This window comes from Drosophila gunungcola, unplaced genomic scaffold (assembly GCF_025200985.1).
Source record: "Drosophila gunungcola strain Sukarami unplaced genomic scaffold, Dgunungcola_SK_2 000206F, whole genome shotgun sequence".
NCBI classification, from domain to species: domain Eukaryota; kingdom Metazoa; phylum Arthropoda; class Insecta; order Diptera; family Drosophilidae; genus Drosophila; species Drosophila gunungcola.
In genome coordinates, this window is record NW_026453367.1 from 1,768 (window position 1) to 73,856 (window position 72,089).

General features: G+C 37.7%; 2 protein-coding genes and 2 long non-coding RNA genes across 5 annotated transcripts; all 4 read left to right on the forward strand.

Moving 5' to 3' along the window:
* The first annotated feature begins 23,601 nt into the window (after positions 1-23,601).
* Positions 23,602-24,776, forward strand: LOC128265991 (uncharacterized). Its single transcript, XM_053002254.1, has 2 exons — positions 23,602-23,843; positions 23,883-24,776. Exon 2 carries the CDS (start codon positions 24,353-24,355, stop codon positions 24,752-24,754), a length of 402 nt encoding a protein of 133 aa, XP_052858214.1. The 5' UTR covers positions 23,602-23,843; positions 23,883-24,352; the 3' UTR covers positions 24,755-24,776.
* Positions 24,777-46,549: 21,773 nt separating this feature from the next.
* On the forward strand, positions 46,550-47,615 carry LOC128265993 (uncharacterized). 2 transcript variants are annotated; one of them, XR_008268993.1, is made up of 4 exons: positions 46,550-46,728; positions 46,856-47,053; positions 47,109-47,168; positions 47,235-47,615. It is a non-coding gene; the product is annotated as an uncharacterized LOC128265993 (long non-coding RNA). The 2 variants fall into 2 exon arrangements; XR_008268994.1 differs by lacking the exon at positions 47,109-47,168 and having other exon boundaries at positions 46,551-46,728.
* Positions 47,616-51,853: 4,238 nt separating this feature from the next.
* On the forward strand, positions 51,854-52,690 carry LOC128265992 (uncharacterized). The gene is made up of 2 exons (XM_053002255.1): positions 51,854-52,051; positions 52,138-52,690. The coding sequence occupies exon 2, from the start codon at positions 52,240-52,242 to the stop codon at positions 52,558-52,560; it is 321 nt and encodes a 106-aa protein (XP_052858215.1). The 5' UTR covers positions 51,854-52,051; positions 52,138-52,239; the 3' UTR covers positions 52,561-52,690.
* A 1,581-nt stretch (positions 52,691-54,271) lies between these two features.
* On the forward strand, positions 54,272-55,018 carry LOC128265990 (uncharacterized). The gene is made up of 4 exons (XR_008268992.1): positions 54,272-54,406; positions 54,520-54,717; positions 54,773-54,832; positions 54,899-55,018. It is a non-coding gene; the product is annotated as an uncharacterized LOC128265990 (long non-coding RNA).
* The last annotated feature ends 17,071 nt before the right edge of the window (positions 55,019-72,089 follow it).

A 72,089-nucleotide genomic window follows, 5' to 3' on the forward strand; every position in this document is an offset into this window, starting at 1 on the left:
GTTTTATTTCGTTGCTGTAGGTTCATTAGCTTTGCTGACAATACCTCTACAGTTTCGCCTTTGACGTTGCTTTTTAACTTGGCAATTACTTCACCTACCGTTGTTTCGTTTCCAATTAGGTTTCTTGCTACCCTTTAGTTTTGTCTTTATTATAGAGACGGCTAGACTTTCGTGTTCGCCTTTTATTGACTCTATAATATGCAATGCATCTATGAAACTGGTTAAGTTTTCTGCTTTACCATCGAAAACTGGTATAAGCTTTGATGCAGTGTTAATGAAGTCGATATTAGTTTGCGCCATTTCGAAATTATGTTCTTAGTTATGTTGCGCTTGAGTCTGATTCTGAATCTGTTTATTATCTGCGTTTGATAATAAAACGGCTGGGATAGTAAGATTATTTAAATCTTCTTCCTTAATTTCCGCGTTAAAATTTTCTTGCTCCTTTTGATCTAAACCAGTTGACTCTTCCAATGTTGATTCTTCATCGGTTTCAACTGTTATTGCGGTATTAAGAATGGTAGGTACAGAGATATCCAAATTGAATTTTTCTTTTATCAATATTAGGTTTTCTCTGAGCCTTTGCAAAAATCTTGATACCCTTGACCAATGGTCGTCATTTAATTTTCCCCGTTGCCCATGTATTAATATGCGCGCCTCGTTAAAACAATTTACTAGTATTTCTGCGTGTTTTTTTATTGTGCTCCCTTGAATCGGTCTGTTTTGATTAAGGGATTTGTAAGATTTACGAACTCTGTTTTTATTTTGTTCAATTTCGCATACAAATCGTTCCATTCCATGGCAATATTATCTATGTAATTTTACCATGAGGACCGTTGTTTCACCGAGTATAGAATGGTAATCCACGATCTCTTTTACTGAGACGTATGGCAAAGTATTTAGGATTAAACCCTTTGTTTTTTATTGTAAGCAAACAAAAGGCTAAATTCCAAATTGTACTTTTCCATATAAATATATTCGAACTCAGTGATTGTAATGAAGTTTTTATGGCAATGGAGAATATTTAATGCACGCATTCTAAATTCTGGATCTTTAGTAGTTATTTCCTCAAGACATCTATCCAATTCTATCGTGTTAAATGCCATAATTTAAGCAAAAAATATTAAAAAAAAATTTTTTTTTTTTATATATATATAAGGGTATTAAATTGAACACTCTAATCTTTTGAAAAGGAAAATTTTCTTCTCTTTTTTTTTTATATCTTATCTAGATCGTGTGCTCTACTTAAATACTTCTTCTTTAAACATTTATTGTGCAATTTGTATATTTTGGTAATAAAACTTGCACTCAAGATGACAATGATTATTATTAAGAGTAAATGTACCCAATATAGGTCAATATTGTTTGATTCTACTTTATTAATAACGTAAGCAGTGGAGTCCACTGACTTAACGTCTACGATTCCCATTTTGGGTAGATTCACTTCTAATACATCGGTATTATTATAATTAATATGAGAGAATTTATCTATTCTATTGTTATTCATTCATATGAAAAGATTTTATGTGAATATACGTAAATATTTCTGTCTAGCTTTTAAAGTCTGAGGAGCACGCAGAGAAAAAAAAAAAGTGTCATAAAACAAAAATGTAGGAATTTAGTTATTCAAATCTGGTTGATTAAATCTTGTGGCATAATCGCATAAATTTTATTTTATTAATATTGAAAATTGGAAGAAAAAAAAAATATGTGTTAATATTCATATAACTGATTTACAATATTTTGCTCTATATAAACCAATATCAGTTATATGTTGTTAGTATATAGCCTAACAGTGGTTAGTATTTTTCGAGCAGCGCTTTCGCGCATCGGCTCGGGTTTAGAAGTTTATAATTAAAGGCAACTTAGGCATTGGCATAAATGCAGCCCTTGTTGCGTTACTTTGCTCGGTTAAAAAGTATTCTGTCCAGTTCTTTGATGTTTAGGTCATGCGTTTCCTTCTCCTGTGGGGTTGTTGCTATTTTCTTGTAGTCCTTCAATAATCGTCGCTGTTGCAGGAGTTTTACCCTTTTTCCACTCCTTTTTCTTTTGTGGATGGGTTTGCTGGACTCCTGTCGTGCCCTGTACTCAGCTATTGTGAGGGGGCGAGGTCCATCGTTGGGACACAATTCGAGGGCCTCTTGTAATGTTGGTGCGTCCCTTTGCTCAGCAGGAGCAGGTGCCTCCCACGACGGTGCAGAGGGCGGGCTGCCTTCCGCACTCATATGCTTCCTTCGTTGGTGTAGTCGGCGGTATGCCTACCACACTTCAGTTTCCATCGTTGGTGCAGAAGGATTTGCCATTCCTCCCACACATGTCCTGGTCAATTTCCCTTTTTTTTTATTTTGTTGATTTTGTTGTTTGTTGTTGTGTTTTTTTTTTTTTTTTTTTTTTGTAGTCCAGGCCTTTTGGGCTCAGGCGGCGCCGGTGCTGGTCATCGCACAGACTAATTACTGTTTTTATTTTTTATCTGGCTGGAGATTTCGATTACGATTTTCGAGGGCGGCTCTGAAGAGCCTAACTTTGGACAGCCGAGGATTAGGGATCGGCTTGCATCGTCCACATTGGACGGCCACACTTGTTAAGCACTGGCTCAATTAGCCAAATTCGCCGATTTACGCATTATGGGGCCAAATAACGAAAATTACACAGCGCGCAGAGACAAAAATTAAACAGTCTCACTTCCTTCTCGCGCACATGTCACGGTCGCCATGTAAAGTTCGGTGTAAGTATGTTAGACTTTGTTTTATAACCACAAGAAAAGAATGTACTGTAATGTTATAAGATATATTGTTCTTTATTATATCGTCCGTTTAGATCGGGACTCATTTCTCGAATGCTCACTTAAGACTACTGTTGGCTTGGCTTACAATTCATATAGCTGCACGAGCAGCGCCGCGGCCAACGCTTATGTATCTCAATATATATGTTAATGTATACGTAAGTGTATTTAGGCGGCGCAAGCAGCGGCCGCGCATGAGAGGGAGAGTGTTATGCTCACATGGTAACCGAATGGTCGGCCGCGCATGCAGACATGCCGACTCAGCATTTAGGATGTGCATAACATTGTTGTGTGGGTCGAATTGCTTTGCACTTGAAGTGCTGGGAATATTCGGACATAAACAAATGCTACAATGTTATAGTGATATAAGCGGTACAGTGTGTACCCAATATATGAGCATACTACAGTGTCGTTGTTATATGTTTTTGTCCAATTTTTAAAACGAGCTTAACAAGTTTAGTTGTGCTTCGTGGATCAGTACTTTGCATGGCAAAGTGTTGCAAAAATTATAAACGAGAAACTATTAACCAAAGTGTACAGATTAATAAGAAACTAACCCTTTTTGCGCATCGGCTCGGGTTTAGAAGTTATAATTAAAGGCAACTTAGGCATTGGCATAAATGCAGCCCTTGTTGCGTTACTTTGCTCGGTTAAAAAGTATTCTGTCCAGTTCTTTGATGTTTAGGTCATGCGTTTCCTTCTCCTGTGGGGTTGTTGCTATTTTCTTGTAGTCCTTCAATAATCGTCGCTGTTGCAGGAGTTTTACCCCTTTTTCCACTCCTTTTTCTTTTGTGGATGGGTTTGCTGTACTCCTGTCGTGCCCTGTACTCAGCTATTGTGAGGGGGCGAGGTCCATCGTTGGGACACAATTCGAGGGCCTCTTGTAATGTTGGTGCGTCCCTTTGCTCAGCAGGAGCAGGTGCCTCCCACGACGGTGCAGAGGGCGGGCTGCCTTCCGCACTCATATGCTTCCTTCGTTGGTGTAGTCGGCGGTATGCCTACCACACTTCAGTTTCCATCGTTGGTGCAGAAGGATTTGCCATTCCTCCCACACATGTCCTGGTCAATTTCCCTTTTTTTTATTTTGTTGATTTTGTTGTTTGTTGTTGTGTTTTTTTTTTTTTTTTTTTTTTTGTAGTCCAGGACTTTTGGGCTCAGGCGGCGCCGGTGCTGGTCATCGCACAGACTAATTACTGTTTTTATTTTTTATCTGGCTGGAGATTTCGATTTACGATTTTCGAGGGCGGCTCTGAAGAGCCTAACTTTGGACAGCCGAGGATTAGGGATCGGCTTGCATCGTCCACATTGGACGGCCACACTTGTTAAGCACTGGCTCAATTAGCCAAATTCGCCGATTTACGCATTATGGGGCCAAAATAACGAAAATTACACAGCGCGCAGAGACAAAAATTAAACAGTCTCACTTCCTTCTCGCGCACATGTCACGGTCGCCATGTAAAGTTGGGTGTAAGTATGTTAGACTTTGTTTTATAACCACAAGAAAAGAATGTACTGTAATGTTATAAGATATATTGTTCTTTATTATATCGTCCGTTTAGATCGGGACTCATTTCTCGAATGCTCACTTAAGACTACTGTTGGCTTGGCTTACAATTCATATAGCTGCACGAGCAGCGCCGCGGCCAACGCTTATGTATCTCAATATATATGTTAATGTATACGTAAGTGTATTTAGGCGGCGCAAGCAGCGGCCGCGCATGAGAGGGAGAGTGTTATGCTCACATGGTAACCGAATGGTCGGCCGCGCATGCAGACATGCCGACTCAGCATTTAGGATGTGCATAACATTGTTGTGTGGGTCGAATTGCTTTGCACTTGAAGTGCTGGGAATATTCGGACATAAACAAATGCTACAATGTTATAGTGATATAAGCGGTACAGTGTGTACCCAATATATGAGCATACTACAGTGTCGTTGTTATATGTTTTTGTCCAATTTTTAAAACGAGCTTAACAAGTTTAGTTGTGCTTCGTGGATCAGTACTTTGCATGGCAAAGTGTTGCAAAAATTATAAACGAGAAACTATTAACCAAAGTGTACAGATTAATGAGAAACTAACCCTTTTTGCCCGAATCTACACGTTTTCGAAAAAATCAAAATTTCCTAAGGCAATATGTGTTCAGTCGTGCTGGTTGACATTTGGAGCAACAACAATCGCTCAGGAGACGACGTACAACAGCACATACTGAGAGTGATCGCACAAAACATTTAGATAACGAACTATAAAGTCGATTAAGGATAAAGTGAAAGGTTTTGTCAGTTATTTAAATAAACACTTGCCTAAATGTAACTCAACTCTAAAAAGATTTAAAGGAATGCACGCAAAATGGCTTGGGAAAAGCTTGTTCATAGAAATCACTGTCGATCTAGCAATGTCCGTCTGGTGTCGGATTCTACGTAAACTAGTCTCTCAGTTTTAAAGCTATCTTCTTGCATCTTTCTCTAAAGTTTTCATTCTATCGCAGGTCACACATAAATCGGAACGAGCCGGATCGGATCACTATAGCAAATAGCTCCTATAGGAGCAATCGGAAAAATAAATGAAAAAAAAATTATAAGTTTACGGTTTTTTTTTATTTTCTTTTATTTCTTCGACATTTAGTAATGGTTAAATATTTTAGAATTACGGTCTTTTCCCAATTAAAGGCAACTTAGGCATTGGCATAAATGCAGCCCTTGTTGCGTTACTTTGCTCGGTTAAAAAGTATTCTGTCCAGTTCTTTGATGTTTAGGTCATGCGTTTCCTTCTCCTGTGGGGTTGTTGCTATTTTCTTGTAGTCCTTCAATATTCGTCGCTGTTGCAGGAGTTTTACCCTTTTTCCACTCCTTTTTCTTTTGTGGATGGGTTTGCTGGACTCCTGTCGTGCCCTGTACTCAGCTATTGTGAGGGGGCGAGGTCCATCGTTGGGACACAATTCGAGGGCCTCTTGTAATGTTGGTGCGTCCCTTTGCTCAGCAGGAGCAGGTGCCTCCCACGACGGTGCAGAGGGCGGGCTGCCTTCCGCACTCATATGCTTCCTTCGTTGGTGTAGTCGGCGGTATGCCTACCACACTTCAGTTTCCATCGTTGGTGCAGAAGGATTTGCCATTCCTCCCACACATGTCCTGGTCAATTTCCCTTTTTTTTATTTTGTTGATTTTGTTGTTTGTTGTTGTGTTTTTTTTTTTTTTTTTTTTTTGTAGTCCAGGACTTTTGGGCTCAGGCGGCGCCGGTGCTGGTCATCGCACAGACTAATTACTGTTTTTATTTTTTATCTGGCTGGAGATTTCGATTTACGATTTTCGAGGGCGGCTCTGAAGAGCCTAACTTTGGACAGCCGAGGATTAGGGATCGGCTTGCATCGTCCACATTGGACGGCCACACTTGTTAAGCACTGGCTCAATTAGCCAAATTAGCCGATTTACGCATTATGGGGCCAAAATAACGAAAATTACACAGCGCGCAGAGACAAAAATTAAACAGTCTCACTTCCTTCTCGCGCACATGTCACGGTCGCCATGTAAAGTTGGGTGTAAGTATGTTAGACTTTGTTTTATAACCACAAGAAAAGAATGTACTGTAATGTTATAAGATATATTGTTCTTTATTATATCGTCCGTTTAGATCGGGACTCATTTCTCGAATGCTCACTTAAGACTACTGTTGGCTTGGCTTACAATTCATATAGCTGCACGAGCAGCGCCGCGGCCAACGCTTATGTATCTCAATATATATGTTAATGTATACGTAAGTGTATTTAGGCGGCGCAAGCAGCGGCCGCGCATGAGAGGGAGAGTGTTATGCTCACATGGTAACCGAATGGTCGGCCGCGCATGCAGACATGCCGACTCAGCATTTAGGATGTGCATAACATTGTTGTGTGGGTCGAATTGCTTTGCACTTGAAGTGCTGGGAATATTCGGACATAAACAAATGCTACAATGTTATAGTGATATAAGCGGTACAGTGTGTACCCAATATATGAGCATACTACAGTGTCGTTGTTATATGTTTTTGTCCAATTTTTAAAACGAGCTTAACAAGTTTAGTTGTGCTTCGTGGATCAGTACTTTGCATGGCAAAGTGTTGCAAAAAATTATAAACGAGAAACTATTAACCAAAGTGTACAGATTAATGAGAAACTAACCCTTTTTGCCCGAATCTACACGTTTTCGAAAAAATCAAAATTTCCTAAGGCAATATGTGTTCAGTCGTGCTGGTTGACATTTGGAGCAACAACAATCGCTCAGGAGACGACGTACAACAGCACATACTGAGAGTGATCGCACAAAAACATTTAGATAACGAACTATAAAGTCGATTAAGGATAAAGTGAAAGGTTTTGTCAGTTATTTAAATAAACACTTGCCTAAATGTAACTCAACTCTAAAAAGATTTAAAGGAATGCACGCAAAATGGCTTGGGAAAAGCTTGTTCATAGAAATCACTGTCGATCTAGCAATGTCCGTCTGGTGTCGGATTCTACGTAAACTAGTCTCTCAGTTTTAAAGCTATCTTCTTGCATCTTTCTCTAAAGTTTTCATTCTATCGCAGGTCACACATAAATCGGAACGAGCCGGATCGGATCACTATAGCAAATAGCTCCTATAGGAGCAATCGGAAAAATAAATGAAAAAAAATTATAAGTTTACGGTTTTTTTATTTTATTTTATTTCTTCGACATTTAGTAATGGTTAAATATTTTAGAATTACGGTCTAAATTTCATCAAAATCGGACCAACAGCGATTAGTATATTGGTCTCTTTCTTTCTTTCTAAAAGTGTGTTAAAATAATGTAAAAAAAACGGTTAGTATATTGGTCTGTGTCTTTCTTTTTTTCTAAAAGTGTGTTAAAATAATGTACAATAGCGGTTAGTATATTGGTCTTTTTCTTTCTCTTTTTCTTAAAGTGTGTTAAAATAATGTACAATAGCGGTTAGTGTATTGGTCTCTTTCTTTCTTCCTTCTTAAAGTGTGTTAAAATACTGTACAATACCGGTTAGTATATTGGTCTTTTTCTTTCTCTCTTTCTAAAAGGTGTTTAAATAATGTACAATATCTATTAATATATTGGTCTCTTTCATTGTACATTATTTTAACTAACTTTTAGAAAGAAAGAAAGAGACCAATATACTAACCGCTATTGTACATTATTTTAACACACTTTTAGAAAGAGAGAAAGAAAAAGACCAATATACTAACCGCTATTGAACATTATTTTAACACACTTTTAGAAAAAAGAAAGACACAGACCAATATACTATCCGTTTTTTTACATTATTTTAACACACTTTTTGAAATACTAACCGCTAATGTACATTACTTCAACACACTTTTAGAAAGAAAGAAAGAGACCAATATACTAATCGCTGTTGCTGATGACATTTGATGAAATTTAGACCGTAATTCTAAAATATTTAACCATTACTAAATGTCGAAGAAATAAAAAAAATAAAATAACCGTAAACTTATAATTTTTTTTTCATTTATTTTTCCGATTGCTCCTATAGGAGCTATTTGCTATAGTGATCCGATCCGGCTCGTTCCGATTTATGTGTGACCTGCGATAGAATGAAAACTTTAGAGAAAGATGCAAGAAGATAGCTTTAAAACTGAGAGACTAGTTTACGTAGAATCCGACACCAGACGGACATTGCTAGATCGACAGTGATTTCTATGAACAAGCTTTTCCCAAGCCATTTTGCGTGCATTCCCTTAAATCTTTTTAGAGTTGAGTTACATTTAGGCAAGTGTTTATTTAAATAACTGACAAAACCTTTCACTTTATCCTTAATCGACTTTATAGTTCGTTATCTAAATGTTTTTGTGCGATCACTCTCAGTATGTGCTGTTGTACGTCGTCTCCTGAGCGATTGTTGTTGCTCCAAATGTCAACCAGCACGACTGAACACATATTGCATTAGGAAATTTTGATTTTTTCGAAAACGTGTAGATTCGGGCAAAAAGGGTTAGTTTCTCATTAATCTGTACACTTTGGTTAATAGTTTCTCGTTTATAATTTTTTGCAACACTTTGCCATGCAAAGTACTGATCCACGAAGCACAACTAAACTTGTTAAGCTCGTTTTAAAAATTGGACAAAAACATATAACAACGACACAAACATTGGTAAACTTTAGTTTTACATAAATGGACAATCGTTTTCCATATTTAATCATCTAACTTTTTCGTAAACTTTTGCCACAACAAACGATCAAAGTCGCACAAAACAGTTGGTACACAATCAGCTGACTTTTACAGCTCGCCAGCAGAACAGTGTTGCTCCATATGTTAAAGTTAGATATTTTTTTATCTGTCTAGTGTTTAAAAATTCAAAAAAAAATCATTTAAAATACAAAAAAAAAAAATTGACTTTATGACAAAAAAACGAGAAAAAACAATAGTGCAGCGTTAATATTCATTGTCATTGTATACAAAAATAATAAAGAGTTCGTGTTGTATACAGACATAAAAATAGGGGGTGTTGTATACATAAATAGAACAGAGGGATCTGTGTTTAGGAAAAGTAAATGTACACGTATAGTAGGGAGTACAGAAAATGTAAAGTAACCGCTGTAGACCAAAAAGGGCGCTGCGTAAAATAACAAGAAAGGAAGCAAACTTCGGCAAGCCGAAGTTTATATACCCTTGCAGCTATTGCAAGAATTAAATATTTTTGAAAACATTAAAATTATGATTTACTTGCGTATATGTCTAAAAACATTGAAGCAATGATGATTTGCAGCTCATTATTAGGTAGCTATTTTATATAATTTTATTATTTCTATTGGAGCTATATGATATAGTCGTCCTATTTTGATGAAATTTTAACCGTAATTCTGAAATATTTATCCATTACTATATGTCGAAGAACTTATAGAAAAATTTAAAAACACCAAAGTTATAATTTTTTTTTATTTACTTTTATGATTGTTCCTATGGGAGCTATATGATATAGTCGTCCGATTTTAATGAAATTTAAACCGTAATTCTGAAATATTTATCCATTACTATATCTCGAAGAACTAAAAAAAAATTAAAAAACAGAAAAGCTCTAATTTTTTTTCATTTATTTTTATGATTGTTCCTATGGGAGCTATATGCTATAGTCGTCCGATTTTAATGAAATTTAAACCGTAATTCTGAAATATTTAACTATTACTATATCTCGAAGAACTAAAAAAAAATTAAAAAACAGAAAAGTTATAATTTTTTTCATTTATTTTTCCGATTGTTCCTATGGGAGCTATATGCTATAGTCCGACTTATATACTACCTGCAATAGAAAGACAACTTTTGGGAAAGTTTCATGCAGATAGCTTAAAAACTGAGAGACTAGTTTGCATATAAACGGACGGACAGACGGACAGACGGACGGACAGACGGACATGGCTAGATCGACTCTACTAGTGATGCTGATCAAGTATATATATATACTTTATAGGGTCGGAAACGTCTCCTTCACTGCGTTGCAAACTTCTGACTGAAATTATAATACCCTCTGCAAGGGTATAAAAAACAGTGAAATTCATATAGTTTGTATGGACGCTTTCCATTTATGTTCAATAGAAGGCGCTGTTGAAAAATAAAAAATGTCCGTTCCCCACATGCACTGTAAATTAAATTGAAAAGACGCTGCGTTCACTGGATAAAGGAAAACGCTGTATGTTACGAAAAGGGGGCGCTGTATATAGTAAAAACAAAACACTGCCAGAAAAATACTCAATTTTAATAATTTTGTACTATATTTTTTTACACATTTGACACACATTGTACATTATTTTAACACACTTTTAGAAATAAAGAAAGAGACCAATATACTAAACGCTTTTGTACACTATTTTAACACTCTTTTAGAATAAAAGATAGAAAGAGACCAATATGCTAACCGTATTGTACATTATTTTAACACACTTTAGGAAAGAAATAGTCTAATATACTAACCGCTATTGTACATTATTTTAAAACACTTTTAGAAAGAGAGAAAGAAAAAGTCCAATATACTAACCTCTATTGTTAATTATTTTAACACACTTTTAGAAAAAAAGAAAGAAAGAGACCAATATACTAACCGTATTTGTACATTATTTTAACACACTTTTAGAAAGAAAGAGACCAATATACTAACCGCTAATGTACATTATTTTAACACACTTTTAGAAAGAAAGAGACCAATATACTAAACGCTATTGTACGTTATTTTAATAAACTTTTAGAAATAAAGAAAGAAAAAAAAACCCATATACTAACTATGATTATAGCTTTCCGTTTTTGGCATATAATGGTTGTACCTAATTTCGGAACCATTCCTTGAGTGGACAAATTTTATAGCTATACCTATATTCGCGCAGTGTGCGCTGTCGCGTAAAAATAAAAATTGAATTGTAGTTTAATAAAAAAAATATTTTTGGTTAAACCCCGGTTCGGACATAAGCCCTTTGCAACATTTCAACAAACCGGTTCGTTACCAACCGGTACCTTATAAATAAATATTTATGTATATACTCTCTGTTTTTCCAGAGTATGTCAGGCAGGGGAAATTTGCTGAGTTTATTTAATCAAGAGACTCGCACATCGCAAATTTCATCTCGAAGTGATGATCATGAAATCGACAGGCTTGGACGTGGAGCATTTTGGATCAAGGGGAGAATATATTCGACTAGAAACAAATATTGGAACTGATCTTTCAACCACTTTGCAGCACTTAAACATTTCGGTCGGTCGTGGGCGTGCCCAGCTTATAAATACGTAAAAAAGAGACGAAACCACATTAGGAGAAACCATTCCTAATGATTATATGTTACAATTAAAAGATAGTGTTGAAACAAATTTTAAATCAACGGAATATACTAACCAAAGAACTTGGGCCGAGGGAGTTGCGTTCTGGGTAGGCACGCTGGGTGCCGGCTCAGCTCGCCGGACGGGGTGGGTTCTTTGGAAACCACTCCCTCCCCTACATAACGAGAATAAATTTATCGTGCCTTAGGAAAAAGAAAGAGATCGTCCAGTTCGTTTTGTCATTTGTCGTCGCTGCCCACAAGCTTCTCAAGTAGGTAGTTCGAGCGCTTGACCGAATTTCGATCGGCAACGTGTGGCTGTTTTACTCTGCCCCTTCATACGTCCCGTATGCCGATGGATCGCCGCCGCCCACTGCAATGCGAACCACTATTGTCAATGTCGTCAGTCGAAAGTTACTTCATTGTTCTTGACCCGAGTTTTTTCATTTGCGCCAGCTCCCCCCTTTTTTTAGACGTTTACCAAGACATTATTGAGTTCTGCTTTATATTATAATTTATTGAAAAGATTTTTCATTTAAAAAGGTGCACATTTAATTGACAAATAAAAGAGAAAATTAAGAAGCCAAATTAAACTGAGAAATATTCTACGCGGTGCATATAAGTTTTGTATTAACGGGTAATAAAACTGATAAGAATGAATATAAACTTAAGAATAATATTTGGAGTTAATTTATAAAAATAATAATATGGATATTAAAAGACTCTATATATATATCTAAATGTTTTAATTGCAGACTTACTGTCAAGCAAACTTATATATATATATATATATATATATATATATATAAAGTATGCTTTATATATATATATATGTGTTATAAAAGTTTGCTTGACAGTAAGTCGAACACAACTCACTTACCCCTTTTCATTTCCATCGACGATGGTATTCTGGGTTTGGAAAATTAATTATACACATATGCATAAATATATTTATATTAGTGCAAATTCACTTAACATTATTAATAAAGTGTTGGATTAATTTATATAAAAAAAGGAATTATGATAATTGTCATTTCTTAAACAATTAAAAAAGAAGTTATTCGCTTTATTGCGATACGAATTGTGAGGAAGAGAAGAGTGAAAACGGCAATCGCGACGGTTGACGGTAGCACTTCTAGCTGAGGTTTCTTCTGGTGGTTCCAATTACAAATAAAAACTTTGATCTTTTGCTTGCATTTAATTGTTTGTTTATTATTGATAGGTGTTGTTGATTGTTTTGCCGAAATTGAAATAATATTAATGAGGAGGAAGTTCAGAATCAACATAAGGATCAAGATTCCAGTAATGAGGCACAAAAAATTGTAGACTTTGGTTATGTCCTCCTTGTGGTCTACAATTTCGACGTTGTTCACCACGTTTGCCGTGTTGTCGGATGCCTTCGAGGTTGTAGATCCCATGATATACAAGTTATATTTCTATCGGGTTCTAAATTCGATCACTCGGATAGGTCCTCCGCGATTACTGTTTTTGGCAGTAGTGGACTTAACGCGGTTCCGCGGTCGTTTCTGTCTTAACTCCCGATTCTCAATTATCTTGGAAATTAACTGCCCGATTCGCAATTATCTTGGACTGTGACTGCCCGATTCGCATTATCTTGGACTGTGACTGCTCGAACCTAAAGTGGGGGCTCTTTTATACCGTTGGTATTGCTTCCGGGTCATCTAAGTGTTCCCACTTAGGTACAGCATTTCCCCTTTTTCTGGCTTAATGGCCCTCTTCTGGATTCTGCTAGGTTTCATATTAATTGCTGCGTACACCTATTGCTATTGAACCGCTATTGAACATTATTTTAACACACTTTTAGAAAAAAAGAAAGACACAGACCAATATACTATCCGTTTTTTTACATTATTTTAACACACTTTTTGAAATACTAACCGCTAATGTACATTACTTCAACACACTTTTAGAAAGAAAGAAAGAGACCAATATACTAATCGCTGTTGCTGATGACATTTGATGAAATTTAGACCGTAATTCTAAAATATTTAACCATTACTAAATGTCGAAGAAATAAAAAAAATAAAATAACCGTAAACTTATAATTTTTTTTCATTTATTTTTCCGATTGTTCCTATAGGAGCTATTTGCTATAGTGATCCGATCCGGCTCGTTCCGATTTATGTGTGACCTGCGATAGAATGAAAACTTTAGAGAAAGATGCAAGAAGATAGCTTTAAAACTGAGAGACTAGTTTACGTAGAATCCGACACCAGACGGACATTGCTAGATCGACAGTGATTTCTATGAACAAGCTTTTCCCAAGCCATTTTGCGTGCATTCCCTTAAATCTTTTTAGAGTTGAGTTACATTTAGGCAAGTGTTTATTTAAATAACTGACAAAACCTTTCACTTTATCCTTAATCGACTTTATAGTTCGTTATCTAAATGTTTTTGTGCGATCACTCTCAGTATGTGCTGTTGTACGTCGTCTCCTGAGCGATTGTTGTTGCTCCAAATGTCAACCAGCACGACTGAACACATATTGCATTAGGAAATTTTGATTTTTTCGAAAACGTGTAGATTCGGGCAAAAAGGGTTAGTTTCTCATTAATCTGTACACTTTGGTTAATAGTTTCTCGTTTATAATTTTTTGCAACACTTTGCCATGCAAAGTACTGATCCACGAAGCACAACTAAACTTGTTAAGCTCGTTTTAAAAATTGGACAAAAACATATAACAACGACACAAACATTGGTAAACTTTAGTTTTACATAAATGGACAATCGTTTTCCATATTTAATCATCTAACTTTTTCGTAAACTTTTGCCACAACAAACGATCAAAGTCGCACAAAACAGTTGGTACACAATCAGCTGACTTTTACAGCTCGCCAGCAGAACAGTGTTGCTCCATATGTTAAAGTTAGATATTTTTTTATCTGTCTAGTGTTTAAAAATTCAAAAAAAAAATCATTTAAAATACAAAAAAAAAAAATTGACTTTATGACAAAAAAACGAGAAAAAACAATAGTGCAGCGTTAATATTCATTGTCATTGTATACAAAAATAATAAAGAGTTCGTGTTGTATACAGACATAAAAATAGGGGGTGTTGTATACATAAATAGAACAGAGGGATCTGTGTTTAGGAAAAGTAAATGTACACGTATAGTAGGGAGTACAGAAAATGTAAAGTAACCGCTGTAGACCAAAAAAAGGGCGCTGCGTAAAATAACAAGAAAGGAAGCAAACTTCGGCAAGCCGAAGTTTATATACCCTTGCAGCTATTGCAAGAATTAAATATTTTTGAAAACATTAAAATTATGATTTACTTGCGTATATGTCTAAAAACATTGAAGCAATGATGATTTGCAGCTCATTATTAGGTAGCTATTTTATATAATTTTATTATTTCTATTGGAGCTATATGATATAGTCGTCCTATTTTGATGAAATTTTAACCGTAATTCTGAAATATTTATCCATTACTATATGTCGAAGAACTTATAGAACAATTTAAAAACACCAAAGTTATAATTTTTTTTTATTTACTTTTATGATTGTTCCTATGGGAGCTATATGATATAGTCGTCCGATTTTAATGAAATTTAAACCGTAATTCTGAAATATTTATCCATTACTATATCTCGAAGAACTAAAAAAAAAATTAAAAAACAGAAAAGCTCTAATTTTTTTTCATTTATTTTTATGATTGTTCCTATGGGAGCTATATGCTATAGTCGTCCGATTTTAATGAAATTTAAACCGTAATTCTGAAATATTTAACTATTACTATATCTCGAAGAACTAAAAAAAAATTAAAAAACAGAAAAGTTATAATTTTTTTCATTTATTTTTCCGATTGTTCCTATGGGAGCTATATGCTATAGTCCGACTTATATACTACCTGCAATAGAAAGACAACTTTTGGGAAAGTTTCATGCAGATAGCTTAAAAACTGAGAGACTAGTTTGCATATAAACGGACGGACAGACGGACAGACGGACGGACAGACAGACATGGCTAGATCGACTCTACTAGTGATGCTGATCAAGTATATATATATACTTTATAGGGTCGGAAACGTCTCCTTCACTGCGTTGCAAACTTCTGACTGAAATTATAATACCCTCTGCAAGGGTATAAAAAACAGTGAAATTCATATAGTTTGTATGGACGCTTTCCATTTATGTTCAATAGAAGGCGCTGTTGAAAAATAAAAAATGTCCGTTCCCCACATGCACTGTAAATTAAATTGAAAAGACGCTGCGTTCACTGGATAAAGGAAAACGCTGTATGTTACGAAAAGGGGGCGCTGTATATAGTAAAAACAAAACACTGCCAGAAAAATACTCAATTTTAATAATTTTGTACTATATTTTTTTACACATTTGACACACATTGTACATTATTTTAACACACTTTTAGAAATAAAGAAAGAGACCAATATACTAAACGCTTTTGTACACTATTTTAACACTCTTTTAGAATAAAAGATAGAAAGAGACCAATATGCTAACCGTATTGTACATTATTTTAACACACTTTAGGAAAGAAATAGTCTAATATACTAACCGCTATTGTACATTATTTTAAAACACTTTTAGAAAGAGAGAAAGAAAAAGTCCAATATACTAACCTCTATTGTTAATTATTTTAACACACTTTTAGAAAAAAAGAAAGAAAGAGACCAATATACTAACCGTATTTGTACATTATTTAACACACTTTTAGAAAGAAAGAGACCAATATACTAACCGCTAATGTACATTATTTTAACACACTTTTAGAAAGAAAGAGACCAATATACTAAACGCTATTGTACGTTATTTTAATAAACTTTTAGAAATAAAGAAAGAAAAAAAAACCCATATACTAACTATGATTATAGCTTTCCGTTTTTGGCATATAATGGTTGTACCTAATTTCGGAACCATTCCTTGAGTGGACAAATTTTATAGCTATACCTATATTCGCGCAGTGTGCGCTGTCGCGTAAAAATAAAAATTGAATTGTAGTTTAATAAAAAAAATATTTTTGGTTAAACCCCGGTTCGGACATAAGCCCTTTTGCAACATTTCAACAAACCGGTTCGTTACCAACCGGTACCTTATAAATAAATATTTATGTATATACTCTCTGTTTTTCCAGAGTATGTCAGGCAGGGGAAATTTGCTGAGTTTATTTAATCAAGAGACTCGCACATCGCAAATTTCATCTCGAAGTGATGATCATGAAATCGACAGGCTTGGACGTGGAGCATTTTGGATCAAGGGGAGAATATATTCGACTAGAAACAAATATTGGAACTGATCTTTCAACCACTTTGCAGCACTTAAACATTTCGGTCGGTCGTGGGCGTGCCCAGCTTATAAATACGTAAAAAAGAGACGAAACCACATTAGGAGAAACCATTCCTAATGATTATATGTTACAATTAAAAGATAGTGTTGAAACAAATTTTAAATCAACGGAATATACTAACCAAAGAACTTGGGCCGAGGGAGTTGCGTTCTGGGTAGGCACGCTGGGTGCCGGCTCAGCTCGCCGGACGGGGTGGGTTCTTTGGAAACCACTCCCTCCCCTACATAACGAGAATAAATTTATCGTGCCTTAGGAAAAAGAAAGAGATCGTCCAGTTCGTTTTGTCATTTGTCGTCGCTGCCCACAAGCTTCTCAAGTAGGTAGTTCGAGCGCTTGACCGAATTTCGATCGGCAACGTGTGGCTGTTTTACTCTGCCCCTTCATACGTCCCGTATGCCGATGGATCGCCGCCGCCCACTGCAATGCGAACCACTATTGTCAATGTCGTCAGTCGAAAGTTACTTCATTGTTCTTGACCCGAGTTTTTTCATTTGCGCCAGCTCCCCCCTTTTTTTAGACGTTTACCAAGACATTATTGAGTTCTGCTTTATATTATAATTTATTGAAAAGATTTTTCATTTAAAAAGGTGCACATTTAATTGACAAATAAAAGAGAAAATTAAGAAGCCAAATTAAACTGAGAAATATTCTACGCGGTGCATATAAGTTTTGTATTAACGGGTAATAAAACTGATAAGAATGAATATAAACTTAAGAATAATATTTGGAGTTAATTTATAAGAATAATAATATGGATATTAAAAGACTCTATATATATATCTAAATGTTTTAATTGCAGACTTACTGTCAAGCAAACTTATATATATATATATATATATATATATATATAAAGTATGCTTTATATATATATATATATGTGTTATAAAAGTTTGCTTGACAGTAAGTCGAACACAACTCACTTACCCCTTTTCATTTCCATCGACGATGGTATTCTGGGTTTGGAAAATTAATTATACACATATGCATAAATATATTTATATTAGTGCAAATTCACTTAACATTATTAATAAAGTGTTGGATTAATTTATATAAAAAAAAGGAATTATGATAATTGTCATTTCTTAAACAATTAAAAAAGAAGTTATTCGCTTTATTGCGATACGAATTGTGAGGAAGAGAAGAGTGAAAACGGCAATCGCGACGGTTGACGGTAGCACTTCTAGCTGAGGTTTCTTCTGGTGGTTCCAATTACAAATAAAAACTTTGATCTTTTGCTTGCATTTAATTGTTTGTTTATTATTGATAGGTGTTGTTGATTGTTTTGCCGAAATTGAAATAATATTAATGAGGAGGAAGTTCAGAATCAACATAAGGATCAAGATTCCAGTAATGAGGCACAAAAAATTGTAGACTTTGGTTATGTCCTCCTTGTGGTCTACAATTTCGACGTTGTTCACCACGTTTGCCGTGTTGTCGGATGCCTTCGAGGTTGTAGATCCCATGATATACAAGTTATATTTCTATCGGGTTCTAAATTCGATCACTCGGATAGGTCCTCCGCGATTACTGTTTTTGCCAGTAGTGGACTTAACGCGGTTCCGCGGTCGTTTCTGTCTTAACTCCCGATTCTCAATTATCTTGGAAATTAACTGCCCGATTCGCAATTATCTTGGACTGTGACTGCCCGATTCGCATTATCTTGGACTGTGACTGCTCGAACCTAAAGTGGGGGCTCTTTTATACCGTTGGTATTGCTTCCGGGTCATCTAAGTGTTCCCACTTAGGTACAGCATTTCCCCTTTTTCTGGCTTAATGGCCCTCTTCTGGATTCTGCTAGGTTTCATATTAATTGCTGCGTACACCTATTGCCTGCTGTATGTTCTTATGAATTGCTTACTCTGACCAATTCGTTGCTGGTTATTGGTATTGGCCAATTTCGGTTTTTGCCACCTGCACTTCACAGTGTCTTCTGTCTCTGGTTATTGTATCTATTTCTTTCTTGTTTTATTTCTTACCCCGCTCCCGTAACACGCTCGAGGGTCGTCGATGCTGATTCAGCATGGAATGCACTCGAAAAAAAAACCTACGAGGAGCGATTGTACTTAGGTTGTTATTGCCCTAACGTGTGGCCTCGACCCATACCCTGGAATTTAGGAGTATCACGCTCTTTTGTCTGAGATATCCGGGCTATTGTTATCATTAATTTGCCCTCAACAAAAAAATAGAAAAAGGTCAGGGGACAAATATATATATTATTTTTTTGTTTTTATTTATTTGATAAGATATGAATTTTTTTTTTTTTTACATTGACAAACGCGGTCTTGCCGGGGTCGGCTCGTAGTCGTCTTCATCTTCGGTATAAATACGGTAGTCTGGAGGCAGACTTTGCCTCCTCTGCCGCCGGCGAATTGCAAATTGGCTTACTCGCCGGATCCGCTCATTCTTCGCGTGAATGTCTCTAGCCGTGCCTGGCGGTAGTCCTCCTCCCCTATCCGCAGGTCCGGCTGTGTGGCGTCCCTCAACCGTACTAGTTCGTTGAGACGTATGTAGTCGGCCTCTATCCTCGCCATGGTTTTCTCGATTTCTCGCTGCGTTGACTGCAGCGTATCTTCTAGGGCAGTATCCGCCCAGGCGAGTCTATCCCGCTCGTCCACCGCTATGTCTCTGCGGTCCCGAGCGTTGGCTTCTAAGGGGAGGGGTCTTCCCTCAGCCTCGCACCTTTACAGATGCTTCTTCACGGCCTCCCTCGTGATTTCGATTTCCTGCATAACTTTCATACTGCCGTTTATCTTCTTCTTCTTTTTATTGGTTGCTCAGGCAAAACGTTCCTTCTTCGCTGAGTAGTACAATTGCACTGATCGCTGTTGGTTTTCAACCAGTTTCAAACAGCGAAAAGGTCTTTGGCATGATATACTCCAATAATTTTTCCAACCAAATTTCCTAATTCGTACAGCGACCCTTCCCTTGCGTCCAAGTATGAGACACCGTACCCGATTGGGCCCTAGCTTTGCATTATACCCTTCCATTCGGTTACTCTGCTTGTAGTTTTTTCGGTATACCACCTGACCTACTGCAAATTCAATTTCCTTACTGCGGGTATTATGCATCGCACTGAATCGTGAAAGGTTTTGAAACATCCGGTGTTGTTAATACAGGTGCTGATACCAGGCTGGTCTTCAGTGCCTCAAAGGCTTTAATGCCATCTTCATCGAGCTCATATTTCCTGATTCGGTCCTTTTTGAGACTTTCATGAAGCGGTGCTGCAGTTTGAGCGTAGTTTTGTATAAAACGCCGGTACCACCCTGTCATTCCCAAAAATCTCCGCATCTGTTTAGCGGATATTGGCTGTGGGAATTCTTGAATAGTCCTTATTTTTGCTGGATCGGTTTTTATGCAACCCCCACCTACTACATACCCCAGGTATTTAGCTTGGCTGTAACAGAACTTACTTTTTGCCACATTGATTGTTAATTTTGTTCTATTTCAAGCAATCACTTACCTGCCGCAACATTTTCAAATGTTCTTCAAAAGATACACGAAGACGAATTCTCTTAACGCTGCTGGAATTACTTTGTCCATCAGTCTGCACATTCGCTGGGCAGCATTACATAGGCCGAACGGCATGACGGTAAATTGGTACAAAGGTCGTCCTGGCATTGTGAAAGCTGTTTTTTCTTTACTTTTAGCTTCCAGCGGTATTTGCCAAAATGCATCTTTCAGGTCGATAGCGGATATAAAGAACGTTTCTTGTAGACGACTTAGTAGACCCTCTATGTGTGGTAACGGGTATGCGTCCCTTACAGTCCGGGCATTAACTTTGCGGGCGTCTAAGCAAAAGCGATTTTTGGGCCCTCTTGCACAAAGGTCACAGGGGAACTCCAAATACTATTACTTTCCTCTATTTCCCCTAATTTTATCATTCGGTCGAGTTCGGCAAATACCAGTTTCTGTTTTGCTGGTGAGATGGGATAATGCCTCTGCTTGATAGGTAAATTCTCCTGTGTAACTTCTATGACACGTTCTTCTAACTCGTTTTTCCCTAAGCCCATATCTGTACAGGATGGCAAGGTGTTGACTACCTTTTTAAGGGTGCCTTCCTGTTGCTCGGTAAGTTTGTGTGGGGTGTTTGCAGTTTCGTAGCGTTCGGGATTCTCTTCTTCTGGCGCTACCGTATCTAATTCCGCAATCTCTAATAGGCGTTTCCCCGGTAAAGGCATCTGAAATTCCTACCAGATTTCTATTCCGAAATAAAAGCGGGCACTATTAATTATTAAGAATTAAGTCCTGGCGGTAGTGATGACCCCGAAACACCTGTTTCGGTGTTAAGTTGACGCTCACAGCGGCTCGAAGGTGCCGGCCGAGAAGTGCTGTTTTGTGCAGGCGAGTCTCCGTCTGTTTGTGAATTACCTTATTGTGATTCACTAATTTCCGTGCTCCTGTGTTAGGTAGCACGCTGGACCTTCCTTGTGGCGGTCCTAAGTAATAGTTTTCACCCCCTACAGCTCCTGACGACTTCTCCATGGTGGAACTGTGGTAATCTGCCAGGCTTCCTAAATTATCTAGCTTGCTGCCAAAGCTGACCGACTGTTCCTGTGCCTGTTGCTCGCTAGTTGTCACGGTTTGCCTTGCTCTCCAGGCCTGTCTTGCGGCTAAGGTTGAAGCCCTTGCAGTCCTAGTAGGCGGTATTGTCAACGTTACCTTCTTCCTCTTCCCTGCCATTTACTGACCTATCTTAAAATTTCAAGAATTTGGCTCGTGCCGAAGTAATTAAAAAATAAATAAACAATAATCAACCTTGATAGTGGCACACGCCAGCCACACTTTTTTTGTTAAACCAGAAAAATATAAAAATTCAAAATAATTGACGTAAATCTTCAAATTACCAATTTGAATGACGACGGTAAAGACACTTGAGCCAAGACGCGACTCAAAAAGACTGGAAAAATATATGTGTGTGTTCGTTCACTTTTTATGCTGCTTGATTGTTTTTGCATACAACAGCAGTTTTATTTGGCAATTATATTATGAAAAGAATACAGAAAATTTTTTTTTGATCTTTGTTCAGAAAAATTGAAAATTATGTCTGGCATGTAATTTTTGCAGATATGCCCTACATCCGGTATTCCGATTTTGAAATCGTAACCTTTAAAACGTAAAAAAAAAATCTTCAGATGTTAAAAGTCCTAGTTCTAGGGTTGCAAAGAATCCTCCGTTAGGTGCCGATCCTTATACGTCGGTGTATTAGTGCCCAGTCCAAAGGACTTGGGCCGAGGGAGTTGCGTCCTGGGTGGGCACGCTGGGTGCCGGCTCAGCTTGCCGTACGGGGTGGGTTCTTTGGAAACCACTCCCTCCTCTACATAACGAGAATAAATTTATCGGGAGTAGCTACAACTAATGCATTCGGCCTTTAATTTTATTGGGGTTGAAAAGGGATTCAGTAATGCCATAGGTTTCACCGAAATGTTCAGTGTGCATGGTTCTGTATCCCAAGATTTCGGTCACCAAAAACACAGGTACTTTTCCCTATACCTAAAAAATAGCCTTTGTATACACATAGATAGGATAAACCTAAAAAATAGCCTTTGTATACACATAGATAGGATAACGGAATTTCTGATTTTAACTAGAAACTATCCTGACGGCTGAGAGGCAGAGAAAGAGAGAAAGTCTCTCTTAGAAACATTTGACTAGCTCAACTAGATACTAAATTATTTTATAACATGTATATTAATAATTTCAAGTCAGAGCGCCTTAAATTAAAAGACCGTAATTATATATTATATTTATTAATTATATATTTTAATTATATATTATAATAATATTATTCTTAAACAATTTAAACTGTCTAAATAAAAATTTAAAATATATATTATTCATAAAAATTAACTGACGATTTTAAATTTTTATCATATTCTTACATAGTTAAAATTATTAAGAAAAAATGTTGTTTGTTATTTATCATATTTTTAAATCAACTCCAGCGCTCAACCGGTACAAATACAGTGCCTGCGCTATCGGATTAAATGTTATGTAATGTAAAACAAAATTCTAGGCTGTTACTTAACATATTTAAAATCAGATCCTGATCTCAACAGAATCAAAAACAGTTTCAGCGGTTAACCTGTTCAAACGACTATTTTACATTCCAGGATTTTACATTAGTTCACTATTTCGCCGCCAGGGGGCGACAATGAGAGTAAGGATATATGCAACCCGCCAAACGGCCAAAGCGCCATCTATGTCTCAATATGCGCGGCTTAGCTCGTAAAGCGTCATCTAAGAGTCATTAATTTTGGGTTGTGTCTTGACTATATGAGGATCAATTTGACAGGATCCCTTTGAAAACTGTGATTACATATATCCTTACTCTCATTGTCGCCCCCTGGCGGCGAAATAGTGAACTAATGTAAAATTCTGGAATGTAAAATAGTCGTTTGAACAGGTTAACCGCTGAAACTGTTTTTGATTCTGTTGAGATCAGGATCTGATTTTAAAATATGTTAAGTAACAGCCTAGAATTTTTGTTTTACATTACATAACATTTAATCCGATAGCGCAGGCGCTGTATTTGTACCGGTTGAGCGCTGGAGTTGATTTAAAAATATGATAAATAACAAACAACATTTTTTCTTAATAATTTTAACTATGTAAGAATATGATAAAAATTTAAAATCCGTCAGTTAATTTTTATGAATAATATATATTTTAAATTTTTATTTAGACAGTTTAAATTGTTTAAGAATAATATTATTATAATATATAATTAAAATATATAATTAATAAATATAATATATAATTACGGTCTTTTAATTTAAGGCGCTCTGACTTGAAATTATTAATATACATGTTATAAAATAATTTAGTATCTAGTTGAGCTAGTCAAATGTTTCTAAGAGAGACTTTCTCTCTTTCTCTGCCTCTCAGCCGTCAGGATAGTTTCTAGTTAAAATCAGAAATTCCGTTATCCTATCTATGTGTATACAAAGGCTATTTTTTAGGTTTATCCTATCTATGTGTATACAAAGGCTATTTTTTAGGTATAGGGAAAAGTACCTGTGTTTTTGGTGACCGAAATCTTGGGATACAGAACCATGCACACTGAACATTTCGGTGAAACCTATGGCATTACTGAATCCCTTTTCAACCCCAATAAAATTAAAGGCCGAATGCATTAGTTGTAGCTACTTAAAGCTGTAGTTGTATTAATTCATGGAACTACTGATTGTAAACCCATTTAATTAATAGTATGAGATCTCGACAAGATCTCCACCACCATATACTCTATGGTGCATCTACATACACACAACTATTCAGTCGCCATCACAGTTGTTTGAGAACCATGTACTTCTAGAAATTTTCCACCCTCACACACACAAGCAAACACGCACTATCGTTAACCAATCGAACTACATCTTTAAATAAGTCGATACTCTGGATTTTTGGATATAAAATGTGGTGCATCCATGGTTACAATATTCATTTCAATTTGTAAACACAATTTGTAAACATGGACACATCAGATACTTCCGTGATCTTCGTTGATGACATCACTGAGAAGTTAGTTCACGATGTTGATGCAGCTGCCGATCTTGATATGAATATTCAGCGCTCATTTTATCCAGCTATTACATCAACCCAAGAAATTCCTGAGGACCTGCAAAACTTAGAATTGGATGAAAATCCTATCGGTATGAGCTCCCAGGAGTATTTGGACTCCCAATTACGACGGAATGTGGAAGAAGAATCGTTCGCCTGGATGCTTACAGCCTTTGGACAACCAATAGAGGTGGAAACCATACCGGACTTCCCTGACGATGACAGCGTATTTGATGGAGTGGAAGATGCTGACCCAAATCCTTATTTAGATTTACTTAATGATAGTTGGAATCAAGAACTTTGTAAACAATAAAAATAAATAAATAAATCATTAAAAAGTCAATATTTAAAAAATCTTTTTATTTATTTTAAATATCTTGGAATACTTCGAATTTAACAGGAACCTTGCAACCAATAAGAAAAATAAACAGAATATTAAAAATCAATATTTAAAAATTTTTTTTATTCATTTTGGATAGCTGGAAATACATCGAACTTAACATTGTTTTGATGTTTTAATGTAGTTATGTTCGGTTCATTAAAATGTTCGTACATAAATTTGATGTTTTCTTTAAGATGGAAGTTATGCTTCAGTAGTGTATGCATATACAAATTGTGTCGCAGCCAGAATTTTTTTATTTCAGGACAAAAACCACATTGATAATAACACGATTTCGATTTTGGATAGCTGAAGTTGTGTATTTTCAAGGTATGGTGTTTTAAACCATTACGAGTAGAAAAGGTTTTCGGATAAACACACAACTCACAAATAAACGCTTCCATTCCGATTCTATAATGAACTGAGGAATATCAGATGAACATGACCTTTAAATATGATTTTGAATTGAAATTTTGAATATATGTGTTTATATACTTTTGTCCATAATATATATTTGTATATTGTATATATTTATATACTATTGTACATAATATATATATATATTTGTATATAGTATATATTTATATACTATTTTCGTTGTAAATAAGGGTTTCGAGAGTATAAAAGGCTATGTATTATTCTGTAAGTAAATTAGTACACATTCGGTATTTACCAGAAAATAATCAATTCCTACAATCCCACTTCAAAATGGTATGTGTGTTTAAATGTTTATATAATATAATATGATAATTAACTTGATTCTTCAGGACTTCATATCCACCCTAAATGAGTTAAAACCTCTGATTGGTTATACAAAAATTGAAAATCTATGTATTGGATTTGAATATAAAATCATTGGATGTAAACTAAAGAAAACACCATATGGAAATAAAATAGCTCTTTATTTAACAGACAAGGACAACGAGCATATATGGGTTTTTCTACCAAAAAATTATGTAAACAAGTTTTCTACTAAGACACCCTTTAAGAAATTAAAAGAGAATGGTATTTCTCATCTTGTATATAAGGGGAAAGATATGAACAAATACAGTCCTGCAAACATTGAATTTTTGTCTTTAAATAAATAAAGTATATAGTGAGAATTTCCTCATATAAACCCCAAAGATTCTCTTTTAAACATCAGTCTGGTTCTCAATCTAAAGGAGTGAAATCATATTAAAACCCAACAAAACAAAAATGCTGGCTAAACAAATTCAGTTGTTTTTGATTCAGTTCGAGGATATGATTTTCGAGGAGCACGTTACTAGACTGGATTATTTACGCATTACACTGGAGGATTTGGCTGAAAAAGAGTTAATTCACTCAAAATTTGGATTTCACTACAAGCTTTGTCCCTGGAGTGATGATGATGCAGAGGTTGGACCAGACACATGCCAATGTCATAGACTCCCTATATTACAAGACGAAGCCCTTAATATTATGTTAAAATATTATAAGTTGAATCAGAGACTGTATAGATCCGAAACAATAAATAATCTTAATTGATTTTAATTAAAAATTACTTGTCTTTTTATTTTTTAAAATATTTCTTAAACATTTGCAGAATTAACTTATCGTTATAAAAAAAGTCATTTCGCTTAAAATTTTTTAGGAAGCAGTTCAATGATTTTTTTTTACATTTAAACAGACCGTATAGTATACAATAATGACCACAAGTGTTTGAAAAATAGCCTTGAAGTTGCTGTTTATTAAACAAATATTTAACCGAATTTTTTCTTAAAAATGTAATGAACTCTTTTTTTTGAGGATATTGGCCATATGAATCAAAAAATTCTGCGGATCTATTACTTTTGAAATGGAATGCAATCCAATGAGTTCCTGGTTGGGTTGAAGTATCAGTGTTTGCAATAATTAGCGCTGGAAACTTTAAAATAGTTGATGGTAGTTGATCTGATGGGAAAACTCCTTTAAATATAGATTTTGTATATGCATTCTTAGACAGTAAATTATGTATTTGTAATGTATTCATATTTAAAGAAGAACTCGGATATTTCGATTCTTATCAATATCTATCATTGAATCGTATTCACAATAAACTAAACAAGTCACTGCTTCAGCAAGTGGTACTGAAAATCGACCTTCAATCCTAATAGTTCCTTGAGATATTAAATTCGAGCAAACCGTTGAGTTTGAATGATCAGCAGTTAAGTCAAAGGCTAATATAAAACTATTTTTATCAAACATTTCCTTTGTAATTTGCAGTCCTCGATCGTAATGTTTTATTCCAGTTCCTCTAAATAGCATATTATAACCTCTTGCACTTTGTGCGTTTTCAGCGCTCGAGTAATCAAACTCTAAGGCTTGAGAAGGAACTTGAACTCCATTTACCAAAAGATTAAATCGTTGAATTTTAAAATGTTCGAAATCGAATGGATCCAAACTACGATTTCCTGAGTATGAACGGTTTTTTACCATACAAAATGCTAAAAAATTTGGTAGCTGACCGATAACTGCGTTATCTATTGATAAAGTATTGTTTCCTGGGTATATTGTAAAAGACTTTACTTCGACTTTGTTAAATGGGTATATAGCATTTTTGGTTTGTAATACATGATGATGAGCTAATAGTATGCTGGGGTTGATAGTTATATGATTCATGAAAAGTTGAGCTTCTAATATCTTTAGATTTGATTCCGATTCATTTTCCATTAAATAAAATGCAGTTTTCTCAATATTGAAATTAATCCTTAAATCAACATTGTTTACGAGCAGTTTAGGTTGATTAAAAATATCTCCGTGAACTTTACCAAATAGTTCAACCTTATTACTATTTTTGAATATATTTTTTAGGGTATCATTTGTTGTGGGATAAACATATTGACCCGCAGTTATTCGTCCAAAATTTGGATAATAACCTTGAGCTGATAAGTGACTTTCAGAGGCATCACTACCGTAATTTAAAACTGTCTGCAAATATGCTCTATAATGGTAGTTATTATCACTCTGTGATACCAATATGTTATTTAAATAAACTGAAGAACTTCGAAAAATGGAATGTAGAATATTGTTTACTACACCCACGGTATTTCCTTCGATGGCACTGTTGTCATTTTTTCTTAATTGTACTACAAGACGTATATAAACACTTGATAAATCTCTATATGTTTCACCGTTGCCCAAACAAACAAATTCGATTGAAGAAGCACTATCTAATGATGCAATTGGATTGTATGATACTTCTTCAGTTTTTAGAATAGAGCTTTGTGTAGGGTGCGGAGCAAACAAATCCAATTCACTTTTCATACATTCAATATGGTTACTCATTGTGTCTTAGAGAATATATCGCTTATATTTAATTTTCTTGATAACTTTTTTCTTTTTTGCGGCGTTTTGGTACGTTTACTATGTGTTTTGGATGTTGAATGAAGTCTTTTTTTCCTTGCACTACGCTTTTTATTCCGTTTTCCATTACCATTTTGGAAGCGAGTCATTTTATCAATTGCTTTATTTGACAGATTTTGTAAAGCAATTTTACTTTGTTCTTGAACAATATTTCGTAATGGTTTTCTCCCGAGATCATTAATTACAGCTTTTCCAGTTTCAGTGGCTTGATCTTTTATAGCATTTAAGCCCGAAAGAAAAAGTGGTTTTATGTAGTTAAAAAGACCACTAAAAAAGTTCCCGATTCCTCGCCCTTGTTGAACTATTCGAGGTGATATATAAAGACTTCCTATATTACTTAATCCTCCACCAGACTGATTTAAATAATATTGATGATAAGATTTCACCATGGTGACTATTTTTATTCTGAGTTACTTATAATCGAGCAAGTATTATTTATAGTATAAATCTTTTCCTTCTTCTAAAGTGAAGAGTAGTAAATATTGGGACTACCGATGTTTCAAACGGTACCTTATATCCATTTGAATCTGTAATTAAAATTGAGATCTCGTTTGGTGACCAGATGTCTAACGGGTAATATTCAATATTTTTGAACTGAATATTTTTTTCTTTTCCATTATAATGTAAAACACGAAGACAACGGGGTCTTTTACTCCCAACAATTCTCGGTTTGATTATATCGGTGTAAATAAAAATTAATCCAAGTTCAGGTGTTTTTGATTCAATGGGTACATTAGTATATCTAAATGTTTCAGCATTTACTAAACTTATAAATTCTGCTTCGGGGTTTTCTATATCTTTAGAAGTATTTATTTCTTTATCTGATACATGTTTGATATAATTATTTAGATAAATGTCTGTAATTCCAACTTCCCAATCATCATTCATATCTTCAGGAATATTTACAATATTAGTAAATGCACATTTAACATTATCAGGAAATACATTTAGTGAATCATTACTGAGTAAGGTGATATAAAACTCATGTAAATAACCCATTTTTAGAATTAAATATGGCAATTATTGGTATGATGTCCAATTAAGTTTGTTTTTTCCTATTTGTACTGGATTTCTAGTTCTAACCGATCTACTTAATTTTTCACGTCCTGTTACATATCTTAGATTTTGAAATGGAGATGTTCCCGCTTTAATTTTTTTAAATTTACTCTTAATTTGCGTTGTTTATCATTAAGCTTCACTTTTGTCACTGCCATCTTCTTAACATTTTCATTAGTATCTAAAAAGGAAGTTTCACTTATTTTTCGTTTGTTATCCAATAAAGTATTTTTTCTATTCGACTTAAAATCTTCATCTTCGCTTTCAGATGGTAAGTCAGGAAGTTCAACCTTTTTTGGAAGTGATTCATCAAATTTAAATTTAGTCCCCGAAGAACTAGGTTTTTCATCAATCCAATCAATTGTTTGGGACTCATTAGGTCTAGTTAATGTAAGAGGTGTCTTTTGATCATTTTGTCCATGCCATGATTTATTTCGTTTTTTATTTTGGTAATAAGACAATTCTTGGCGAATTTTTATCCATTTATCGAAATCACTTATTCGCTGATCGTTTAAAATTGGTAAAAATTTTAAACTTATTAATTCATTACCTCTATTTTCGTTAACCAATTTCTGATAAGTGATGGGGTTCATTAAAATTACTTTGTTTAAATTATGTTTATTTTTAAACATGATTCAAAATTTTTCCAAAAATTCCAGAAAGCAATGAATTTATTAGAATTGGCAAGAAACCACCTTTTTGAATTAGAACTTTTCTCTTAGAATTTAAAGAACGCTTTGGACAGGATAAATATCGTAATACTTTTTTATACTTTTTGAGTGCAGTTAAATGGTTTTTCGTAAGCTTATGATTTCCGTGTAATGTGTTTAATACGATCTCTACTAATGTTTTTACCAACTCACTATCACTATTACTTATAATTGCCTTACGTAGTTTGTTGTTAGCCTTTTTGAGTACATACAATAAATGTTTGTTCGCTTTCAAGCGATTTAGGTTCTTTTTGTAAACCATTTTCATCTGAATAACACACTGTAAATTTTAAATTAAAAATGTCAGTTCTAAATCTTAAGAGATCGTTGATTCCTTGGGTGAGATCAATTAGTAAATATCCATGAGGTTGCTCTGTTACTTCTTTATATATTCTGAAAAGTTCTGACGGGTTTTCAGGATAAATTTGTCTGGCTAAACATTGAAATTGAAGTTTATCACGAGGATTTTTAAAAACAACTATGTATTTTGTGTTTAGTGAGATATCTCTGGTATGCGATGATTTATGAAATATATTTTGAGTTACGACTACTACTGATAAATTTCTATGATGTGATCCTTTCGTAAACAGTTCACATACACTTTTATTAAATGCCCCCATCATTAAGTCATCCAATATTAAAAGAATAGGTTCCTTATTCTCATTTTCAATTATTTCGGGAACTCCTTTATGATATTCTACGTTATTAAAATTAGGTTTAGCACTCTCCTCTCCATAACACCAAATAATTCGATCTACTGAAACATTTAGCAAATCATTCTTTTTGTTTATTAGATTTTCGAGAAAGGTTGTTTTTCCAGATCCTGAAGGGCCACAAATTAACATTGTGAAGGGATGTATAAATTGAGTGAACATTTTTATTTTCATAAAAATTATCCTTGAATTACAATATGTGTTTATTTAGATTTTTCCTGATCACGTTTTTTAGCGCAGTTCTTTTCGAAATGAGAATCAGATCCACAATAATTACAATAAATGAGTTGAGTATAACCCTTTTTGCGGGGGTCATTCCCAAACAGGCCCTTGAAGGAATCCATTGATAAAGACAGCCTCTTAGTTCAGTGATAATTTTATTACTGATGGTTAAACATATATGTTAGCATTACAATATACTTCATAGTTGGAATGTTCTAAGATTACAAAAAGCTTAAACAGATTATTTAATGAACATCGAAGTGGTAACTTTTTCTTGTGAATTTTACAATTGGTGAAAAAATTAGGTAGTTGAGTTAAGCTTTTTCCAATATCAATATCAACAATTGTAGTTGATAAATACTTAGATAGAAAATGTTTTTTAATTTCACCACGGACAATAACTGAACTATACTTATTTAGGGGAGTGAGTATTTCTTCTAAACAGGTATATGGTACATCTCCAGCTGACCAATCCAATCCATTAATATTCTGTCGATTTAAGTGTTGCTGTTTAATTGTTTCATTATCCAATTCCTTTATATTAAATGGTGGTTGGAAATGAAAAAAATTAGGAATCACTGTTCCGGCTTGCATGAATGCAAGTTCCTTTACAAAAATTTGTTTGTTGTTTCCGAGTAAATATTGGAAATCAACTATTACGCTTGAACTTCGATCTACGGTGTTCATGGTGGGATGAGATTTTTTAATCAACTGAGTGTAGAACTGTCTGAACACTTCCCTTTATATAGCGGTCGGATTGATTCAAACTAACAGTTTTAAAATAGAGCTCAACCACTATGGACATGTGTCAAGTTAAAAGCAATAAAAAACCCCGAAAGAATCAGGATCATGAAGTCATTTTCGGGTTCGAGTACTATGTTGTACAAAATTTAAAGTTGAAATGCGGGCTGTCAACATCACGAAAATTCGTACCAATGATCTGGATGCAACAAAGTAAAAATAATTTCGTTGGATTTGAAAAAGATCAATGGATGCAACTTCTTACATACAAGGAGTATATTCAACTAAAACTTGATCAATACGATTTCTTAATGCCCGATACAATTATTGATCACCCAATCATGTCTACTATTAAATGTAACTTTAGATTTCGGAAATCTGATAAGCAGTATGTTATAGTAATAAACCAGTACGGTAACAAAATTGAATTTGATAGTGAGTCCTGGAGATCCTTACTGAGATTAGGTATATTTTTTACTACATTTTTATGTTGGAATTCAATATTAAGTCAACAAGTTATATATCTTTATTATAATCACATTATTCCAAAGTGTGTTTCATTACAAAAGTATGATGTTCAATTATCTGATTTGGAGGGATCTTACGATAAAAATGTTAAAATAGATTTAACACGATTGTGTTTTGAAATTTCAAAAAAGATGCGTAAAGAAATAAAAAACGATGTACTTGTATATAAGCAATCACTAATATCTAAACGTTCATCATCACCTAATAAAAAATAAAGAAATGAGTAAACAGCAAGTTGTTAATGAAATTCATAAACAAGTTCGAAAAAACTTTACCCGTCGTAAATTTGTACAAAAAGGGATAAATGATACCTGGCAAATTGATTTAGTTGAAATGATTCCTTTTAGTAAAGAAAATGGTGGATATAAGTATTTACTTACTGTTATTGATACGTTCTCAAAATACGCTTATGCCATCGCAGTTAAATCAAAGTCTGCACAGGATGTAGTTGAAGCAATGAAAACTATATTCAAAACAGCTAAAACTACGCCAAAAAATATTCAATCAGATCAAGGAAAAGAATTTTTTAATTCTACATTTGAAAATTTGATGAAACAAAAACAAATAAATCATTATCATACCTACACACATTTAAAGGCTTCTATATGTGAACGATTTAATAGAACATTAAAAAATAAAATGTGGAAAATGTTTAGTATGCAGGGAAAATATATATGGATACACAAAATCAAAGATCTTGTGTATGAATATAATAATTCATACCACAGAACAATAAAAATGAATCCTATGGATGTATGCCCTAAAAATGAAGAATTCATATTAAAATCAGTTTATAATATGCCCAAGATATTTCCACAACACAAATTTTCAGTGGGGGATTACGTTCGAATAAGTAAATATAAGGGTGTATTTATGAAAGGATACGAACCCAATTTTACGGCTGAGGTATTCAAAATAATAAAAGTAAAGGCAACTTATCCTGTAACATATGACTTGGAGGATTATAAGAGTGAACCTATTAATGGATCATTTTATGAACCGGAACTTCAACGAGTAAAAGACCCTAATGCATTTTTAGTAGAGAAAATTTTAAAGAAACGAAAGAATCAACTTAAAGTTAAGTGGTTTGGTTTTGATGAAAGCCACGCTTCATGGATCGATAAACAAAATCTGCTGAAATAATAAGATGGAATAGAAACACATACACAAAATTATTTCTTTTAAATAATAAATTATTTATTTATTTATATTTATATATATATATATATATATATATTACAAATTTACAATGTATACATTAATATATTTTAAATACATTTTGATTAATCTTAATTCTCATCTAAAATATTTCTAATTTTAAAATGACCGTAAGCTAGCGTATGTATATTATCGGATAATATAAATCTTTTATCATCCTTATAATTAAGACTTATTTTGTTAACAATCTCAGTATAAAGGTTATGAGATCGACTTCTAATAACTCGTTGTTCACCATAAAAAGTTTTCTTTTGTTTAATACATTCTATATAATTAGTATGTGATAATTTATTTACAACCGATTTTTGAACTCCCTTTATCTTTTTAATACAATCATAAGGACTTTGATCTGAATTTTGATTAGGTTCCTTTACAACTAAGAGCGAGTAGGCTTTAGCCTTTAACCCTGCGAAAGACTTCATTATTTGACCTGCATTTTCATCCTTCATTAAACCCAATTCTTCTATTGCAGCTAAATTGGGTCCAAAAAGTGCTACACTGTGAAAATTGTGACTAGCTATTCGTTGTCTAAATCCAGGAGAGTTCTGTTTTGAATGGTAATGGGAAACTAGAGCTATATCTCGTCTCTTTTCAACGTTTTCCATAGTTTTTCCGTATATAGCATTATTCATTAATTTATAGAAATTTTTTTCAAATTCATTTTTAGCTAATTTTCTATGTTTTGTATTTAAATCTATATAGGGTTTTAACCAACAAGATTGTCGAAATTTTAGTATTCTGTGAATTTTTTTATTTTAAGTCCATGTTGAATACAAAGTTGCAGATATTTTAAATGAATAATATAATTTTCTTTATTACATAAGTCTGCAATTAATTTTGATATTTTGGAGTCTGGAGGTATTTTACTTTCAGGACAAAAAGGCAGCGAATTATGAGCATCATGAATTTCAGTAGGGTATTCAAGGTCTACTTCTAACATAAATCCGTAATCCCCTTCTGTTGATATATTTTTAATATCGAATTGATTAATTTCCAGATTATTCAAAAATTTAAATTCTGATATAGGAAGAGGTTGATTCATAGCCCAGCCATATAAATTATTAGCATCTATGTAAGCTAAAAAGTTAACAGGTTTGTTACTATCAAAATCTTTCATGTACTTATTATTAGCACACGAAATTCTTTGGGTGCATTGAGTCAATCCCCCTCGTATAGATCTTTTAATAAAATTGTACATATCAGGATTGCTTATTAAAGTTAATTCGGTTCGCGTGAACTTTAACATAGCATCCCAGGAAATTGATGGAGCTGTTACATAATTAACTGGGTCAAGCTTATATATTTGTAGGCATATTATTCTAAAATTCTCAAAAACATCTGCTAAAATCATAACATCACTTTCTAAATACAATTTTAAATAATCCCTAATACTCTTACAATTAAAGGTTGACCAAACCTTTTGAGCAAATTGGTAAGCCTCAAAAGAACAAGGTTGGTCTGTTAGGGAATTATAGAAATATTCAATTGGCGGGAGATTTTTTTCTTCCATTTTTTCAAAACTATCTAAAAAGTCATATGGGAATACCCCTTTTTGTCTCATTTGATTAAATTTCTCCCCTTGAAATTTAGTTTTTAAAAGTTTAAAATTAGATTCATCCATGTAGCTAGCTAGTTTTTCTAGACTAGAATTTAAAAACCTGTTGGAATCTATGAATTGAATTTTGTAATAATCTTTTTCATCAAATCTAATAGTTTGGGTCAAAGCAATATATAATTCCTTATTACAAGGAATCGGTTTTAAATTATTTCCTAATTCCTTAATAAATAAATGAATGTCATACCTAGAAAGGTTATGAAAAACTACTGGGAAAAACGCTTCAGTTAACTTATAATCTACTTTACAATTTTTATGGATATAGCCTATATGGCTACCAGAGAATTGATCATAAAACATTTCTGCGTTATCCCGTATCGGTAACTCACAGGCACAGCAATTATCGTTGTCGACGGAGATCGGTTCGCATTCATCTTGGAGCCTTGTTTGGGTGGTCCAATATTTGTGGTATAAGCCCTTGGTAGTATCCTTGAGTGCTTGACAAAACTTTTTAATGCAATCATCTCCTTTAAAAGAAAATATATTTATTAATATTAAATCACTTTAGATTGTAATATTGTTTTTACCTTCATAGGTCCATTGTCTATTAAGACTTGGGTTATATTTATGTACCACAAAAAATGATACAGCGCAAGCAATATGCTCTTGAGATGTCGTTGTAGATGAAATTGATGGATCGTTTTGGGTTGTGTGAACTTTTTTTAATACCGCTTCAATGTCTGCATATATAACTACCGGTGGTGATAGTTTTTTATAAAAATTTTTAAATTTTGTTATGGTATTCGGCTTTGGATATTCCGCAGCCACTTTACCGCATTCCTTGGTATCATGTGTAGAATTTGTTGACGTTATAAACTGTAAACAGTTTTCACAAAAATAGGCAGGGGTTCTAGATTTTGAATGCTGTGAGTAGCATAGTGTTCTCATACAGGTTATATAAGCATAATGCATCAAATTGTTGTTTGAAATTGCCAGCAAATTGATATGGGATGGTCTCCCCTTAAAATCAGTTCTTACTACTGGTCCAACAATTTGTGTTCCTTTAGAATCGTGTTCGTATACGTTAACACTAAAGTTGGGGTTCAATTTCTCAAATTTTTTTATCCCCTTTTTCGTAATAGGAAACTCTATTCCTGAAAAATTAAGTTCCACTTGTTTGTACTTTATTTTTTCTTGTGAAATGTTAACATTTATATATTTTATGGGGAGTTGTAATTGTTCTCTAGCAAACCTCCGTTGTCTGGGGTTAGAAAATGTTTCCAAAGAATGACTTTTATAAGCTATAGAAGCTAGTATACTCCACTTAAAACAATAATTATCATTGTTTTTAACATTAATTAAAGCGTTCTTAGCCTTAATAGTAGGAGGTGCTGAAATATATCCTCTTACAGGAATGTGCTCCAGTTTTATTATTGTAATATCAAAATATTTAAATGCTTTTATTGCCCATCCAGAATCTCTTTCCTGGAACTCACTACTAGCATTTGATAAATAATCGATACCTTCATCAATTCTAGTAGGTAAGTTATCAACATCATACACAGATATGTAGGCCGTTCCAAAATGTTTAAAGGTTTCAATACACTCTCCCTCCTCTGTGTATTTTACATATAGTCCATATACTTGTAAACTGAATTTTATTGATATGTATTCCTCTAGCCATCTAGTAAGAATTTGTTTAATATTATTTTGACATTGATTATAGAATTCTTTTATATCAATAAAATTGGATGTGCTGGTTGATTGAACCCTATAGGATTTGATTGGGAATTCTGTATCTGAAGCCAGATGAATTATTTCAACATCTGTTACTCTTCTAGCAATTGCATTCTTATGCTTTTCCGATTTTAAATGTTTGATTTTTCCGGTTTGGGGATATCTTTCTCCACATAGACCGCAGATAATTTCGATTTGAGATTTAATCCTTTTTGGATTACTCTCAAGAGCGGAATTTTCATCATTTCTACTTCGCTTAATTCCAGCACTCGAAGTAGATGGTAGCTGGTCAATAATATCATATTCGTTGATATCTATCTTTTTTGTATTTTTGGCCCGGGCTTGCATTAGCGCATTGAAAGCATTTTTTGGTCCTAGACACATTTTATAATGATCACTAAATTTTTCACAATCTACATCAATTGAACATAAATCACAACTAATCTTATTTTTTGGTGCAATAGCATTTCGAGGTTTTGAGCACTCCTCGTAATGAACTTCGAACTCCGACAGATTAATTTTGTTATTACAAATATCGCACTGCACTGAAGCCATTGCTTAATATTTTTTGTTTATACTTTTTTATTAAGCACACAAAAATTAAAATCGAAAATAGAGTTTTAAACAGAACGCAGTAAACCGACGATGTCTATTCGTTCCTTAGATCCAAAGAACTAACTTTTACCTGGTTGATATAATTGAACGAAGACTCTTTTTTAACTATCTCTGTTTGGAGAATAGGGTAGGGGAGACTCGTATATATTCGATAAACATATGGGATTGTGGGTGCGTGTTTGCTTGTGTGTGTGAGGGTGGAAAATTTCTAGAAGTACATGGTTCTCAAACAACTGTGATGGCGACTGAATAGTTGTGTGTATGTAGATGCACCATAGAGTATATGGTGGTGGAGATCTTGTCGAGATCTCATACTATTAATTAAATGGGTTTACAATCAGTAGTTCCATGAATTAATACAACTACAGCTTTAAGTAGCTACAACTAATGCATTCGGCCTTTTATTTTATTGGGGTTGAAAAGGGATTCAGTAATGCCATAGGTTTCACCGAAATGTTCAGTGTGCATGGTTCTGTATCCCAAGATTTCGGTCACCAAAAACACAGGTACTTTTCCCTATACCTAAAAAATAGCCTTTGTATACACATAGATAGGATAAACCTAAAAAATAGCCTTTGTATACACATAGATAGGATAACGGAATTTCTGATTTTAACTAGAAACTATCCTGACGGCTGAGAGGCAGAGAAAGAGAGAAAGTCTCTCTTAGAAACATTTGACTAGCTCAACTAGATACTAAATTATTTTATAACATGTATATTAATAATTTCAAGTCAGAGCGCCTTAAATTAAAAGACCGTAATTATATATTATATTTATTAATTATATATTTTAATTATATATTATAATAATATTATTCTTAAACAATTTAAACTGTCTAAATAAAAATTTAAAATATATATTATTCATAAAAATTAACTGACGATTTTAAATTTTTATCATATTCTTACATAGTTAAAATTATTAAGAAAAAATGTTGTTTGTTATTTATCATATTTTTAAATCAACTCCAGCGCTCAACCGGTACAAATACAGCGCCTGCGCTATCGGATTAAATGTTATGTAATGTAAAACAAAAATTCTAGGCTGTTACTTAACATATTTTAAAATCAGATCCTGATCTCAACAGAATCAAAAACAGTTTCAGCGGTTAACCTGTTCAAACGACTATTTTACATTCCAGAATTTTACATTAGTTCACTATTTCGCCGCCAGGGGGCGACAATGAGAGTAAGGATATATGTAATCACAGTTTTCAAAGGGATCCTGTCAAATTGATCCTCATATAGTCAAGACACAACCCAAAATTAATGACTCTTAGATGACGCTTTACGAGCTAAGCCGCGCATATTGAGACATAGATGGCGCTTTGGCCGTTTGGCGGGTTGCATATATCCTTACTCTCATTGTCGCCCCCTGGCGGCGAAATAGTGAACTAATGTAAAATTCTGGAATGTAAAATAGTCGTTTGAACAGGTTAACCGCTGAAACTGTTTTTGATTCTGTTGAGATCAGGATCTGATTTTAAAATATGTTAAGTAACAGCCTAGAATTTTTGTTTTACATTACATAACATTTAATCCGATAGCGCAGGCGCTGTATTTGTACCGGTTGAGCGCTGGAGTTGATTTAAAAATATGATAAATAACAAACAACATTTTTTCTTAATAATTTTAACTATGTAAGAATATGATAAAAATTTAAAATCGTCAGTTAATTTTTATGAATAATATATATTTTAAATTTTTATTTAGACAGTTTAAATTGTTTAAGAATAATATTATTATAATATATAATTAAATATAATTAATAATAATATATAATTACGGTCTTTTAATTTAAGGCGCTCTGACTTGAAATTATTAATATACATGTTATAAAATAATTTAGTATCTAGTTGAGCTAGTCAAATGTTTCTAAGAGAGACTTTCTCTCTTTCTCTGCCTCTCAGCCGTCAGGATAGTTTCTAGTTAAAATCAGAAATTCCGTTATCCTATCTATGTGTATACAAAGGCTATTTTTTAGGTTTATCCTATCTATGTGTATACAAAGGCTATTTTTTAGGTATAGGGAAAAGTACCTGTGTTTTTGGTGACCGAAATCTTGGGATACAGAACCATGCACACTGAACATTTCGGTGAAACCTATGGCATTACTGAATCCCTTTTCAACCCCAATAAAATAAAAGGCCGAATGCATTAGTTGTAGCTACTATCGGGCCTTAGAAAAAGATAGAGATCGTCCAGTTCGTTTTGTCATTTGTCGTCGCTGCCCACAAGCTTCTCAAGTAGCTAGTTCGAGCGCTTGACCGAATTTTGATCGGCAGCGTGTTGCTGTTTTAGCCTGCCCCTTCATTCTTCCCGTATGCCGATGGATCGCCTCACCCTATTGTCAATGTCGTCAGTCGAAAGTTACGTCATTGTTCTTGACCCGAGTTTTTCCATTTGCGCCAGCTCCCCCTTTTATAAACGTTTACCAAGACATATTTGAGTTCTGCTTCTTATTATAATTTATTGAAAAGATTTTTCATTTAAAAAGGTGCACATTTAATTGACAAACAAAAGAGTAAGTTAAGGTGCCAAATATTTGTATATAATATTTGTATTAACGGGTAATAAAACTGATAAGAATAAATATAAATTTAAGAAAAATATTTGGAGTTAATTTATAAGAATAATATTATGGATATTAAATGACTCTAAATATATATATATATATATCTCTAAATGTTTAAATTGCACATAGATCTAGGTATATACGCATATGTGTAATTATATATAAGTTAAAAGATTGATTATGAATTTGATAAAAAAATCAAACCTTTCTTTATTGAGTTAGATTAAGAACTAACTTACTTAGGTTAGACAATTGTTTTTATAGCTACGCGTCGCTCCATCGCTGCCGCCGTCTCTGCCGCTGTTGATGTTTCTGCTGACGTTCTTTCATATTATTGGTTGCTGCTCTTGGTCGCCGTCGCCGTTGGCCAAACTTAATTGTAATTGGCCAGTGCATTTTAATTATAGTTTTTGTTGTATGCACTAAGTTGAGTTCGATCAACTTTGGAAATTGGCTGTTCTGCATTCCCACGATCGCTGACCAAAAGGTGCAAGCTAAGTTCGTTAGAACTTTATTGAGAGCATTGCTTTGCTGTTAGTTGTGCAATTAATGCTCTCTTCTTCGGTTTGGTAAATTCTATTATTGAGGGCATTGCTTTGCTGTTTGTTGTGCAATCAATGCTTACTCATTTCCTCTGTCTGAGAAATTGTATTATTTTGGGTGTTAGCTTATACATATAAGTTAACACGGTTTCACAGCAACACGGAAGTTCCCAAGCTGATCACGCATAACCGACTAAAATAATGCGAGACCAGCGACACCTACGGATGTTGCACAACGACGTTGCCAAAATCCCAAGCTTCGGTCAGCGCAATCAGACCATGCATGGGCAGCCGGGTCAGCAGCTCTAGGGCATAGGGCTAGCTTTCGTTATAACAATTATTGTATTTAGCAGTTAGTTGAATTTTGGAAATAAACCGTGACGGTCAAACCTCGCAATTACAAAGTCTTCTCATTCGTACAGTATAGTGCTTCTTAAAATAAATCCTTAAACAGGACTTATAATTAATTGGCACCCAACGCGTTTTAAGACCCTCGACCCGTGTTAAATAAAAAAACGAATCGTAAGACCCTCGATTCGACGTTAAAATAAAAAATAAAACAAATATTTAAAAACAACAAATCAACCAAATAAAAACAACCAGGAACGAGTATTCGAAAAATATGATGGTAGTTCCAAACACTACCAAGCTTTAGGCATTCTCCGAAACAAAATAAAAGGCTCACCCTATATAGTTCTTTCGTCGTTCGACACGCTATTAAATTTTAAAGCTATTATTAACAGGCTTGAATTTACATACGCGGACAAAAGACCGATATATTTAATAGAACAGGAGATGTCAATACTCCGTCAAGGAAACATGACTCTTCTGCAGAACTATGACGAAGTAGAGAAAAACCTGACTCTGCTAATAAACAAGACAATTATGACCTACGACAACACTGTAGCTGCCTCACTGAAAAATACAGAGCAGATGCGCTACGAGTATGTATTTCGGGCACAAGGAAATCGCAAGTAGTTTTGCACGTAGCACGGAGGAAAAACACAAAAGGGCTGAACAAAGAGTGCAACGACAGACGCTAAGTTTAACCCAAATGGTAAAAATCCCCACTTTAATAGAATACCACCAAGACAACCACCCAGACAGGATCCGTCACAACCAATGGAAGTTGATCCCTCATCCCTAAAAGACCCAATAGTAGTAGCGCTAGATATACAGAACCAAAACACCAGAGGATAAGCCATCTGGCTTTAGAAAACGACCCACCAAATGAAACCAATAATAAATACCCGGCAGTATCCGAAAGGGAATGTGGGAACATTGACGATGATCTAGTAGAATACTATTAAATACATTTTTTAGGCATAACTCCCTGCTCCCATTCATAGAAAGGGATATCGCAGGGAGAAAAATAAAACTTTTAATTGACACAGGGGCTTCCAAGAATTACATCTAACCTATGAAAGAATTAAAAAACGTTATTTTCGTAAATAAACCATTCTCTATAAAATCAATCCATGGTCACAACACAATAAACAAAAAATGTATAATGCACCTTTTTAATACAAATACAACAATTTTCTTGCTACCAAACTTCACAACGTTTGATGGAACAATTGGACTGGACCTTCTAAAAAAACTGACGTCGTACTTGATCTAAGAGAAAAGAAGTTAATAACTAATAGCAGTTCGGAGGAAATTATAATTTTGAAGTGTGCAGATGTTAATTTTACAAAAGTTGAGGATATAGTGGTACCACAGAATAAAATTGGAAAAAAATCAGGAAATGTTAGGAAACCGTACGGGTGTATTTGCAGAGTTTAACGAAGCGCTGCCGTACAATACTTACGTTATTGGTACTATCCGGACAGAAAATGAAGATCCGATATATTCAAAATTTTACCCATACCCAGTGGCCGTGTCCGACTTTGTAAATACAGAAACACAAGCGTTATTACGAGACGGCATAATCCGACCATCTCGGTCTCCATATAACAACTCTGTTTGGGTTGTAGATAAAAAGGGACCGATGAACAGGGAAACACAAAAAAAACGCCTAGTAATAGACTTCAGAAAGCTTAATTTGAAGACAATAGATGACAAATACCCTATCCCGAACGTAGTTTTTATCTTGGCAAATTTAGGAAAGGCAAAGTACTTTACACATTAGATTTAAAGTCTGGTTTTCACCAGATACTACCCTCCGAAAACGACAGAGAAAAACGGCTTTTTCAGTAGGAAATGGGAAATATGAGTTTTGTAGACTACCCTTTGGATTGAAAAATGCACCCAGCATTTTTCAGAGAGCCATCGACGATGTGCTCAGGGAACATATAGGGAAATCATGCTATTGGTACGTTGACGACGTAATTTTTTTTCAGAAAATATGCACGAGCATGTGAAACACATAGAATGGGTCTTAGACAAATTATATGAGGCCAACATGAGAGTTTCGCGCGAGAAATCTAATTTTTTTAAAGAAAATGTAGAGTATTTAGGTTTCGTGGTTTCACGCGGAGGCATAAGAACATGCCCTAACATAGTAGACGCAATCCGTAACTACGTACAGCAGACTACACTATTTAATGTCATGTCATTTCTCGGACTAGCTAGTTATTATAGGGGTTTTATTAAAGACTTTGAATCTATTGCAAAACCTAAAAGGAGAAAATGGCAAGGCTAGTGCAGGACAATCAAAGAAAATACCTGTTAACTTCGACGAAAATCAACGTCAGGCATTTGAAAAACTTAAGAGTGTTCTCGCGTCTTAAAACGTAATGCTATTATATCAATATTACAAAAACGCGTTCGACTTTACGACAGATGCTTCGTCTTTTGGTTTGGGAGCAGTCTTGTCACAGGACGGAAAACCCATAACCATGATATCACGAACTTTAAAGGACAGGGAACTAAATTTTGCAACTAACGAAAGGGAGTTATTAGCAATAGTATGGGCCTTAAAAAGCCTCAGGAATTATCTGTACGGCGTGAAAAATTTAAACATTTTTACTTTACAATCCAAACTCAAAAATTAAGCGCTGGAAAGCTTTCATTGACGAGCACAACGCCCAAATTTTTTATAAGCCAGGAAAAGAGAACTACGTCGCTGACCCACTGTTCCGACAGCACATCCACGCGCTAGAGGAGGATGCCCAGTCAGATATTGTCACAATACATAGCGAGCCATCACTACCCTACACTATTGAAAAACAGACAAACCGGTCAACTGCTTTCAGTTAGAACGGTCATTAAGTTTGGTGAAAAAACTGGACATCTCTTATAGTTCTTGGATAGAGAAACACTTATACAGAGAGTATGCGATGTGGTCAAAAAAGACGTAGTCAATACAATTTTATGCGAACTACCAGTACTGGCAATTATCCACAATAAGTTAATAGAAACTTTCCCGACAACCACATTCCGTTGCACAATATTATAACTTTTACTTCTTTAGTTATTTAGGCCAGTAAATAAACGATATTTTTTGAAAATAAAACTCTTGTTTACTTACTCTCTTCTTGTGCAAATCCGGGTCTTCTTCTTCCTTGTCTTCGTCCTCGTTCTGGTGCAAGCTCACGTCTTCTTCTTCCTTGTCTTCTACGACGTCCTTGGACCCAAAATCTTGAAAAGGTAGGTTGACGCCTGGTTCACAATTGCTGAATTTCTCTTGAAATTTTACGTCCCTCGACACGACTACTTTGTGCTGCTCTGGTAAGTAAATACGATATCTCTCATCTCCGTCGTAACCCACCAGGTACCCCTTTTCAGCTTTTTCGTCCATCTTCTTCCTTTTTTGGCATGGAATGTGTACATAGCACGTCGATCCTACGATTCGAAGATGTTTGATTCTTGGTTTCTTGCCCAGCCAAAGTTGGTAAGGGCTCAGACCCTTCAATGAAGATTTGCCCGTCCTATTGAGAACGTAGACTGCTGTGCTGACCAACTCGGCCCGAATTGCTTTTGGAAATTTTATTTCTGGATTAGAATACTTGAAAGTTTTCGCCATTTCGACTATCGTTCGATTCTCTCTCTCGACACCACCGTTTTGTTCTGAGGTATAGGGAGCGGTGAGTCGAAAAGTTATACCAGCTTCCTGAAGAGTTTCTCTCACTCCTGCCCAGTCGAATTCTCCTCCATTGTCGCTCAGGAATTCTCGAATTGTGTGCCCTTGTTGCTTGGCGTGAGAAACCATGTGTCGCAGCACGTCCTTGACCTCTGATTTCTGCTTGACGATGTACCCGTATCGAAACCTGGTGAAATGATCCTTAAAAACTATCAGATACCTCTTCTTCTGGAAAGAATCCTCAAATGGGCCGCAAACATCGCCTGACATCAGTTTCCCTGGCTTCATGGCTGGTTTCCTCGTTCCAAATGGCATTCGATGCGCCTTTGCGCAAGCTTGACTTGAATGCCCATTTTTTTTTTTTGAGCATGTCCTTGATGTGGTTCTTGTCCTGATGTCCCCACCTCTCGTGATAGAGTTGGATAATTGAAGTTCCTGAAGTTGCGACGTTGACATCGACGTTTCGTTCTGGAAGTATGGGCTCGATCGCTGCTCTGATCCTCCAACTTCTCTGGATCCAACGAGGACAATCTTGTCGTTTATTTTGAGGGTGCACTTGGTTGCTGACGACTCAAAACGACTACTTGGATTATTGTCTTGGGCAGCCAAAACTGAAAACAGGTTATTCGTTATATTAGGAACAAACCATATATTTTCAAAGAAAGAAAAAGAATTTTTCCATTGACAATTGTTTTGACTTTGATTGTGCCCTGGCCCAAAGCTGACAAGGTTTCATTTCCAGCTGCTCTGATCCAACTCGGATTCTCAAACTTCTCAAAATTTTCGAACTACTTCGCAGTTCTCACAACGTGCTTTTTTGCACCGTTGTCTATTCACCAGTCGACCTCTGAGTTTGCCTTTTCTGCAAACACGCTATTGTGGACTGAGACGAGAGCTTACGTTGGTTCTGCACAATTTCCTTGGTTTGCATTCTGGTAGCTCGGCTTCGGACGTCCATCCTTCTTCCATTTTATGCAGTTCCTGATCCAGTGTCTTTTTTTCTTGCAATAGCGGCTGGTATCGAATCTCCGACCAGATGCTTCTGAGTCCTGACGATGCTTCTTTTGTGCTGTGGTAGAAAAAGCCTACTGGCTTTCCTCTTCGTCATTTTCTTTTGTTCTAAAATTTCTCTCAAACATGACAATTTGATTAGTTAATTCGTCAAAAGTCTTTTCCTCTTCTTTTGTCAAAAGCATCCAACTCTGACCTTTTCAAAGGTTTTTGGCAAAATATGTAGCGTTTTACAAACAAGTATTAAATCTGGCAGCTCAGTTTAATTTTTAGCCTTCAAAGCTTGATTTAAATCGTTCCATAGACTACGCAATTTTGCTATGTGGGTTGATACATCGTTACCTGGAAACAAGTATTAAATCTGGCAGCTCAGTTTCATTTTTAGCCTTCAAAGCTTGATTTAAATCGTTCCATAGACTACGCAATTTTGCTGTGGGTTGATACATCGTTACCTGGATTCCAAGAGAAAGCGAAAAACTCGTTGCATATCCTGAATACCTGGTCCTTCGCTGTTGCTTCAAACTGATTTTTCAGGGCTTCCCACGTATCGTGTGCTGTCTCCTTGTCCATGATCTTCTGGTACACCGAGTCCGTGACCGCAGTGGTAATCATGGATTTTGCATAGCTGTTGGCCTTACGAAAAAAAAGTCGTTCTTCTCCTTGTGCTTCTTTTCATCTTCTGTTGATGCACCTTCTGGCAATGGATTCGGTTTGACGATCTTTCCGTCCAACGCGTCGTGATAATCTATCAGGTCCCTGATTTTTCTTTTCCAAATCGGCCAATCGCACCTGAGAGCTTCGTGACGTGCTTCGCCAAATCCATCGTAATCGAGCAAAATTTACTTTTTTCTTTTACTTTAAACTGAACAAAACGTTCCTGGGCCCATAACCTATTATAACTTTTACTTCTTGAGTTATTTAGGCCAGTAAATAAACGATATTTCTTGAAACTGTTACGGAACTGCATCTTTCCCGGAGGGCAGCGCCGGCTAGCCACGGAGTCCCAGGGCGGAGTATCCCTTATGCCCTGCAGTCCGAACAATCGATTCCGACTCATCGGACGTCTCACGTCACTAAGTTGACGATTTACCATCTCTACCACAATGCAAAACAAAACAAAGCTATATTTGCATCAAAACTTTGACAATTGGACGAAATTGGTGGCTTCGATGTCCTTGCCACGACGCACCCACCCAACCTTGGGTGCCCCAAGAATAATATTGGAGGCACACCCCATCTCCGGCAGACCGGAGTCTATTCCTGGTGGATTAGGATCGGCTCATCTCCCCGCCCAAGGTAACTTACACAAACATCTCGGTAGCTTTTTCACATTTAATCTTGGGCAAGTTTAATAAATAAATACATTCATTATTGATGCCTACTAATAATCTGATGCCTACTAATAATCTACTCTTTTCGTTAGAAACACTCAAGGCCGATCTCAGACCGTCGCCCAGATGAAAAGCGGTCAAAGCGGCAACAACCGAAGGGAAATTTTTAGACGCTTAATACTACAAGTGTCAGGCAAAAATCGCCGCACGGCACTAAATTGGAGGCGTTTGCCAACCGGGTCGCCTAATCCTGAGGAGCTCCAAGGGAAAAGAAGGGACGTGCTGAAAATGTGAGTACGCTAAATAAATCCCACAAGTCATTAAATTTCGCGACCCAATTTATAGGTAGTTGGACGCGCGGCCATGGTTCGGAATTAAGCCTCTAATTTTAGATTAGATTTTACAGTGAGTACTTGACAATCTGGACTAGGTGATATTACAAAAACAATGACGAAAGCTTATTTATTGCAGAGTTCCTCGTCGGATGTGGTTGAAACTGCAGCCAGAATGGAAAAATCGCTAGCGGCGAAAACCAGCGCGAGTCCGCACGGAGCCAATTGGTCCGGAGGATGGCGCAGCGTCCGCGTAAGAGGGGCCGGAGGCAGTGCGTCGGTGGACTTGGAGATGACCACGTGGCCAGCGCGGGCATTCGTTCCCGGAACGGACTCACCGAGGGAATCTCCGTGTCTGGCCGTCTCGGAGGCAGTCGCTGTAGCTGCTGGCGCTGGAGGCTGCTGCTGCTGCTCCTGATCGCTGCTGCGGCTGATGCTGCTGCGGCTGATGCTGCTGCGGCCGATGCTGCTGCGGCTGATGCTGCTGCGGCTGATGCTGCGGCTGATGCTGCTGCGGCTGATGCTGAGGCCAATGCTGCTGCGGCTAATGGACGACGACCAGGTTAGGTCCGCCTGGTAAGTGTTCACTTCCCAAATCTTTTAAATTTCCGGGGCCCTCTAGATAGGGTCCCCGGTGGCTTTAATATTTATAAAAAACACTGTTATTCATAAGTTTATTGCAAATAAATAACCACTCACTTTAATTTATCTAAACACTAATAATGCACATATGAACTTATTTTTCCACGACTGTTCTCCTACGACTTATTGCAGCAACTAAAGCAAAACCCTGACCTACACCAAAGGCGTTCGCCATTTTCCCTCCCGCTCTCTCAAGATGGGTCAGCGAACGTATTCAAGGCTATTTAACCCAGTTAACGAGCGAACCGGGCTAAATTTAAATAGCTAAATCCTCTCCCGCTATCAATAGTAGGTGTCACCACCGAATCTTATCGATAGCGGGACCTGCTGACGTATCGGTTCGTTTTAGTATTTTCCAGACGGCTTCAACTGAAAATGCAACACCACCTTGGATTCCGAGAGACGCCAACACAAAGTTTTAGACAAGCGCAGGAATACTTGGGAGCATTTGGATTTGGACTATTCGGATTCAGCCGGCCTCGATACCAAGATGCAGTTCCAACGGTGTCCAACGCGGGGCCCACGCTTTACGGGAAGTAGACACATGCCGATTCTGAGCTCGTGTACTTTGTTATTCCTCTTTCCAGATCACAACCTAATGTCCTTGGCATGGTACACTCCGATCGATCGTCCATGAAGATCTTCAAGCTCGTACGCATTATTGCCGACTGTCTTGACCACCCGAGCTTTCAGGAACTTCCAAGCGAACTTTGCATTGAAGGCCTTTTTGAAATCGCTGGGGGCAAAGTTGCGGCGATACACTTCCTGACCTGGCTTCGCAAGGAAAGTACGAGCCCTTTTGTCGTACCGCCGGCGACTCCGATCGTATGCACATTCGAGGTTCTTCTGCACCTTGTCCTGGATCAGTTGGAGTTTGTCAGCTGTTCTCATCCCAGACATTTCGTGATCACACAGAGACTTCAACTTCCTTGCCAACTTGTAGCTGGCTCCGTTCAGGAACATGTGTCGCCCGAATACGGTGAAGAACGGAGCTTCTCCAGTTGCTGAATGGACCGCGTTGCGGAGGGCCACCTCAATCTCCGGAAGATACGCGTCCCATTCTCGATGATCTTCTTCTAAGTAGCTTCGGATTGCCGCCAACACGCTTTGGTTTACCCTTTCCGCTGCGTTGCTTTGCGGAGAGTGGACTGGCGTTTTGATGTGCGTGATGCCAAAGCTTTCCATCGCCTCCTCGAAGATCTTGGACGTAAACTGGCGGCCGTTGTCCGAATGCACAATTTCTGGAACCCCAAACTTGTAGAAAACCTCGTGAATGAGGAACTTCACTACATTGGAGGCCGATGCCTCTTGCATGGCTTTCAAAAATGTGTATTTGGAGAAGTGATCCACCACAATGAAGATGTAGGCCTGTCCCTTCTTCGACCTCGGGTACTTCCCCAGGAAATCGATGTACAGCTTCTGAAATGGCTGCTCAGTCTGGACTCTCTCACCGATACCAACTTGCATCCGGAAATTCGGGGATTTCGTCTCCTTGCACACTTCACACCTGCGTATGGACTCCCGGACTTGCAGTGCCATGCCAGGCCAGTAAAACTGCCGCCGTAGGTTTCCCAGAGTTTTTACCATTCCGCCATGAGCTGCCGTTGGATCCGAATGTGCACGCTCAATTATGCTGTGGGTCAGACTCTGGGGAATCCACAACTTCCATTCGAAGCCTTCCACCTCGTCATCAAGATTTGCCGAAGAGACTCTCTTGAAGATGAGACCATCCACTATCCTCAAGTCAGGTAGGTTGGCCAAGTTTTTTTCCACTTCTTGTAACAACTCCGTGTACTCTTCTCCAGCAAACTCAGTGGTCTCGAAGCCGAGTAACTCTGACGGGTCCACCGTTAGCTCTTCAACACAACGCGAAAGGGTATCTGCCACAACGTTCTCGCTTCCTTTCCTGTGTTCGATGTTGAAGTCATATCCCTGGAGTTGCAATGACCACCGAGCCAGCCGACCCGAAAGGTCTTTCATGGACATGAGCCATTTCAAGCTGGCATGATCGGTGATGCACGTGAACGGCATTCCTTCCACATACGGCCGGAACTTTTGAATGGCCAGCAGGGCTGCGAGGCATTCTTTTTCAGTGACGGTGTAATGGACTTGGTGACGATTCATCTTGGCCGAGAAGAACGCTATTGGTTGCTCCTGGCCGTCTTCATCCCGCTGGAACAACACTGCACCGACTCCGATCTGGGATGCATCGCACTGGATGAAAAAGTGCCGCTTGAAGTCCGCATGTACCAGCACTGGCGCAGTAGTTAGGGCCATCTTCAGGGACTCTACTGCCAGCTGTGCTTCTGGACTCAAGGAAAACTTCTTATTTCCCGTCTTCTTCAAGGATTCCGTGAGCGGGGCAGCCAAAGTTGCAAAGTTCTTTATGAACCGACGGTACCAACCAGCGGTTCCAAGAAAGGCTCTCACTTCCTTCATGGTCCTTGGCTCAGGCATCCGCCTAATAGCTGCTACGCGCCCTGGATCCATCCGCAGACGTCCTCCACCCACTATGAAGCCGAGGTAGGTCAAAGACTTGAAGCAAAACTTCGACTTGCTCAGCCCAATGGTTAACCCTGCTTCTTTCAGGCATTCAGCGACTCGGCGAAGATACTTCAAGTGCGTTCTTATGTCATGCGCTAGTATTAGCAGATGATCCAAGTAGACGAACACATTCGAGCGGATTTAAGCTGGAATTACTCGGTCCATGAGTCTCTCCAGCCTCTGTGATGCGTTACAGAGTCCGAAAGGCATCACACGGAACTGGTAAAGAGGCCGACCAGGAACCGTAAAGGTTGTGTATTCCTTGCTGCTCGTGTCCAACTCAATCTGCCAAAAAGCGAACTTCAAATCCACGCTGGAAATGTAGTACGTTTGGTCGATTCTGGACAGGATGCCGTCTATGCTGGGCAACGGGTAAGCATCTTTGATGGTCACATCATTAAGCTTACGTGCGTCTATGCAGAACCGGTGTTTTCCAGATCTTGACACTACGGTGGTGCGGTTGCTCCAGGGGCTTTTGCTCTCCTCGATGACTCCGAGCGCTAGCATCTTGTCGACCTCGTCCTCGACCACCTTCTGCTTCGCGGGAGACATCGGATAGGGTCGATCCTTGAACACTTTGGCTCCGTCCATCAGCTCAATAGTGTGCTTCTCCAGAGTGGTGGTACCTAAGCCATCCCTCTCGAAAGTCAAGAACTGCTGCTTGATCTCCTCCAGCTCTTGTTCCTCGGCCTTGGAAAGCGTCCAGGACTCGGGATCGGTTTTCTCCTCATCGTCATCCTCGACCTCAGCGTAGTGCTCCATGTCCCTGGCGTGTAATTCTTCGGTCTTCTTCACGCCTTCCGGATCGATGGGGCCTATAATCGCTGGGGCCAGTCCGAATGCTTGCCAAAAATCCACTCCAAAATAAGCTGGCTGCTCCAGGTAAGGACACAAGTAGAAGAGAATGTGCTCTGTCCGTCCTCGGTATTCCACCGGTAACTTGACCCGTCCTATAATTGACCGATCCTCTCCAGAGGCCGTACGGACTGCGGATAAGTACTTCTGGACGGGCACATCCCAGGCCTCGACCAGCTCTCTGCCACCTTTTCCAAGCAGACTCACACTCGCTCCAGTGTCCAACAACCCCGTCAGTTGCTTGGTCAGGACTCGGACCGCGGCGAACGGTCTGGGATCTCGCGATAAACTGCGCTTCACGGCGGCCACTGCTTCGCGTCGGCAGTTCCGACGCTTGCGAAATCGGTCCCTGGCCTTTTGCACCTTGCGAGACACCATACGCATCCCGCCTAACTGGTGCTCTGAGAAGATCCTGTTCCTGATATCTAGGTACCGACGCATCCTCTTCGCATAAGGTAAGTATTGTAAATTAGACTTATTGCTATTCTTAGAAGGTAAACATTTATTTAACTCTACCAACTCTTCTTCTCTGCGGAACTCCTGTCTGGACGCATCCTCTCCGCCCACGGATCGCCCAGCCGACCGTTTTCCGTACAATCCGGACATTTGGGAGACACGGTGTCTGGCTTCCCACATCGGTAGCAGAACAGTCTGCGTTCGGCTGCTGCGCAGTCGCGGAACCCGTGATCCACGGCTCCGCAATTCCAGCATCCGGCTCGGAACGGATTTTTAGGCTTCGCCCGCACTTCGTCCACCTCTTGCCACGGAGGATCCTCACCAGGATCTGGGCCAATCGCCTCGCTAACCTTGGCCTTCTCCGACAGAGGATACCGCATCGGCTGCGTGTACGTGGTCCGTCCACGTCGTCCAAAACTGCGCTCCACCTCGCAGCACTCTTCCCGCAGTTCATCCACCGTGAGCACATCCATCGCTTAGACAAACCTTGCGATGCTCTCCCTCAAGCCCTTCTTAATAATCTTCACCAGCTGTCGCTCTGACAGTGGCCTTTTCAGTCGAGCCGCCAACTGCTGCATCGCGTGGACGTAATCGTCAACTCCTTCTCCGGGCTGCTGCTCCCTCTGCAGAAGTTGGTGCATCCGATCATGCTCCGTCTGATGGCATCGGAACCTATCCATCAGCGAGGCTCGAAGCTGGGACCACCTGTCCACCCTGCAGTGACGCACGTGCACCCAGTACCACTCCCGAGCCCGCCCAGTGAGCAGCAGGTGGAAGTTTCGGAGCACCTCTTGCCACGGGCATTGGCACTGCCGCTGCAGGAACTCCAACCGAAAGAGAAAATCTTCCACCGAGTTTCGCTCATCCTCCCCGTCGAAGGATACGCCCCACCGCTCAATTCGCCATTGCTGGTTGGCGGCTGCCGGCCCCACATTGGCATACAGACGCGGCTCCTCCCGGAACTCTGAGGCCCTGCGGTCCTCAACGCACCAGCTGCGGGCCGGGCCATCGTCTCGGCGCGACCTGCCATGATCCGGAGGATACCCGGGACTGCTACTTTCCAACTCCTGGAAATCCAGCGGCCTCCTCGGCGGTTTGGGTGGCACCCTCGGCGGCGGTAGCCTGGAAACGTCCATGCCGGCGACCTGTGTGCTCTTCGGCACCGCACCTTGCGGGGCTTGACCAGGGATTCCCGCGTTGATCCTTGAATCCGAACGCCTTCGCTCGTCCGGCATGCTCTCCAGGGGAAGCTGAGCAGCAGGCCTTAACACCTCGTTCATCAGCTTCATCATCTCCAGGAAGCCACTTCGGATCTCGTCCCTCAGTGCCTGATTGATCCCGCCTTCTTGGGCCTTCCGATGGGTCTCCGCCGCCTGTGCCAAAGCCACATTAACGGCCGACCTTGCCGCGGAATCCACAAAAGGATCGTGGAGTCTTGCGTCCTTATCTCCCAGCTGCAATAACTCATCCGCCGCGGAACCAATTCCCTCCAGGATCTGCTGCTGCCTTAGGTCCTGCTGCAGCTAGGTGTCCTGTTGTCCTTGTTGCTCTCGTTGCAGTCCCTGGCGCAAACAGCCAAGCGGAGTCCTGGGCAACCCTTCCGATATGCGTGGATTACATCTTTTCGTCGTCCCTCGCCTGGAAAACCCATTCGACCGAAGCAGGTGATCATGCTTGCTGCCTTGTCGCTTTGACATCCTGAATTTTGGTAACCCCTAACACGACTTCTAAAATACCCAAATTTCCCCGAATTCAATGGGACCACTAAAAACCAAAATTATATATAAATAAATAAATTATGCTGAATGATAGTAAATAATAATAAATAATAAAAAAATTCACTAAATAATATGCACATAAACAATACGTATACTTATATTACAAGGCCAATTATTAATAATAATAAATAAAAAGTAACGATATACAATAAATAAATAAGAAAAAAATAAGAAAATATATTAACGACCAACTAATACCTAAGGCTAAACAAATTCACACTAAATTTCCTTTTCTATATCTTTTCCACCCTCAATAAGGGGAGATGGAGCCGATCACCAGCCGGTAGACTCCGCGCCAGTCGTCTTGCGTCTACAATTTCGTCCGAATTTTCACTAAACAAGCCGCTCGTCAACTGGACTAACCTTCAGCTGTGCTGAAAGTCGCCAGTTAAGGACTTCGGCTGTTTGCTGGATCGCATAGGATTTCCTTTTGGACTTTGCGTTTTTCATTCAAGTCGCGGTGGCCGAGCAGCGCGTGACGACGTCACGGGTCACGACCACACATTTAAGTTTTAAACCGATATGATATGAAAACGCAAATACCCAGAAAACCCAAGGATCTGCACAAAACAAACAACTACACTGTAACCCCAAAACAAAACATTCATTAAAATTACGTCAACAAAAAAATATGTCCCTAATACCTATATCACAGTTTTATCACAGTTTTTGGTTTAACCTTTCGTGCTTATTGCACGGACGACCTGGAATGCGAATCCTTCGATTTCCTTCGAAGAGGATGTCACCGCGCCATATTGTTACGGAACTGCATCTTTCCCGGAGGGCAGCGCCGGCTAGCCTCGGAGTCCCAGGGCGGAGTACCCCTTATGCCCTGCAGTCCGAACAATCGATTCCGACTCATCGGACGTCTCACGTACTTAGTGACGATTTACCATCTCTACCACAAAGCAAAACAAAACAAAGCTATATTTGCATCAAAACTTTGACAATTGGACGAAATAGGAGGCAAGTCCCATCTCCGGCAGACCGGAGTCTATTCCTGGTGGATTAGGATCGGCTCATCTCCCCGCCCAAGGTAACTTACACAAACATCTCGGTAGCTTGTTCACATTTAATCTTGGGCAAGTTTAATAAATAAATAAATACATTCATTATTGATGCCTACTAATAATCTACTCTTTTCGTTAGAAACACTAAAGGCCGATCTCAGACCGTCGCCCAAATGAAAAGCGGTCAAAGCGGCAACAACCGAAGGGAAATTTTTAGACGCTTAATACTACAAGTGTCAGGCAAAAATCGCCGCACGGCACTAAATTGGAGGCGTTTGCCAACCGGGTCGCCTAATCCTGAGGAGCTCCAAGGGAAGAGAAGGGACGTGCTGAAAATGTGAGTACGTTAAATAAATCCCACAAGTCATTAAATTTCGCAACCCAATTTATAGGTAGTTGGACGCGCGGCCAGGGTTCGGAATTAAGCCTCTAATTTTAGATTAGATTTTACAGTGAGTACTTGACAATCTGGACTAGGTGATATTACAAAAACAATGACGAAAGCTTATTTATTGCAGAGTTCCTCGTCGGATGTGGTTGAAACTGCAGCCAGAATGGAAAAATCGCTAGCGGCGAAAACCAGCGCGAGTCCGCACGGAGCCAATTGGTCCGGAGGATGGCGCAGCGTCCGCGTAAGAGGGGCCGGAGGCAGTGCGTCGGTGGACTTGGAGATGACCACGTGGCCAGCGCGGGCATTCGTTCCCGGAACGGACTCACCGAGGGAATCTCCGTGTCTGGCCGTCTCGGAGGCAGTCGCTGTAGCTGCTGGCGCTGGAGGCTGCTGCTGCTGCTCCTGATCGCTGCTGCGGCTGATGCTGCTGCGGCTGATGCTGCTGCGGCCGATGCTGCTGCGGCTGATGCTGCTGCGGCTGATGCTGCTGCGGCCGATGCTGCTGCGGCTGATGCTGCTGCGGCTGATGCTGCTGCGGCTGATGCTGAGGCCAATGCTGCTGCGGCTAATGGACGACGACCAGGTTAGGTCCGCCTGGTAAGTGTTCACTTCCCAAATCTTTTAAATTTCCGGGGCCCTCTAGATAGGGTCCCCGGTGGCTTTAATATTTACAAAAAACACTGTTATTCATAAGTTTATTGCAAATAAATAACCACTCACTTTAATTTATCTAAACACTAATAATGCACATTTGAACTTATTTTTCCACGACTGTTCTCCTACGACTTATTGCAGCAACTAAAGCAAAACCCTGACCTACACCAAAGGCGTTCGCCATTTTCCCTCCCGCTCTCTCAAGATGGGTCAGCGAACGTATTCAAGGCTATTTAACCCAGTTAACGAGCGAACCGGGCTAAATTTAAATAGCTAAATCCTCTCCCGCTATCAATAGTAGGTGTCACCACCGAATCTTATCGATAGCGGGACCTGCTGACGTATCGGTTCGTTTTAGTGTTTTCCAGACGGCTTCAACTGAAAATGCAACAAAACTTAAACTCTTGTTTATTTACTCTCTTCGACAGCTTTTTGGTTATATTCGTCCAGTGTGACCGCAGGCTGGAAAAGTGAAATATACCACATATGGTATATCTTTTTGAATTTGAAACATTTATCTTCAACACACAATCCGTATGGTGACTGACATCCTAGACAGAACATAACAGGGCTCATAGAGCCGCTCAAGAAAACGTGAAACAGATTTTGCAAGACTATTTTTTTCCCAAAATGACTCATATGGCAAATGAGGTGGTCGCAAATTGTAAAATATTCCAGAAGGCAAAATACGATAGACACCCTCCGTCTGATGGCATCGGAACCTATCCATCAGCGAGGCTCGAAGCTGGGACCACCTGTCCACCCTGCAGTGACGCACGTGCACCCAGTACCACTCCCGAGCCCGCCCAGTGAGCAGCAGGTGGAAGTTTCGGAGCACCTCTTGCCACGGGCATTGGCACTGCCGCTGCAGGAACTCCAACCGAAAGAGAAAATCTTCCACCGAGTTTCGCTCATCCTCCCCGTCGAAGGATACGCCCCACCGCTCAATTCGCCATTGCTGGTTGGCGGCTGCCGGCCCCACATTGGCATACAGACGCGGCTCCTCCCGGAACTCTGAGGCCCTGCGGTCCTCAACGCACCAGCTGCGGGCCGGGCCATCGTCTCGGCGCGACCTGCCATGATCCGGAGGATACCCGGGACTGCTACTTTCCAACTCCTGGAAATCCAGCGGCCTCCTCGGCGGTTTGGGTGGCACCCTCGGCGGCGGTAGCCTGGAAACGTCCATGCCGGCGACCTGTGTGCTCTTCGGCACCGCACCTTGCGGGGCTTGACCAGGGATTCCCGCGTTGATCCTTGAATCCGAACGCCTTCGCTCGTCCGGCATGCTCTCCAGGGAAAGCTGAGCAGCAGGCCTTAACACCTCGTTCATCAGCTTCATCATCTCCAGGAAGCCACTTCGGATCTCGTCCCTCAGTGCCTGATTGATCCCGCCTTCTTGGGCCTTCCGATGGGTCTCCGCCGCCTGTGCCAAAGCCACATTAACGGCCGACCTTGCCGCGGAATCCACAAAAGGATCGTGGAGTCTTGCGTCCTTATCTCCCAGCTGCAATAACTCATCCGCCGCGGAACCAATTCCCTCCAGGATCTGCTGCTGCCTTAGGTCCTGCTGCAGCTAGGTGTCCTGTTGTCCTTGTTGCTCTCGTTGCAGTCCCTGGCGCAAACAGCCAAGCGGAGTCCTGGGCAACCCTTCCGATATGCGTGGATTACATCTTTTCGTCGCCCTCGCCTGGAAAACCCTTCGACCGAAGCAGGTGATCATGCTTGCTGCCTTGTCGCTTTGACATCCTGAATTTTGGTAACCCCTAACACGACTTCTAAAATACCCAAATTTCCCCGAATTCAATGGGACCACTAAAAACCAAAATTATATATAAATAAATAAATTATGCTGAATGATAGTAAATAATAATAAATAATAAAAAAATTCACTAAATAATATGCACATAAACAATACGTATACTTATATTACAAGGCCAATTATTAATAATAATAAATAAAAAGTAACGATATACAATAAATAAATAAGAAAAAAATAAGAAATATATTAACGACCAACTAATACCTAAGGCTAAACAAATTCACACTAAATTTCCTTTTCTATATCTTTTCCACCCTCAATAAGGGGAGATGGAGCCGATCACCAGCCGGTAGACTCCGCGCCAGTCGTCTTGCGTCTACAATTTCGTCCGAATTTTCACTAAACAAGCCGCTCGTCAACTGGACTAACCTTCAGCTGTGCTGAAAGTCGCCAGTTAAGGACTTCGGCTGTTTGCTGGATCGCATAGGATTTCCTTTTGGACTTTGCGTTTTTCATTCAAGTCGCGGTGGCCGAGCAGCGCGTGACGACGTCACGGGTCACGACCACACATTTAAGTTTTAAACCGATATGATATGAAAACGCAAATACCCAGAAAACCCAAGGATCTGCACAAAACAAACAACTACACTGTAACCCCAAAACAAAACATTCATTAAAATTACGTCAACAAAAAAATATGTCCCTAATACCTATATCACAGTTTTATCACAGTTTTTGGTTTAACCTTTCGTGCTTATTGCACGGACGACCTGGAATGCGAATCCTTCGATTTCCTTCGAAGAGGATGTCACCGCGCCATATTGTTACGGAACTGCATCTTTCCCGGAGGGCAGCGCCGGCTAGCCTCGGAGTCCCAGGGCGGAGTACCCCTTATGCCCTGCAGTCCGAACAATCGATTCCGACTCATCTGACGTCTCACGTACTTAGTGACGATTTACCATCTCTACCACAAAGCAAAACAAAACAAAGCTATATTTGCATCAAAACTTTGACAATTGGACGAAATAGGAGGCAAGTCCCATCTCCGGCAGACCGGAGTCTATTCCTGGTGGATTAGGATCGGCTCATCTCCCCGCCCAAGGTAACTTACACAAACATCTCGGTAGCTTGTTCACATTTAATCTTGGGCAAGTTTAATAAATAAATAAATACATTCATTATTGATGCCTACTAATAATCTACTCTTTTCGTTAGAAACACTAAAGGCCGATCTCAGACCGTCGCCCAAATGAAAAGCGGTCAAAGCGGCAACAACCGAAGGGAAATTTTTAGACGCTTAATACTACAAGTGTCAGGCAAAAATCGCCGCACGGCACTAAATTGGAGGCGTTTGCCAACCGGGTCGCCTAATCCTGAGGAGCTCCAAGGGAAGAGAAGGGACGTGCTGAAAATGTGAGTACGTTAAATAAATCCCACAAGTCATTAAATTTCGCAACCCAATTTATAGGTAGTTGGACGCGCGGCCAGGGTTCGGAATTAAGCCTCTAATTTTAGATTAGATTTTACAGTGAGTACTTGACAATCTGGACTAGGTGATATTACAAAAACAATGACGAAAGCTTATTTATTGCAGAGTTCCTCGTCGGATGTGGTTGAAACTGCAGCCAGAATGGAAAAATCGCTAGCGGCGAAAACCAGCGCGAGTCCGCACGGAGCCAATTGGTCCGGAGGATGGCGCAGCGTCCGCGTAAGAGGGGCCGGAGGCAGTGCGTCGGTGGACTTGGAGATGACCACGTGGCCAGCGCGGGCATTCGTTCCCGGAACGGACTCACCGAGGGAATCTCCGTGTCTGGCCGTCTCGGAGGCAGTCGCTGTAGCTGCTGGCGCTGGAGGCTGCTGCTGCTGCTCCTGATCGCTGCTGCGGCTGATGCTGCTGCGGCTGATGCTGCTGCGGCCGATGCTGCTGCGGCTGATGCTGCTGCGGCCGATGCTGCTGCGGCTGATGCTGCTGCGGCTGATGCTGCTGCGGCTGATGCTGAGGCCAATGCTGCTGCGGCTAATGGACGACGACCAGGTTAGGTCCGCCTGCTAAGTGTTCACTTCCCAAATCTTTTAAATTTCCGGGGCCCTCTAGATAGGGTCCCCGGTGGCTTTAATATTTACAAAAAACACTGTTATTCATAAGTTTATTGCAAATAAATAACCACTCACTTTAATTTATCTAAACACTAATAATGCACATTTGAACTTATTTTTCCACGACTGTTCTCCTACGACTTATTGCAGCAACTAAAGCAAAACCCTGACCTACACCAAAGGCGTTCGCCATTTTCCCTCCCGCTCTCTCAAGATGGGTCAGCGAACGTATTCAAGGCTATTTAACCCAGTTAACGAGCGAACCGGGCTAAATTTAAATAGCTAAATCCTCTCCCGCTATCAATAGTAGGTGTCACCACCGAATCTTATCGATAGCGGGACCTGCTGACGTATCGGTTCGTTTTAGTGTTTTCCAGACGGCTTCAACTGAAAATGCAACAAAACTTAAACTCTTGTTTATTTACTCTCTTCGACAGCTTTTTGGTTATATTCGTCCAGTGTGACCGCAGGCTGGAAAAGTGAAATATACCACATATGGTATATCTTTTTGAATTTGAAACATTTATCTTCAACACACAATCCGTATGGTGACTGACATCCTAGACAGAACATAACAGGGCTCATAGAGCCGCTCAAGAAAACGTGAAACAGATTTTGCAAGACTATTTTTTTCCCAAAATGACTCATATGGCAAATGAGGTGGTCGCAAATTGTAAAATATTCCAGAAGGCAAAATACGATAGACACCCTCAGAAACAGATTCTCGGAGAAATACCCATTCCCTCAAACACAGGCGAAATCCTACACATTGACATATTTTCAACACACAAAAAATACTTTTTAACTTGCGTAGAAAAATTTTCAAAATTTTCAATTGTCCAAACAATAGCTTCCAGAACCATTGCAGACGTGCAAACAGCGATTTTACAACTTATTAGTTTCTACCGGCAACCCAAAACAATATATTGCGATAATGAGCCCTCTATAAAATCCGAAACAATTAGGTCTCTTTTAAGCATCCTGTTTAACGTGCAAATCGTTAATGCACCGCCGCTTCACAGTACATCGAATGGACAAGTGGAAAGATTCCACAGTACACTAACAGAAATAGCACGGTGTTTAAAAATCGAAAGAGCTATTGAGGAAACGGTTGAATTAATACTTGTCGCGGCTATAGAATACAATAGAACAATTCATTCTGTAACAAATAAACGACCCTTCGACATAATTCATTCATCAACCATAGGGCTTAACGCTGAAATTAGAGATAAAGTCTAAATGCACAGAACATCCAACTACATAGATTAAATAAAACTGGACAAAACAGAAATTTTCAAGTAGGAGACGAAGTTCTCGTAAAATCAAATAAGAGGTTGGGAAACAAACTTTCCAATTTGTACACCGAGGAAACCATAAGGACAATTTGAGGTAATTAAAATAAAGTTTATTTTTCTTCTATTCTTTTATTTTCAGCTATTCTTTTATTTACATACCAATCATAGACGGAGACGTGACCATTTGGAAAGACTAACAGTACCTAAAACATTCGACTCATTTAACAATGTATTCGGAGATAGTAAAGAACACGGAAGAAATGGAAGAACATTTCCCTCGGTCACATATCAGGCAGATGTTAGACTCGGATTTTCGACACATTAGAACTCCCATAGATACAGTTAATGTTCACCATAGACACGCTAGAAGCATCAACTTAGTAGGTACCGCATTAAAAATCGTAGCCGGTACTCCAGATTTCGATGACTTCAAGAAAATTAAATTCACGCAGAAAGAACTCATAGAATCAGAAAATAGGCAGATAAACATTAACACAAAGACCCAGGAACAAATAAATATCCTAACTAACTCAGTAAACATTTTAGTAAGAAACGCAAAAGTAGAACAGATAAATACAGAAAATTTGTATGAGAAATTGCTATCAAGAAACAGAATAATTATTTCCGAACTCGACGCCTTAATCAACATTAATCAACCCCGCAATTTTAGATTCAAATGATTTACATAATTTAATCAATGAACATTCTACAAATGTTACTGTTACTGATCTAATGGGAGTTGTTCAAATTAAAGTTTTATTAAATAATAATTATTAAAATATCCTAAGCCGTATGTAGCTTGTAATCTTGCATCCCGTTGAAAACAATGGCACTATTCTTAATTTGGCTGAAGATAATACTATAGCTGACTGCGGTAACAAAATCATGCCGATTGGAAATTGCAGCACCGCCCTTACAACAACATTTTGCAGAGAAATGCCCTGCACAACCTGCGCACAGCAACTTCACTCAGGAGGCAACGCACACTGCTCGACTCGCACCAGCCACCTTGAACACCTCATCGATGATGGCATCATAATTCTTAATGACGGAACAGCTACGATCAATGGACAACTGGTAACCGGAACGTTCCTCATTACATTCGAAGACGAGGTAAAAATAAATAACACCGTATACCAAAATTTGAAGAGCTACGTTAAGAAGTCACCAGCCCCAGCTGCATCAACAGTCCTTAACATAACGGGCCATCAAGAAATACTGAGCTTACCATAATTACAAAAATTAAATATGAAAAACCTATGTTACATTGGCGAAATAGAAAAGGGACTGGAAACACGGCCTATAAGCTCTACCAAAGATGCCAGCGAGATCAACGTCAGCGTGACCTTCAAGTTATCATTGACAGCTTCAAGAAGTCCGAAAACGTCCTTCATCTAAGTAAGGGAGGAGTTAACACGGTTTCACAGCAACATTGAAGTTCCCAAGCTGAACATGCATAACCGACTAAAATAATGCAAGTCCAGGGACACCAACGGATGTTGCACAACGACGTTGCCAAAATCCCAAGCTTCGGTCAGCGCAATCAGAGGGCAATGCACTCCGATGCAAGGGAGTGCCATGCATGGGCAGCCAGGTCAGCACTTCTTGGGCATAGGGCTAGTATTCGTTATAAGAATTATTGTACTTAGCAGTTAGTTGAATTTTGGAAATAAACCTTGACGGTCAAACCTCGCAATTACAAAGTCTTCTCATTCGTACAGTACAGTGCGTCTTAAAATAAATCCTTAAACAGGACTTATAATTAATTTTTATATATCTTATAAAGGTTTGCTTGACAGTAAGTCGAACCCAACTCACTTACCCCTTTTTATTTCCATCGACGAGAGCTCTCATTGTCGTATTCTGGGTTTGGAAAATTAATTATACACATATGCATAAATATTTTTATATTAGTGAAAATTCACACAACATTATTAATAAAGTGTTGGATTAATTTATATAAAAATTGGAATTATGTTAATTGTCATTTCTTGGGCAATTAAGCGATGTTGGTCTTATTTCACAAACAGGAGGAAGAGAAGAGTGAAAACTGCAATCGCGACGGTTGACGGTAGCACTTCTAGCTGAGGTTTCTTCTGGTGGTTCCAATTACAAATAAAAACTTTGATCTTTTGCTTGTATTTAATTGTTTGTTTATTATTGATGGGTGTTGTCGATTGTTTTGCCGAAATTGAAATAATATTAATGAGGAGGAAGTTCAGAATCAACATAAGGATCAAGAGTCCAGTAATGAGGCACAAAACATTGTAGACTTTGGTTATGTCCTCCTTGTGGTCTACAATTTCGACGTTGTTCACCATGTTTGCCGTGTTGTCGGATGCCTGCGAGGTTGTAGATCCCATGATATACAAGTTATATTTCTATCGGGTTCTAAATTCGATCACTCGTATAGGTCCTTCGCGATTACAGTTTTTGCCAGTAGTGGACTTAACGCGGTTCCGCGATCGTTTCTGTCTTAACTCCCTATTGAATATATATAATTAATGTATATACAAACTCCAGGAACACACCAGCCCGATTTGCCAAATAGTAAAACACTTTAATTGTCTTTTTAGTTAATTTTTATTTCACAACCGCACGCTCTCGTTGTCTTCAAGTAAGTGGCAAGGGTACGCATGTGCATACAAAAGGAAACAAAAATGTTCTTTGAAAGAGAGGGAGAGAACAAAGAGAGGAGAGGGCTTTGCCTCTCTCTGAGATCTTCATTGTTCATCCCCTTCCCACACACACACCATGTGTATATGTATAAGTGTGACTTTTGGTATTCTCAACACGCCACCTCAAAAGTTACACTGATACAATTTAAGGAATAACAAAGATAATTTTCTGACGAGTTTGTGCATTTTCAAATGGTTGTAATATTTTTTTTTTTTTTTTTTTTTTCTTCTCTGGGGACTCTTTTTTTTTTTTTTTCTGATCCAGCATTTGCTGCAAAGAATTGGGGAAACCCAGTAAAACCCAATCAGATCATTCAAAAACATAAATTAACAAGATTCGCTTATATAAACAGTAATGGTTAGACTAGAAATTATTTTGGTTTGATTATTGTTAAATATATATATATATTCCAAGAGATCCAGTTTGGCTTGGTTTAAAGGTGAATTATAAATTAGCAAAAACTCCATATAAAGGTTCAGGGTGAAGGTCCAGTTAGCCCCATTTGGTCTCGCAGTGCAGTGAACCTAGCTGTTGGTAGTGGCTTCGTTAAAATATCAGCCAATTGGAAATCTGTAGAAATATACTTGACACAGATTAGTTTGTTTTCAATTTGTTCCCTGGTAAAATGATATTTGATATATATGTGCTTAGATCTCTTGTGGCAAGTAGGATTATTGGCTATACTAATACAACCTTGGTTGTCTTCAAAAATATCTATTGGGCCAGTTAATTTTAATTTAATTTCATTATTAATGACTTTAGCCATAATGCTTCTCTAACACCTTCAAATAAGGCCATATATTCGGCTTCGGTAGATGAAGCAGCAACTGATTTTTGTTCATAGTACTCCAGGATATTGAACAATTTCCAAACATTTTAAATATATATCCTGTAGTACTTCTCCTATCAGTCTCATTTCCAGCCCAATCAGAATCGACATACCCTATAAGAATATTATCCACTTTAAGATTCCTTTTGAACGATAACTTTAAGTCAACAGTTCCTTTTAGGTATCTTAAAACTCGTTTAAGACATTGCCATAATTCTTTGTTATTATTATTAGTATACCGGCTTAAGATACTAATTGATGTACTCAAATCCGGACGTGTACACAACATTATGTACATTAAACAGCCAATTAAATTCCTACATGGTGCTTCACATGATTCTTCAGCTTGCAAGTCCTCATAATTTAGTTTGCTTGGAAGAGGGGTACTAACTGGATTGCAATCTTCCATATTGAATTTCTTTAAGACATTTTTAATATATGCAGATTGACTGAGACAAATTTGATCATCTTTTCGATCAATTTTTATACCAAGAAATGTCGTATTTCACATAAGTCAGTCATTTGAAACGTACTTGAAAGATAAGTTTTAAATTTAGACATACTTTCGGAATTACTTGTGGCAATTACCACATCGTCAACGTATAATAATATATATATTTTTACTTATATCTCCCTTATTTAAAATATATATACATCGGTCTACTTCTAGATTCTGAAATCCAAATTGTTTAAGTGCACTTTCAAAAACCTCAAACCAGCATCGCGCAGCTTGCTTAAGGCCATAAATAGCTTTATTTAGTTTACATACTTTATTTCCATCATACTGGTTTAAACCTTTTGGAACCTTCATATAAATTTCATCCTTTAAAGTTCCATTTAAAAATGCTGTTTTTACATCCATATGATGAATCAGTAAATTATATTGATTAGAAAATGCTAAAAGAAATTTGAAACTAGAAATTCGTGCAACAGGTGCAAAGGTCTCGTCATAATCTATCATATATTCTTGGGTAAAGCCCCTTGCTACCAGTCTTGCCTTATATTTTAGAAAATTACCATTTTCGTCTTGCTTTAAACTAAAAACCCACTTGCAATCTACTATGTTTTTATCCATAGGCCTTTGCACTAAGCACCATGTATTATTTACAAAATGAGAATTTAGTTCATCTTGAATGGCTTCCTCCCACAAGGTTCTGTCATCGCGAAATTTAATTTCCTCATATGTATTGGGAATATCACTTAAACACAATTGGGTATTCATAAGACATTTTTCTAAAAATCTATATGATAATTTTGGTTTATCTTTATTTCTCTCACTGCGTCTGACTTGTTGATTTTCATTTTCTTGTATATTATCACCAGTTCCAACTACTGGATCGGTATTCTCGAGACAAGTGGAATTTTCATTTGAGTTTTCACCAGACTTTGAATCCATTGATTCATTCATTTCCTGTGATGGAAAAACTAACTCTTCATTCTCTCCAATTTGAGAATCATGACTTCTGCTAACATCATTATGTTTTACCACAGAGTCATTTTCATTTAAAGTCATAGATTTTATGCTTTTTTCGTCCACCACTACATCTCTAGCTATCACAAATTTTCTCGATTCCTCATTCCACAATTTATAGCCATTTGGCTCATACCCGACGAGTATAGTCTTGATCGATTTGTCATCAAATTTTCGCTTATGCACTTTATTTAGTGCGTATACAGTCGATCCAAATATTTTTAAATATTTTAATATTGGCTTCTTTTTATGCCACATCTCATATGGTGTTTTTCTTATATTTCCCAAAGCTCTACTTGGGGACCTATTAACTAAATAAGTTGCTGTTAAAACAGCTTCACCCCAAAAACTTTTATTAAGTTTAGTACAGTTAATCATAGAGCGAGCTTTTTCGGTGATTGTCCTAATCATCCGCTCTGCAACACCATTCAATTGTGGGGTATGAGGAACCGTTAAGTGATAGCTGATACCTTTTTCGACACAAAATTCACGCATTTCATTAGAGAGGTATTCCCTGCCATTATCAATATATAGATTTACCATTTTTAAGTTGAAATGAGCCTCACTTTTTGCCACAAAGTCTTTGAATACAAAAAACATGTCTGATTTATAAGTTATTAGATATGTCACACAGTAATGTGTAAACTGATCAATAAATACTACATAGTAGTTTTTATTATCAATAGTTGAGGGCGTAATCGGACCACATTCATCAGAATGAACTACGAACAATGGGCGGTCAATATTTTCTTTGTTTTTAGATTTTTCAAATTTTAGCCTAGATTGTTTTCCGTTAATACATGCCTCACATAATTCATTTCTATTTAGCTGTACGTTTTTTATAAGTTCAATATCTTCAAACAAGCTGTTTCGTTTAATTTCTAAGAATTTTCCTACACTAATATGACCTAACCTTTCATGCCACAAGCGATATTCTGCATCATTTAAAATTTTGGATGTATATACTTTACTATTTAAATAAAATTTCACAATCGGTACATTATATTTACATATCCCTTCAAATGCCAAGTTACCATTTTTGATTACTTTTATTCCATCCGGATTGAATTCGACGGACATTCCAGCATCTAGCATCTTCTTCACGGATAGTAAATTGTGCGGGATTTCCTTGCAGTACAGCACGTTTTGTAATGTAATTTTTTTTTTTTTTTCAGAACTGTTAAGGCTAACTAGTCCTTTCGCAGTAGCATACACAAATTCTCCACGCTTTGCAATCTCAATCGCCACACTTGGATTTATATTCTCATACTCGGAAAACAGAGTTATGTCGTTTACTATGTGATCTGACGCCCCTGAATCTAATATAAAATCTACGCCATCTATCTTTTCACTGGAATTAGCTAATTTCATCATAAATGCAAACGAGCGTTCTGGCTGCGTTGCTGTTGCCATCTGAGCCTGTCTCTCTCTAGCATTACTCTGGACATGAACATTCTGGTTGCCACCTGCCTGCCTTTTTAAGGAGAAACAGTCTTTCTTTATATGGCCTAATTTGCCGCAATGAAAACACTTCAACTTAGGCTTAGACTTATTCTGAAATTGTTTCTTCACAAATTTTGTTATTTTGTTTTTGTATGTGTTATCCCTAGGCTCTCGATTGCCTATAGCCTGCAACACTTTTGCACTTGTGTCCTTGCCAGCACCTTTTAGTTTAATTTCGTGATCTAGAAGCCGAGTCTTTACAAAGGCTAATGTTAAATTGCTCTCAGATAAAGTTTCTATCGCTGTTATTACCCCATCATAGCTAGTTGGAAGTGTTAGAAGCAAATGGGACACTTTGTCCATTTCATCTATCTTGGCTCCCGCCGCAACTAACTCAGTAACCAAATCATCAAATAAACGAAAGTGGTTTACTAGCGGAGTATCACCCTTCAATTTTAAAGACAATAGTTGTTTGCGTTATGAAAGTTGAGATGCCAGACTTTTACGCTCGTAAATAGTATCCAAATTTTTAAAAATTTCCTTAGCCGAGTTCCCATTGTTGGCAAACACTAAAAAAGAGTCACTCAAGTATTCAATTATAAGACTCTTTGCATTTCTCTCTGCTCGCTTCACTTCCTCACTTTCCTTATCACTTGGTTCCTCATCAATTACTTTTATCAAATCGTTTTCCTCTAACAAAGCCCTGACTCTAAATTTCCATATGGAATACTTTTCCCCGTTAAAAGGTGTTATATTTCTCTTTCCCTTTTCCATCTTCCGAGAATAACTGTTCTTCTTTTCGGTTGCTATGCGCTTCTCAGAATTTTTTTTGTTGCTGGTCTGCTCTAACACTCGCACTGAAAAATGAAAAATGTGCGCCAATTTGGTGCGTCGTTATACATATATGTATATGTACGTTGTTCACTTATAAGCACAAATTTCAATAGTAATTATTTTGTTTAGACTTGATTTAAGTTTTAATTTGTTTCACTTTTTTTTTTATTTCACTTTTATTATTCGGTAACAATTAAAGCATTTTCTATAGCACTTAGCTGCAAATTGTGACTGGGCCCATAACCTATTGAATATATATAATTAATGTATATACAAACTCCAGGAACACACCAGCCCGATTTGCCAAATAGTAAAACACTTTAATTGTCTTTTTAGTTAATTTTTATTTCACAACCGCACGCTCTCGTTGTCTTCAAGTAAGTGGCAAGGGTACGCATGTGCATACAAAAGGAAACAAAAATGTTCTTTGAAAGAGAGGGAGAGAACAAAGAGAGGAGAGGGCTTTGCCTCTCTCTGAGATCTTCATTGTTCATCCCCTTCCCACACACACACCATGTGTATATGTATAAGTGTGACTTTTGGTATTCTCAACACGCCACCTCAAAAGTTACACTGATACAATTTAAGGAATAACAAAAGATAATTTTCTGACGAGTTTGTGCATTTTCAAATGGTTGTAATATTTTTTTTTTTTTTTTTTTTTTCTTCTCTGGGGACTCTTTTTTTTTTTTTTTCTGATCCAGCATTTGCTGCAAAGAATTGGGGAAACCCAGTAAAACCCAATCAGATCATTCAAAAACATAAATTAACAAGATTCGCTTATATAAACAGTAATGGTTAGACTAGAAATTATTTTGGTTTGATTATTGTTAAATATATATATATATTCCAAGAGATCCAGTTTGGCTTGGTTTAAAGGTGAATTATAAATTAGCAAAAACTCCATATAAAGGTTCAGGGTGAAGGTCCAGTTAGCCCCATTTGGTCTCGCAGTGCAGTGAACCTAGCTGTTGGTAGTGGCTTCGTTAAAATATCAGCCAATTGGAAATCTGTAGAAATATACTTGACACAGATTAGTTTGTTTTCAATTTGTTCCCTGGTAAAATGATATTTGATATATATGTGCTTAGATCTCTTGTGGCAAGTAGGATTATTGGCTATACTAATACAACCTTGGTTGTCTTCAAAAATATCTATTGGGCCAGTTAATTTTAATTTAATTTCATTTATTAATGACTTTAGCCATAATGCTTCTCTAACACCTTCAAATAAGGCCATATATTCGGCTTCGGTAGATGAAGCAGCAACTGATTTTTGTTTCATAGTACTCCAGGATATTGAACAATTTCCAAACATTTTAAATATATATCCTGTAGTACTTCTCCTATCAGTCTCATTTCCAGCCCAATCAGAATCGACATACCCTATAAGAATATTATCCACTTTAAGATTCCTTTTGAACGATAACTTTAAGTCAACAGTTCCTTTTAGGTATCTTAAAACTCGTTTAAGACATTGCCATAATTCTTTGTTATTATTATTAGTATACCGGCTTAAGATACTAATTGATGTACTCAAATCCGGACGTGTACACAACATTATGTACATTAAACAGCCAATTAATTCCTACATGGTGCTTCACATGATTCTTCAGCTTGCAAGTCCTCATAATTTAGTTTGCTTGGAAGAGGGGTACTAACTGGATTGCAATCTTCCATATTGAATTTCTTTAAGACATTTTTAATATATGCAGATTGACTGAGACAAATTTGATCATCTTTTCGATCAATTTTTATACCAAGAAATGTCGTATTTCACATAAGTCAGTCATTTGAAACGTACTTGAAAGATAAGTTTTAAATTTAGACATACTTTCGGAATTACTTGTGGCAATTACCACATCGTCAACGTATAATAATATATATATATTTTTACTTATATCTCCCTTATTTAAAATATATATACATCGGTCTACTTCTAGATTCTGAAATCCAAATTGTTTAAGTGCACTTTCAAAAACCTCAAACCAGCATCGCGCAGCTTGCTTAAGGCCATAAATAGCTTTATTTAGTTTACATACTTTATTTCCATCATACTGGTTTAAACCTTTTGGAACCTTCATATAAATTTCATCCTTTAAAGTTCCATTTAAAAATGCTGTTTTTACATCCATATGATGAATCAGTAAATTATATTGATTAGAAAATGCTAAAAGAAATTTGAAACTAGAAATTCGTGCAACAGGTGCAAAGGTCTCGTCATAATCTATCATATATTCTTGGGTAAAGCCCCTTGCTACCAGTCTTGCCTTATATTTTAGAAAATTACCATTTTCGTCTTGCTTTAAACTAAAAACCCACTTGCAATCTACTATGTTTTTATCCATAGGCCTTTGCACTAAGCACCATGTATTATTTACAAAATGAGAATTTAGTTCATCTTGAATGGCTTCCTCCCACAAGGTTCTGTCATCGCGAAATTTAATTTCCTCATATGTATTGGGAATATCACTTAAACACAATTGGGTATTCATAAGACATTTTTCTAAAATCTATATGATAATTTTGGTTTATCTTTATTTCTCTCACTGCGTCTGACTTGTTGATTTTCATTTTCTTGTATATTATCACCAGTTCCAACTACTGGATCGGTATTCTCGAGACAAGTGGAATTTTCATTTGAGTTTTCACCAGACTTTGAATCCATTGATTCATTCATTTCCTGTGATGGAAAAACTAACTCTTCATTCTCTCCAATTTGAGAATCATGACTTCTGCTAACATCATTATGTTTTACCACAGAGTCATTTTCATTTAAAGTCATAGATTTTATGCTTTTTTCGTCCACCACTACATCTCTAGCTATCACAAATTTTCTCGATTCCTCATTCCACAATTTATAGCCATTTGGCTCATACCCGACGAGTATAGTCTTGATCGATTTGTCATCAAATTTTCGCTTATGCACTTTATTTAGTGCGTATACAGTCGATCCAAATATTTTTAAATATTTTAATATTGGCTTCTTTTTATGCCACATCTCATATGGTGTTTTTCTTATATTTCCCAAAGCTCTACTTGGGGACCTATTAACTAAATAAGTTGCTGTTAAAACAGCTTCACCCCAAAAACTTTTATTAAGTTTAGTACAGTTAATCATAGAGCGAGCTTTTTCGGTGATTGTCCTAATCATCCGCTCTGCAACACCATTCAATTGTGGGGTATGAGGAACCGTTAAGTGATAGCTGATACCTTTTTCGACACAAAATTCACGCATTTCATTAGAGAGGTATTCCCTGCCATTATCAATATATAGATTTACCATTTTTAAGTTGAAATGAGCCTCACTTTTTGCCACAAAGTCTTTGAATACAAAAACATGTCTGATTTATAAGTTATTAGATATGTCACACAGTAATGTGTAAACTGATCAATAAATACTACATAGTAGTTTTTATTATCAATAGTTGAGGGCGTAATCGGACCACATTCATCAGAATGAACTACGAACAATGGGCGGTCAATATTTTCTTTGTTTTTAGATTTTTCAAATTTTAGCCTAGATTGTTTTCCGTTAATACATGCCTCACATAATTCATTTCTATTTAGCTGTACGTTTTTTATAAGTTCAATATCTTCAAACAAGCTGTTTCGTTTAATTTCTAAGAATTTTCCTACACTAATATGACCTAACCTTTCATGCCACAAGCGATATTCTGCATCATTTAAAATTTTGGATGTATATACTTTACTATTTAAATAAAATTTCACAATCGGTACATTATATTTACATATCCCTTCAAATGCCAAGTTACCATTTTTGATTACTTTTATTCCATCCGGATTGAATTCGACGGACATTCCAGCATCTAGCATCTTCTTCACGGATAGTAAATTGTGCGGGATTTCCTTGCAGTACAGCACGTTTTGTAATGTAATTTTTTTTTTTTTTTCAGAACTGTTAAGGCTAACTAGTCCTTTCGCAGTAGCATACACAAATTCTCCACGCTTTGCAATCTCAATCGCCACACTTGGATTTATATTCTCATACTCGGAAAACAGAGTTATGTCGTTTACTATGTGATCTGACGCCCCTGAATCTAATATAAAATCTACGCCATCTATCTTTTCACTGGAATTAGCTAATTTCATCATAAATGCAAACGAGCGTTCTGGCTGCGTTGCTGTTGCCATCTGAGCCTGTCTCTCTCTAGCATTACTCTGGACATGAACATTCTGGTTGCCACCTGCCTGCCTTTTTAAGGAGAAACAGTCTTTCTTTATATGGCCTAATTTG

Bases quoted from the DNA above. Each gene is read 5' to 3' on its own strand.
- LOC128265991 (XM_053002254.1), top strand. From the start codon at position 24,353: ATGGACACATCAGATACTTCCGTGATCTTCGTTGATGACATCACTGAG.
- LOC128265992 (XM_053002255.1), top strand. From the start codon at position 52,240: ATGCTCCGTCTGATGGCATCGGAACCTATCCATCAGCGAGGCTCGAAG.